Raw genomic sequence first — 72,089 nt, forward strand, 5'->3', positions numbered from 1 at the left:
GACCTTTTCGTGCTGACTTGTAGATATTCTTTAAATATTCTGAGTAATAATCATTTGTGGTTATATGTTCCAAACATCCTCTTTTAGCCAGTGGTTTGTCTCTTTTGTTTTTATGACATCTTTTGTCATGAAGTTTTTAATCAGAAACTAGTCAAATGTATCATTCCTTGTATTCTTTTTTTCCTTGTTTAATAAAGTCTTCTCTCACTGCAGTCATAAAAATATTCTCAAATGTTTTCTTTCCTAAAAGTGTTTAAAGTTTGCTCTTCACATTCAGGATTTTAGGGTTTAATCCACCTGGAATTTAATTTTGTGACTAGTGTGAGGAGAGGATTTTTTTCTTTAACTACTTTTCCATGTGGGAAACCAATGTTGCAATATTATTAATTGAATTTGCAATGCCACATTTCAACATATATCATTTCTATATATGTGTAAGTCTGGTTTTAGCCTCTCTGCTCTCTTCCATTACTCTGGGTTTTTTCCTGCACCAAATACTTTATTCTCTTAATTACAAAGCTTTAACATCAATCTTGATGTGCTGGACTGTTCCATTGCCACCTTGGCTAAGTTAACAATTCCCTTTCCTATACAGTTCCAGGTTCAAGTTGGCCAAAGAAGAATTTGTGGGTGAGACTTTGGGATGTGGAAGGGAAGGGAGGCCATTACACCATGAAGGTCTTCACAGTTAGATGGAGTGGCCAACACAGAAGTACAGGAAGGATTCCAACTTGCCCTTGCTCTTCTCTCCTTTGCATTCGGCTCTTCTTTCCAGGTGCTGGTCCCACAGCCCAAGGTCTACTACTAGACACTTGGCTAAGATCCACAGGTAAGGTGGCTACTTGGAGGCAGTGGCTTTGTACAGACCTCTCCATGGGCTCCCCTCTGCAGTACAACCTCAGTAGCTGGATGTGTGCTTGGCTTCTTAGATTTCCCTGTAAACCCTTACTCGTCCACCCAGACAGTGCTTCAAGAAGACTGGATAAAAATTCTTCTCTGATCCTCCCACTTCTCTTTCCAGACCTTCATTTCCCCAGCTCTTCCCACAGTTGTATAAGGTCCACTTCCTAGGATAAATCCCTTATGTCATAACACTCATTGTGGCTCTGCTCTCCTGATTGAACCCTGCCCAACGCAATGGATAAGGTAGAGTGAGCCTTCCCGTCTTGGTCTTCTTCACACCTCTTGCTCCTTTACTCTTCCATATGACTTTTTGAATCATCTTGTCAAGTATCAAAAAAATAACCAATTGGGATTTTGATTGGGATTGTTTTGAATTTATTGATTTATTTGGGGAGAACGGATATTTTCTATTGTATTCAGTAACTTGCTGATTTGTTATATTAGTTCCAATGGTTTGCTTGTATTTTCTCTTAGATTCTATAAAGGCAATCATATTTCTGTGAGTAGTGATAGTTTTGAGTTTTTTCCTTTCCAATCCTCATGCCTTTTCTTTTCCTGTCTTACTGCTCTGACTGGGGAACCTTCAAATAATGATTGGTTGGAAATGATGATAATTGACATCTTGCCTGTTCCTGATATTACAGGAAATAATTCTAAAGTTTCACCAGTAAATATAATGTTTGCTACAAGTTTCTCATATATATTTTTATTCAATTAGAAAATTTCTCCTACAACTCAGTAGCAAAAAAAATAACCTGATTGAAAAATGGGTGAAGGACTTGAATAGACATTTCTCCAAAGAAGACACACCAACAGGTGCATGAAAAGGTACTCAACATCACTAATTGTCAGGGAAATGCAAATCAAAATCACAATGAGATAGCACCTCACCCCTGCTAAGATGGCTACTATCAAAAAAAAAAGGTAAAAAGTGTAGGCAAGGATGTGGGGAAATTGGAACCCTCGTGCACTATTGATGTGACTATAAAATGGAGCCACCACTCCATGGAAAGCACTGTGGCGATTCTTCAAAAAATTAAAAATAGAACTACCATATGATCTAGCAATCTCACTCGTGGGTATGTATCCAAAAGGATTCAAATCAGCATCTCAAAGAGATATCTGTACTTCCATGTTCATTGCAGCATCATTCACAATAGCCAAAATATGGAAATAACCCAAATGTCCATTGACAGACGAATGGATAAATAAAATGTAGTATATGCATATAATGAAATATTATTCAGCCTTTAAAAAAGAAGGAACTCTTGAGCCATCCCTGACAGCCTAGTGCTTAAAGTTCGGTGCACTCCACTTCAGTGGCCCAGGTTCAGTTCCCAAGCATGAAACCACACCATTCATCTGTCAGTTGCCATACTGTGGCAGTGGCTCACATAGAAGAACTTACAACTAGAATATACAACGATGCTCTGGGGCTTTGGGGAGGGAAAAAAGAGGAAGATGGGCAACAGACGTTAGTTTAGGGTGAATCTTCCCCAGCAAAAAAAAAAAGGGAAGAAAATTCTACCATTTGCAGTAACGTGGATGGACCTGGAAGTGTATAAGTCAGTCACAGCAGGACAAATACCCCACGATTCCACTTACATGAGGTATCTTACATAGTCAAACTTACAGAAGCAGAAAATAGAATGGTGGTTGCTAGGGCATGGGGGAAAGGGGAAATGAGGAGATTTTTTTTAATGGATACAAAATGAATAGGTTCTAGAGATGTACTGTAAAACATAGTGCCTATAGTTAACAACATGGCATGGTGCACTTGATTTGCTGAGAGGGAAGATCTCATGTTACTTGTTCTTACCACCAAAAACAAAAAAAAGCAAAGGGACCCAAGGAAACTTTTGGAATATGACAAGTGTGACAAATATGTCTATTGCCTTAATTGTGGTGACAGTACCACAAATGAAGGTCTATGTCCAAACTCATCAATGTATGCATTAAATATGTGTGGCATTTTGGTATATCAATTATACCTCAATAAAGTTGTAAAGATAAATAAATAAAAATAAATGCCAGGCTCATGAACAGAGGGACAGCATGCTCTTGCCTTTACCAAGGAGAATTTGGGGAGAAATTCCCATTCTCAAATTGTTCCCTGAAATGACAACCTACATTGGCTAAATCAAATAGTGTCCAATATTCAGCATAATCTCAAGTTTTGTGAAATAAATATATACAAAATAAAGAAAATTCCATCCTATTTGTATTTCTTATTTTTTTAAATATGAAACAGTATTACATTTTAACACATGATCTTTCTGACTCTTTTCGGATTGTGAGATGCTTTTTCTCTTGCAATTTGTTAATGTGATAAATTATATCAACAGATTTTCCTAACATTAACCCATCCTTGTATTCCTGGGATAAAGCCAACTTGGTCACAGTGCATTGCAGTTTTTGTTTTAACTTATTGATTTTACTAAATTTTATTAGAATTTATACCTTTATATTTAGAATTGAGATTGGCTTACAATTTTCCCTAATATCCTTGTCTTATTTTGGATTCAAGTTTGTGCCAGTCTAATAAAATGAGCTTTAGGATGGTCTTTCTTTTCATACTCTATTTATATTCTCTGGAATAGTTCATATAAGATTGGGACTTTATTTTCCTTGGAAATTTGGAAAGACTTACCTGTAGAAAAAACTATCTGTATCTTAATTCCTAATTTGGGTAGATTCAATCACTGATTTAATTTCTTTCAAGGACACAGGATTTAGGACGTTTATTTCTTCTCAAGTCAGTTTTAATTGATTATAGTTTTCTAGAAAATTGATCACTTTGGCTAAGTCTTTCAAATTAATTGCCATAAAATTACACGTGATTGCCCCTTGTTACCTGTTTAAATTTCTATCTATCTGTTGGTATGCTGTTTTTCAGTCCCTAATTTCAATATTATCTCAGATCTCTGTTGTGTGTGATGCTGTGCTGAGACCGGCCATAAAGAAGTCCAGTTTAAGTGGGTCGTCATAGCCAACGCTTACAATAGCCCAGAGTCTGAAGTAGAAATAGAAACAGAAATAACACGAGAACTACTTTCCTATAACTTCTGTCTACTGTCCCTAATGCCTCACTGTGGAATCATATAACCCCAAAAGCAGGCTTGTACATACTCTTTAGAAATTTGTACTCATATAAATGCAAAGTAGTGATGCTCTATTTTCTCTAATTGCTCAGTCCATTAAAAAAAAAAAACCAGAACAGGGTAACATATCTCTCCTGAAATATATCTTCTGCAATTTAAGTTTCCTCAGTTTTTCTAACAGTTACTCAAACACCCTGGATCTCAAGCTCTTTGCCAGCCGTCCCCTTCTAGTCATCTGTCCCAGAACCAGCATCTTAAAGTGAGCCCTTTATTCCGGGTCTGGTCTGACAAACACAAGTGGGATGAGTCCAGCAGGACCGGACCCTTCCACTAGGGCTTCCTAAAATACAGTGACCTTCTTCTTGCTCTGTCACTCTAGTGACTCATGTTAATTTTGCAGGCCACCAAACATTTGAGTCTTTTTCACACATTCTGTTGAAGAATCTGTATTCCCAAGTACTAGGCTAGGAGGACCCTATTATGTAATTCCCTAGTCTACTGACTTTCAAAGAGAATTTCAAGCATGTCTAGGCCTTAAGCAAGAAACCTCACAAGTGAGGATGGAGGAGCCAGCAGACTGTACCGTCCTCAGCAATCCAGAGGAAGAGCTCTTTCATCACAAAGGAAGGCACGCCGGCTGGGTCACACCATAGTCCAGTTGTCAAGAACAGGGCAGGAAAAAGAATTACTGTTTATTGAGAACCTACTGGGTCCAAATCAATGGTAGGTGCTTTACAAATGTATTCTCAGTTTTAGTCTTCATAACAACACTGGATCAAGGTGTGGTATGAATAAACAAAGATGTAAATAAATGAATGCCAGATAAAATTATTCCATTTTATTTATGAGGAAACCAAGACTCAGAGCATGACTCACCCCAAATGATACAGCTAAAAACCAATGAGGCCTTATTTGACTCCAAAATCTGTGTAGTTTCTTCTACACCATCTGCCGGGAGTGAATGTGTGTGAGCGGAGGAATCAAGCAGCAAGAGCACTTGTGTAAGGTTTTATAGTTTAATGAAGGACTTTCACCCATATTAATTCTTTTGATTTGAGACTCATAACATCTTTACGTGGAAGGTGAAGCAAATGATACAATCTTCATTCTACAGGTAAAGATATCAGCACTCAGAGAGTCAAGCGGCCTCTCTGAGGTTGCCCAGCCAGCCAGGGAGGTGGCGGGGCAGACCATGACTCCAGGCTTTGTGACAGCAAGCACTCCTCCAGGCTGCTGGCGTGGAGCAAGGAGGACATCAGGGAGCTGGGGCGAGCGCTGATGACCAACATGGCAGTAGAGAAAGAGAGCTCAAAACCCTAACCTTACCAAGAAAATGTAATGCCCTGCTGTTCTTTCTGTAATTGTCTAGATCCTTCAAGAGGCACAGGAGAAAGCAAGCCCAGGCTGATGAGCAAGAAGCAGAGCAGCCTAGGACAGACATGATCGCTGTGTCCTCCACAGTGAGAGCAGAGCTGCCTTTACTAACGACATTGGTGTAACAGATTCTTGTAGAGAAGGAGACTGTAAACCTATCGACCTTCGTTTGGTTTCTTCAGCAGAGCCAGAATCTAAAAAGAAAAAAAAGTACTTGAAATGAATCAAATGTGTTCATTTCACAACCCATTGAAGACGCGTAGATTTAACATCAGCCAAGTGTCTGTAGAACATTTAGTTTTACCAGTTATTTAAACTCTACTTAAGTCAAGCACCGGCTTATTCAAGCCCACAACACACAAGCTTTGCGTGTTAATTCGCCATTTGCCTCCTGGTTGCTGGTTCCCACACAGTCCCAAGAGAGACCAGCCCCCGGCCCCACACCCCCCGCCCGCTGGGAGGTCCTCTTTTTTCCTACACCACCAAGGCAGGTCTGCTGCCCCTTCTCAAGCCTAGCTGAGAAATTGTTCTTCTGGGGTCCCCTAAATTGCCCTGGGGATCTTACACGCCCTCAACATGCACGCCAGCCTTCTTTACGTGTCAACAGGTGGTGGACATAAGCTCTCACAATGGTGCTCAAGCAAGTTCCTCAGAGTTTTGTTTCTTCGACCAGGAGTTAAGAAATCAGGGACCATACATTGAGCTTTTCCAGTGCTTTCCACACCCGGCTGTGGCTCAAATTCACCTAAGCACCTTAAAAGAATATACAGATGCCTGGACTCCTTCCAGAAAGGATTCTGTTCCAGAGAAATGTGTTATAATAGCATTATGGGGATGCCATTAGCAAAATCTGGACTGTGGAAAAAAGAGATGAAGGGGGAGCATGTAGATTCGAACAGACTTAGGAGACATCACAACCCATGTGAGGTTTGAACTTTGATTCTTATTTCAAACAAACACAAGGCGAAAACAAACAAAAAACAAAAGAAAGTTGGGGACATTTGGGAGACCAGTGAGATTTTGAACACTGGTTGGATAGGTGAAGGTATTAAGAACTTATTTCTCCTTGGATGTAATAATGGTACTGTGGTTCTTTTTTGATAACAGTTAACATCTTGTAGAGAAATACACTGACATGCTTTTGGGTGAAATGATAGGATGTCTAGGATTTGCTTCAAAATATGGGAGGAGTGAGTACAGACTGTGGTGAAGTGAGACCAGCCATTAGTTGGTAAGTGTTGCAGTTGGGGGTCAGGATCATGGCGGTAAGTGGGGTTCATTATGCTTCTTGGTCTACTTTAGTATATTTTTTTAATTTTCCATAATAAAATTTTAATCTCCCCGGATTTGTGAACTGTTCTATTTCTTTTTCCCACACGTCTTGATACACTCATATACCCACTCATACACATGGACCACCCTGTTCCAGTGTGAATGCAATGTTTATTCCCTGGAGGAGAAGAAAGGGGAAGAGGGGCTAGGGCATTTTTGTGCTTTGTACGAATTTGACAAGTTTCAGATTCTCTTATATGATTTGTACTAGTTCTAGACTGAGGCACATAGAAGACTTGTTAATAACCTCAGACCAACCTGGTCACCCCTAAAAGGCTAGTCCCCTCTCCTTCTAAACTAAAGCAATCTGCTTTTTTCTTCATAAACTTCCAGGCCTGCAGGAGTACACAAGTGTGTGCTCATGTGTGTGTGTGTGTACCCAAGTCTGCCATGTACCTTTGTGCAGGTTGTGCACTGCACAGTGGTATCACCTCTAAGGGGGCACCCTTCTCATTGTCAGCATTGTAGATTTGCCTATTTATTATGACAACTCTCTTGCAAGTGGTAGCAAAACGTCTTGTTCTAACAAAATCAGTATATTTGGTAACTTTACAACAGATGGAAGCAAAAGTGTCTTAAGATAGGAGCCCCTATCTTACTGGGTGGGCTAGCAGTGGATCCAAGCTGCCTGACTGCCTGAGCTTGAATTCCTTCCAGAAAAACCATTCACTGACTATTATCTTCACAAGTTACTTAATAGCCCTGAGCCCAAGTTCCTTCATCTGTAAAATGGGATGATAATATTGAGAGCATTGTTCAAAGTATTAAATGCATGTGCAACAGTGCCTGGCACATAGTAAGCCAGCCCCCAAGAAGTGTTAGAGATTAGCTATCATCATATCTATTCATATGGGTCTAATTTTAAGGGGGTGTGTGTGTGTATGTGTGTGTGTTGTACTGTTCAAAAACTCAATGAATAAACTATTGCAATGGATTTCAAGAAAACTATACCTACTATTTCACCAATCCAAACTACTTTAAAAAGAGGATGTTTTTCTTAACCATCAAATTTTGAAAAATGAAGTAAATCTCAAGGTCCACATAAGCCTCTTTGCCCTCAGGAGCCGCGTGGATATGCTGATGAGGAACTCTCTGAAGACAAACTCTGGGGTTTTTCCATCCTTCTAACTCCTTGGCCAGTACGCCTGGAATGGGAAAGGATCCAGTGGGAGTTGCCAGTCACAGAAGGGGTATTACCCCACAGGCAGAATAGAGTCAAAACGCTTCAAGAGGTTAAAAGTCTATTTTTAAAAGGAAAGAACACAGAGCATGCCTTTAACTGGGTGTTAAAAATAAACTCAGCGGCCTGCTCCGCACCCCCCGCCCCAGGGTCCTCCCATCCCCTACTCTGCCCCACAGGAAAGAAAGGGCGCTTCTGTTTCACTTTGTTTCTTCTCTTGAATTTTTCTTTTCTTTTTTTTTTTTTTCACTCTTAGCCAAACATGGGCTCCTCGGTTTTCAGTTCACAAAACAGGAGGCATTCTCTCTCAGACTTTCCTCAGGGACCCCCAGAAAGCGGGCTGGATTATAATTTAGAATGAACCCATGTCCGGGGCTGAGGAAAAGCTCCCCACGGAGATAAGCAAAAGGGAGGCCTGCCAGCTTTCCTTCCTGGCCGGGAAGAGGCGGCAGGGGAGGCCACGCGGCAGGAGGGCCTTCCATGGAATGCTACTTGACATGGGGGCCTAAGCACAGAGCTCTCCTGAGTCATGGTTCCCCACAGAAACACGGCTTTGTGTTGCTTTCAATAAATTCCATTGAACGACCACAAAAATCCTATAAAGTAGATGCACCAGGTTTTGTTCATAACAGAGCTAATCTGTGTAGCAGAAAGCTGCTGTCTGCGGTGAGTAATCACTATTTCTTATCGTATGTAGATGGGAGGGGGTTGAAGACCCCAACAGGAGGCAGAGATGTTGAAGACCAGAGAGACGCAGGGCTGTGCAGAGTACTAATATTTTCACTGGAGGAGAAAGGATGACAGGTGAAAGGGTCACTGGGACCTTGTTTACTTAAAAAGATTAAAGAAAAAAAAAGACAGCCATTAGGCAACATAAGACAAAGGGAAAAGTAACAGAATTCATTTTAAGAAATTGAGTTCTATGGGGCCAGCCCCAAGGCCTAGTGGTTAAGTTTGGCATGCTCTGCTTCAGTGGCTCAGGTTTGGTTCCTGGGTGTGGACCTACACCACTTGTCGGTGGCCATGCTGTGGCAGTGACCCACATACAAAACAGAGGAAGATTGGCAACAGATGTTAGCTCAGGGTGAATCTTCCTCAGCAAAAAAAAAGGGAAGAAAGAGAGAAAGTTCTGATTTTGGGTCAGCCTCTAGCCTGAAGTGTGACTTCAGTCAAGCTGTTCACTTCTCTATAGTTTCCTTTGCACAAAATGAGATCCCCACCTGCTTAGATCCATTCTTTAATAGGAATATGTAATTGTTAACTTATATATAATTGATAAAAACAAAATATTATATCAGAGCACTTAAGTTTAAAATCTCAACACAAACGTGTACTTATTTAAACATTGTCCAAATTTAATGAAATGATTTTGATGCATGGCTAGAAAGTTAGAAGGGAAATTTTATCAATGAGGTTGATGCTGAGCCAATTGTTTTCCATTTTTCATTGCAGGGAAGCAGTCTAGAAAAGAATGCCTGGGGGCACCAGCACCTAACCAAATGTACCTTCAAAACAGAGTCCAGGCAGAACGCCAGGTTTCCCGCCCGCGAAGCACAGCCTCTGGGTGCTGTGGAGTTCTCGAGAGAGCTCTCCTGTTCTATAGGCTCACCCACGGTGACCAAGACCCAGCGAAGACCCTGTTCTCACCATATGTGTATGCAACTGTTTTTCAAATGTACGTAGATGGGTTGTGATTAATAAGATACAATTAATCAATTACAAATTTATTAATTTTATTTTTTACACATGTATTAATAAAACACAAACTCATTTTTAAACATTACCAAAATCAAGCAGATTTGCAACATGTATTTCTTTCCTTTTTTCAGCACTGACTGTGAAGGATTTATTTGTATTACTCTATTGGTTCAATTATTTCCTTTCCTTGACCTCTACTGTACACTGTGTCCATATTTTACAAAAGCCAGAGCCAAAATACAATAAATGTAATAGATAGGAATGTGTTTAACCAGCTAATGTGAAAACATCGGGGCTGCCTCACTCTGGTGATTTCCATTTCAGCAAATGCTACTTTATCCCTCACTATCATTTCTGATGACTTGGTTATTCTTGAAATGTGTTTCTGATTTTTTTGATCATTTGTATATTTTTTTATTGAGACATAATTGACATGTAACATTGTATTAGTTTTAGAGGTACAACATAATCATTTGATATATGTGTATATTGTGAAATGATCACCACAAGTTAACATTCATCACCATACGTAGTTACAAATTTTTTCTCTTGGGATGAAAACTTTTAAGATCTAGTTTGTTAGCAACTTTCAAATGTACAATACAGTATTGCTAATTATAGTCACCGTGCTGTACCTTACATCCCAGGATTTATTTATCTTATAACTGGAAGTCTGGACCTTTTGACCCCCTTCAGCCATTTTGCCCACCTCCCCCTGCCCCATGTCTGTCAACCACTCAACATATATTTGTTGATCAACCAATTCTAAAATTACAACTTCTCTCAGCTAGGAACCCTAAAATTTAATATTTAGCTTTTTGCCTTAAAAAGACCTCTGCTAAGCTAATTCATTCTAGAAAGTAATGGGACACTGATACATGTCAGTAACTCAAAGTGCTCCACTAAAACAAAGCAAGGAGTCAAATCTGCAATGAAAACGTCTGAGTCAGTATCTCTCTATTTATTTGTGTTGTTCCAGGAAGGAGGGAGGGTGGCTTACAAAGATGCATACAGTTCAGCCAGATACAACCCATTAAATGTAAGTGAGAAAAAAAAGACAAAGAAAATAGCATAGAAAATGAGTTGCAGGGGAGAGGTTAGGACGTGAAGGGCATGCTGTGAAATCCTACATGCTTCCAAGCATGGAACAGTCACACTGGCTCTGCTCTTTGTAAGCAGCCAAAGGGAAAAGGGAACCACTATCAGGGACATAATCTATATCATTTGTTAAATAAATACACATTGGCTTCTTACAAGAATCCCAACTCAGCTGGCAAGATATGAAAAACTTCAAGAAAGGGCAGCATCCCCAAAGCATACTTATGGCGAATGGATCAAAAAATTAGTTTTAATGTATATAAGTGTCGAATCACATGTTGTACACCTGAAATTAATACAATATTGTATGTCAACTACACTTCAATAAAGAACATTAGTCTTAGCCAAAGTTGTCATGGAAAACTTGAGTCAGTAATTAATTCGGTACAGCCTTTCCAAAGCTTGGTGAAAATGATCTTTGCCCTCTTCTTTACGTGAGGAGGCAGGCAGACAGCAGTGATTTGCTTACACTTCATACACCAAGTCAATTACTGAGACAAAAATAGAAATAAGTGCTGCCCGGTGGCATAGTGGTTAAGTATGCATGCTCCAATTCCGAGGCCTGGGGTTCGCTGGTTCAGATCCTGTAGGTCACCGCAGGGACCTACACAAGGCTCATCAAGCCATGCTTAGGCACTCTCCTGCCTAGAAGAACTAGAAGGATATACACCTAGGATATACAACTATGTACTGGGGCTTTGGGGAGAGAAAAATAAAAAAAGAGGAAGATTGGCAACAGATGTTAGCTCAGGGTCAATCTTCCTCATTAAAAAAGCATTAAAAAAAAAAACAAAAGAAGAAATAACTTGTCCTGGTGAGAAGTAATTCTCAGTCCCATCTTACCTCCAGATGTGCATTTTTCAAACCACAATCTTTAGGTGCCCTCGAGAAATCCCTCCTGGGGACCTTTGACCCTGTTTCGCTTTCTCTTAGATCCTCTGCTGCAAATTTCCCCACTCTGACTCCTAGCCTTGGTCACCCTGAGTGCTCAGGGAGGTAGAAGATGGATGGCCCCCAGGTGGGGAGGGTCAGGAGAAGATGGCAGCACTGGATGAAATGGCAGAGCTGGGACACCCAGAGATGCATGGTGGGGATGGTCTGGAATCAGTCCCTAAAGAGAAGCTGCGCCCGCAGCTCGTGAATGGAGACCTCGTTGCTGACCGAGGAGTCCAGAAGCAAGTCTGGGACCACTCCCTCTCCGTGGGCGCCAGCAAATCACCAGGCCATTTAAAACTCACGAAGCCAGCTTGCAGTGAGCACGTCCCAGACACCAGGCGCTGAGCAAGTGCTAAGGAAACAAAGGCGAACAGGCACAGAAACTACAATTTACCTGGGAGAGTCTATTATATAGGCATTTCAATATGGCGGTCAGACGGTGGCTTGGATCCAATTCTTGAGTCCTACTCCCGTTTTCGCTATGTCACCTCGGACAAGTCAAACTGTTGGGGCTTCAGTTTTATCAGCTGTAAAATGGAGACAGAAACTACATTATAGAGAAAGAGCTTAGAACAGGGCTGGGCATGGCTCCCACCCCGAGACCACTGCCTCTTCCCGACATCCTCGTCTCTGTAACAGTGACCAAGATCGACTGTGCTTATGATATTCCAGGCACTGTTCAAAGTATCTGCTATGCTTAACTCACCTAATCTTTTTCACAGCCCTATGCCGAAGATACTACGGTTACCCGCATTTTATACATGTGAGGCGGAGTGATTCAGGGCCTTGCCTGAGGTTCTCGGAGAGGCCATATGTAACAGAGGTTAAGGGAAGGCACTCTGGGGACAAGTTACCCAGGCCCTGCCACTAAAATTCTATGCCCTGGGCTAATAACTTAACTTCTCTGGGTCTGTCCTCTGCCTGTTGGTTCTCAAACCACTATACCCCTCTTCGTTATGACTTCTGTGGACTACGTTTTTACCAATGAGCATCTGGTTAGCTCAGGCAATGGGAAGCACTGGTGGAGCTTAATGGGTAAAGAAGCGGAAATGTCAAGGTGTTTCCTTCCCTCCGTGTTTGGGGTGACAGCTCCAGCAGTGGCTGCCTCTCCTCCAGGTTCCTGTTGGGCAGCCCCACTACCTCAGCGCCGGTGACATCACCTCCCGCTCTGTCCCAGTAACCTGCAGCAGCAGCTTCCTTCTGTTACTCATTTCTGGGTTGTCTTGCCGTCTATACCTGCCTTCTGTGTTTTTGCAATACCCTTGTAGTCAGAGCCCCGTATCAAATTTCCTCGGGTGAACCACCAGAGTGTCATCAGTTTCCCTGACTGGACTGTGACTGATACACTTTGTGCTTCAACTTCCTCATCCGCTAAATGGAAATCCTAATTGTAGCCCCCTCACAGGGTTGTCGTGAGATTAAATCAGCAAATATACTTAAAGTGCTCAGAACAGAACCTGGCACACAGTAAGCGGCAGCTGTTCTGGAACACACAGCCAAGGCACCAAATTCCCTTTCTAGGATTTCAGGGAGGGGATCCTGAAGCCTTAAAGGATGAGTCGGAGTAAACCAGGTAACGAGAAGGAGAAGGGTGTTTCAGGCAAAGGGATGGGACAGCTTGGTGGTCAAGACATCAGAGAGAGCAGGGGCCTTCCAGGAGCAAGAAAAAGGAAGAGGTTCAGAAACACTAGAGTATGTGGACCCCACAAGGCGAGGGGAGAGAGTCTGGGGAGAGAGATGAGACTGGAGGGGAGAACAGAGCCCAGAACAGGCCTTTTAAGGTGTGTTAAGTGTTAAAGGACTTGAACAAGGAAGCCATTAGACGGAAGTGGCTGTAAAGCTTTGGTGGCCTACGTAAGCAACCCAAAACCTAAACCTGTAAATGCCTTAGGGTTAAGAAATCGAAACCCAAGGATGACCAGTCACTCGTAGCCAACTAGGTTTTAAGCTGTAGCCAATCAAATAATTTCCTTTCTTTGCTTCTGCACCTTCTCTGTAAGTCTTTCCCCGGCTCCTGTCCGAGGAGTGCTCTTGACCACTTCCGGTTTGGCACTGCCCGGTTGGAATCAACTTTTGCTCACATAACCTCTTAAAACCTTTAATATGCCTCAGTTTACGTTTTGACAGGAGCTCAGACTTTGACCTGAGGACAACGGCAAACCATTGGAGCATTTTAATTAGTGGAGTGACACAACTGAATTTATAGTTTAGAGAGATTTCTTTGGTTGTAGTGTGGGAAGTACACATATGGGTGAGAAGGATTAAAACGAGAAAGGCAGGGAGAGCTGTCAGGAGGCCACTGTTTGTCTCCAGGCAGGAGGTGATAGCCTGGACTAGGGTTGTGACAGTGACGTCAAAGAAAGAAAAAGTTATTCAGGAGGTAAAAGTGATGGGATTGGCATTGGACTGGATATGGGAGGCAAGTGAGAGGGAGGCGTCAAAAATGATGCCCTGGTCTCTGACTTGGGTAAATGGACAACAGCAAGCAGCTCAGCAGAGTGGATAAAATATGGGCTCTGGTCCACACAGCCTAAATTCAAACCCCAGGTCTACCCACGACTGGCTGTTGACCTTGGGGCAAGGCACTGATTCACTGTGCACCTCTGATGTGCAAAATGGGGTCAATAACTGAGCCATTCATATCAGGCCCTCGGAAAGGTGAAATGAGGTAAAGCAGATTAAGTGCTTGGAACCGAGCCTGGATATCATGAGCGCAGTCAATCTTGGTCACTATTACAGAGACAGGGATCTCAGGAAAAGGCACAGTCTCAGGTCTGGGAACGTCATGAATTCAGACCAAACGTGTTGAGTTTGAGACATCTATGGAACCTGAGAATGAGATCCAGGCTAGAGATATAGATTTAATCCTAGAGCCATTGGCAATAGAGACAGCAACTGATGCTGTGGGAATGGATGAGATTGTCCAGGGAGTGTAGGTAAGGTGAGAACAGATAAGAGTCATAGGGCAAACCCAGGGGGGTGTCAACATTTAAGTGATAATTTCAATAAGTGGGGCCCAAGAGGAAAGCAGAGAAAAGCCATCAGAGAAGTAGGAGGGGGGCCAGCAGTGGCCACAGGCCAGTTGTGAGGGGAAAACAAAGATGCCACAAAAATAGCAGGAGCTGGGACTGAGAGCTATTGGTGTGATTTGGGATCTCCATCATCATCCTCTCCAGCCACGGGTCATGGGACATGCTAACAAGAAGCTTTACACATCTCTGTTAACATGCAAAAAAGCAACACCAGGGTCCAGCCCGCATACTGGTTAAAGTTCCAAGTGCTCTGCTTCGATGGCCCAGGTTCGAGGTTCAGATCCTGGATGCAGACTTACACCACTCATCAGCCATGTTGAGGCAGCAACCCACATACAAAAAGAGGAAGATTGGTACAGCTGTTAGCTCAGGGCTAATCTTCCTCAAAAAAATTTAAAAAATAGGAAGATTGGCAACAGATGTTAGTGCAGGGCAAATCTTCCTCACCAAAAAAAAAAAACAAAAAACCCAGCAATCACCAGATATCCGCCTGATCTTCTGTCCCGATCCAGAAGCACATGGTAGTTCACCTTAGTGACTGGAAATGACAGCCCAATTTCTCCGGCCACTCCTTTGAACCCATGATCTTTTCCTTCATGTCACAAACTACCTGGAAATATTCCTGCTCTGTCCAGACAACTACTACAATTGTGCACAAGCATGAGTCTGATTAGCTACCTTCTCCTGCACAGCAGGCCATTTGTAGCTTCCTCATCTTCTTTCCAAGGCCCAAAAATCTCTTTAAGTAATTGTCAACTCAAAGTTTTCTTTTTTGCTAAAGATTCTGATTCCAGAAGGTTGTTCCATAGGCTATGTTTATTAGAATCCCAAGACTTGACCCACAGCCTCCCTCCCAGGAATCTGGTGGCAATGCCAGCACACTGCTGGCTCAGGGGAGGTGTTTGCTAAAGGACACTGGGAGGATTACTCTGATTCGGTGCAGAAATATTGTGAAACTGCTTTATATTCTGTCTAGCACAAGCAAGTGGGAGTTGTTATTTTTGTAATCATCATCAGAACCTTCTACTACATAGTTTTGGGAAGGGGTGATAAAAAAACAGAGTACTTCTTTCTGAGTTCCACTAGTCCCAAACTTTCATTAACATTCAATTATTCTTAGAAAAGTTCAGCGTCAAGCTCTCTGCTGCTCCTTGGCACAGGAGGACCTGTGCATTTGGAATGATGTAGTCATTTCTTACTCTAGCAAAAAAATATTACTCTGGCAAAATGAACATTTTAGCCCAAGATGAACTTGTTCCATTTCTCATTCCTCCGTTCTCAAGGTTAATTGGGTTGCTGAACTCCCACAAAGTGAAAAGAAAGTACCTAAATGGTGTCCAAACCAGCCTGGAAGGACACGGAGAAAAACCAGAACCAAGGCTGACCAGTCTGAAAGCTGGTAAATGTTTTCAAGTGAACAACTTTCCCTTTAACAATATGTGACCAATAAAAAGGGAGAGTGCATGATTCTTTTTAAATCTCCATGGAAAACAAGATGTATTACCATAGTGATTTGATTCTGCAGCAATAACGTAAATGGCAATCCACTCTCAGAGAATACGTGTGTTGAAATGGGGAAATGGTCGCGCATTCAAACACAAGAGTTAATGGGAGCCCTAAATATAGATTATATCCCATCTGGCTGCCAAGAGCCTGCCTCAACACATCAGCCAAAGGACTAAACCAGAGCAGGGAACTGGCTTTTAAAAATGTAAAAGAGAAAAGAGATTCGCTTAGAATTTTATCTGGTAAAACAACCTCAAGTCATAAGATGAAGAGTCATGGGTTTCATGGGCTGTTTATGACTCAGATGTTAATTCTGATGCTGTCTTCAAATGCATGGAGAGAAAAGAGATTTTCTTCTGCAAAACTTGATAGAGTTTCGTTGAAGCAGGTAGCTCGCAGCTGTAAGTGGCATTCAGTCGTTTAAAGTAATTTTGACGACCTGGCTTTGACATTCCCTACATTTGCACAGTAAACAGAGCTACTGTTTCTGTTCCTCCATTTTAAACGCTAGCCCCGTGGGGACCATGTTCCCAGAGCATTTTGCAAGAGTTATGCTTTGCACTAACTGAACAGCAAGGCTGTGTTTACAAAACAAAATTATTTTCTCCAGTTTCAGCTTTGCTTCTTAACAAAGTAGATATTTCTCAAGCCAAAATTTCCCTTTTGTTTATGATTGAGGATCTTGACCCAGAGGAAAAAATGAAATCCACTGATGAGTACGGAAAATCACCACGACACAGAAGCCTCTCTTGACAACAATCCTGTGGCACATAAGCCATTGTGAGAACCAATGTTCTCATAGAAAGTCAACAATGGCTATTTGTAGTTGATCCAGTTCCTCAATTTAGGAAATTTTTGTCACATAAATAGATTGGAGAGTCTTACAAGATATATATTTATGGTTGACCCTTTCTGCTTCTCAGAATTTGTTTGGAGTATTGAGAAACGCTCTCCTGAGTGTGTTGGTTTCTTTTTGTGCAAATTCTGCTGAAACACAGGGACAGTGAACAGGCTGAAGAAAATTTACTCCAGGCCTTGTGTTGATAGGGAAGTTTCCCTCCAAGCCTGGGGCCAGGGGTGCTTCTGTTCTCCTTGTTGGAGTCCCCAGAGAAACCCCAGCTCCCAAATATTAATCAGATCTGTAGACCCTCTGCTTAAAACCCTCCAGCAGTTCTAACTCACTCTTGAGTAAAACTGTTTACCCTGGCCAAGAAAACCCTACACAATCTGGCCCCTGCTCAGAACTTACCAGTCCTGTCATGGGCTGAATTGTGTCCCCTCCCCACCCCAAAATTTATGTGTTGAAGTCCTAGCCCTCAGTACCTCAGAATGTAACTGTGCTTGCAGATAGAGTGTTTAAAGAAGTCAGTAAGGTAAAATGAGGTGATGTGAGTGGGCCCTAATCCAACATGACGGTGTCCTTATGAGAAGAAGTTAGAACACAGATATGTACAAAGGAAACACCATGTGAAGACAGAAGGAGAAGGTGGTCCTCTATAAGGCAATGAGAGAGGCCTGAGAAGAAACCAAACCTGCTGACACCTTGATCTAGGACTTCTAGCCTCCAGAAGAATGAGAAAATAAGTTTTTGTTGTTTAAGACACCAGGCTGTGGTTCTTTATTACAACAGCCCTAACAAGCTAATCAACCCACTCACTCTCCATTCCCACTCTGAGCTCCAGCCATCCTTGCCTTCTTTCTGTTTCTTTCAATATGCCTAACTGGTTCCCACTGCAGGTCTTTTGCACTATCTGTGCCCTCCACCTGGTCTTGCATGACTGCTCCTTCTTGTTTTTCAGGTGTCAATTCAAATACCACTTCTCAAAGACCAGATCATCTAGAGGAGCCCTTGATCCCCATTCTCTCTCTCTTCACCCTTTTAAAAGTTGCCATCACAGGACTTATTACTGCTTTTCTTGTTAACTTACGTGCTTTTTTATCCTTTGTATCCCCCAATCAGCTCCCTGAGGACAGTCACAAGATGTTTATCTTTTTCACCAGGTATCTCTGACTCTTAGAACAGAGTCTGACACTTGGTAGGGGATTCAGGAAATATTTATTGAATGAATGAATGTCTGAATCAATGAATAACAACTGAAAATTTTTTAAAGTCAGTAAAATCAATTAATTAGCATGAAATATATACCACAAGGTAAAGATAATAGAGTTGGTTGAAGTAAACTGAATGAAAGTGAATTTTGTTGAATTAGGCAAATGAAAAATAACCAATTTATAAAATTACATTTTATTTTAACTCTCTGTGATCTAGTCTTGATAATGTAGACTCTATTTCTCAAAAATAAAGCAAAGGAGGATACATGACGTCTATTAAAAGAAAAGACTATCTGGAGATAGTTCAACCTGGAGAGGACAATTAGGAGAAAGGGTCTCAAGGAGATTACTATTCACTATGTTCCCTTTGGTACTGTTCAAAACTTGCCAGTGCATATATTACCTTTACAAAGAAGTTTTACAAGAGGTAAAGCAAAGAGTTGAGCAATTACTTGCCTTAAGGATGTCAATGAAACTCTAGTCGTTTCCCCATCTGCCCCACACATGCCATCATTCCTACTTCGGTACCTTTTGCTCCTGTTGGTAATGCTAAGAGGACATCTTCTCTCCCTATCGCTTTCACAAGTTCTTCTGTCGTGACTAGACTCTCTTGTGCATTCTTCTGGTAGATGGATTTCTTTGAATTATAATTGTTTGCTTAATGCATCTGTCTTAACTTGAGCTTTGTGAAGGCAGAGAATTAGTCCTACTTGTGTGAGTAATGACACAACAGTTAGCCCATGAAAGGGCTCCATAAATACTTGTTGACTGGGTAAAGATGCCGAGCACAGCTCTTCCCTAAAGCCCCAGCTGACCCATCCAATGCTTCAGTCCTTTCCTGGGCTTCTCTTAGTTCCTATTATCTGCTCTGTCCGTCCCAGGACTTGATATCCTACAGCACAACAAGAAGGGCAAAAGAGGGCATCCCGCTCAATAAACACCACCCCAGGAGCCCAAGTCAAGAAGCTTCCTGCTTACCTGACTTCACCTAAAAGAAAAAAATGAAGAAGCAGCCAAGTCCTGTTAAAGCCTTTTCTTTTTTAATTGAGATTCCATAAATTGAGAGACCATAAAATCCACTATTTTAAAGAATACAGTTCAGTGGTTTTTAATATCATCACCACTGGTTGTACAATCATCACCACTATCCAATTCCAGAAGATTTTCATCACCCCAAAAAGAAAGCTTATATCCATTAGCACTGTGTGCTAATCTAACAGTCTTCAGCCCTTTGTTTCTGATTTCTTTCACTTAGTAGAATGTTCTCAAGGTTTATCCGTGTTGTGGCATGTATCAGTACTTTACTCCTTTTTCTTGTTGAGTAATATTCCACTGTGTAGATATAACATTTTGTTTGTTTATCTTTTCCTCAGTTAATGGACATTTGGGTTGTTTCCACTTTTGTGCAATTATGAATAATGTCGCTATGAACAGTATAAGTGTATATGTTTTTGCATGAACATATTTTCTCAATTATCTTGGATTATATGTCTAGGAGTAGAACATTCTGGGTTATAAACACACATAATAACTTTGTGTCTAATTCATTGAGGAATTGCCAAACTGTTTCCATGGCAGCTGCACCATTTTACATTCCTACCAGCAATCTTTGAGGCAAGGCATTTTTTTCAGAGATTAGATAATCACGAATGAAGGACATTGCCCTTTATAGACAGTCCAAGGTCAAAAGAGAGAGGAAAGAGATGTTTTATTTAAGAGGAAGATGTTTTATTAGGGGAATGAATGGCTCACCAAGTCCTGCTGACTCATTTTCAGTCACCTTTGCCATGGCCTTGATTAATTCACGTGTTGACCAATGTTCAGTCTTAACACAAATGACCAGGGGGCTAGGGCATTTTTCCCAAGCAGTATAAGCACTTTGAGACATCATTTAATGCATGTGTTTTTGTTTCCTGTTCAAGAGGAGGAATAGGTCTTCTTTTCCCACTTAGCTTTATTTTGGGAAATAAGCTTTGCAAAAAGCAGGAAGCTCAGCCTGGCTTCAAAACACCAAGCTGCCTGAATGTATTTCATTCATTATTTCAGAGTTTTTATTTTAAACTTTAGGCTAAGGCAAATTTTATGTGTCTGAAACGCTTTAGGAAGTTAAAAAGACATAAAGGTTAGTATGTGTGTGTATGTATGTATGTGTGTGTGTGTATGTGTGTTTGTATATGTGCATGCATTTGTGTATGTGTGTGCATGTGTGTGTGTGTGCACCACAGAATGAGGGTGCATGCTGCCCATCAATAATTAACAAGTAACAGAAGGCCACCAAATATATTGTCATGGCAACCAGAACCTAACCCCACACTGGCAGATAAGTTTCTGTGCCTCCTCGAGAGAAAGCAGCACAGCTTGTTAATAAAAAGGATTCCAAATCCATGTGTATATGTATGCGACTTATGGATGGAGTAACAACAAATGGAAGAAGTATATTTACAAATGAAAGTGAACCTACGTTGACTTCACTAAAATCGTTTTTTTCTCATCATAGATTTCTCTATGCTATGCATTCTTTCCCAAAAGAATCAGCACAAGACCATGAACTCAACTAAACCCCTTCTCTGTTGATAAAACTCCTGTCCTGACTCCAAGTCCACGCCCTAAATAAACAGGCGAGCCCTTGCCCCATGCCCTAAGGGGCAATCTCCCGAGACCTTGAACATGGAGAGAGCCCATCGCCAAGGAGGCTGTTCCATCCACCCAAGTGTTCTCAAGCCACACAGTTCCTCTCCAAAGAGGGGCAGTGGGAGCCGCTCACCTGATCTTGGCAGGTGCAACCGCAGAGAGAGGGGAGGAGAGATGGAGAGGGGAGATGAGCTCCTTCGAGCCAGGACAAGAGGTAACAGACGAGGTAGGCTGTCAATCAGCTGTCAACAAACAGCCTGACCAGTGATGCTCTCCTTCCTGAGGCTGTGTGGAAATGGTCTGAGTGCTGTTCTGGGAAAGCTCCCTTCTGGCGTGCAAGCAGAGGCAGAGGCGCCTGTGATGAGCAGAGAGAAAAGAAAAACTGCAGGGCTCTGAGAGTCACCTGGTTCTGGGCCCTCCCCATCACATCCCGAAGCCTCCATTTCTCCAGCTCTAAAGTGGAGGTGGGTCCACGTGACATCTGAGAGAAAGCACATAAGAGCGTGCTATTAAATGAGTGAAAAACTCACTCACTCAAAGTTCACGACTCTCAAACTGAAGCATGTATCAGCATCAGCTGGAGAGCCTGTTAAAACACAGATTAGCGGCCTCACCCCCAGAGTTTCCTTTCATTAGCCCAGGGGTAGAGCTAGAGAATCTGCATTTCTAAAATTTCCCAGGCGGGACATGCTGATGCAGCTGGTCAGGGACCACACTTTGAGAACCACTACGAAAGCACAGGATAAAAGTCAGCTAGAGTTATAACAAGGCATGTCCAGACTAAGCAACAAAATGGAAACATTTCTACTGTCCAGAATAAGCAAGAAGATAATAAAACATATGAAAACAATGGGACATGTAATGCTTGAGCTGCCAGTAGCAAAGAGTTGTGATGTGGTCTTTAAAGTCAGAAAGAGCAGGGATTAATCAAACAGAGATTTCCAACAACTCCTGTCCTCCGACTTAAGAGAAACGAAGAGACCAAGTCTACTGTCCCCTTGGTAAGCCCTTGGCCTTGTAGTTTTGGCTTTCCTTCTTTACAGATGAAGAATCACTTACCCTAACTCTCACTCAGCGGGGAGAGGATAAGAGCTGGGGGAAAGGCACACCACCCCCTGGCTAGTCACTGCCTTTAGGAATAGTACGACCGACGGGTAGAAGACTTTATGGTTTTAAAAAGCTTTCCAGGGGCCGACCTCGTGGCTGAGTGACTAAGTTCGCGCGCTCCACTGCGGCAGCCCAGGGTTTCATGGGTTCGGATCCTGGGTGCAGACATGGCATCGCTCGTCAGATCATGTTCAGGCAGCGTCCCACATAGCACAACCAGAGGCACTCACAACTAGAATATACAACTATGTACCAGGGGGCTTTGGGGAGAAGAAGGAAAAAAAGATTGGCAACAGATGTTAGCACAGGTGCCAAAAAAAAAAAAAGAAGACAATATAGTATTGGTGAAAGGATAGACAGATCAATGGAATAGAATAGAGAGCCCAGAAATAGACTCACGTAAATACAGTCAACTGATCTTCAATAGAGGAGCAAAGGCAATAGAATGGAGCAAGGATAGTTTTTTCAACTAATGGTGCTGGAACAAATGGACAACCACAAGCAAAAAGAGAGAGAGAGAGAGAGAAAGACAGAAAGAGGAAAAAAAGGAATTTAAACAAAAACTTGCACCTTTCACAAAAATTAACTCAAAGTGGATCATAGACCTAAATCTAAAACACAAAACCATAAAACCTTTAGAAGATAACATAGGAGAAAATCTAGATGACCTTGGATTTGGCAATGACTTTTAGATACAACACCAAAAATATGATCCATGAAAGAAAAAAATTAATAAGTTGGACTTTACGAAAATTAAAAACTTCTGCCCTATGAAAGACACTGTTAAGAGAATGAAAAGACAAGCCACAGACTGGGAGAAAATATTTGCAAAACATATGTCTAATAAAGGGCTGATATCCAAAATATAGAAAGAACTCATGAAACTCAACAATAAGAAAACAAAGAACCCAATTTAAAAATGGGCAAAAGATCTGAACAGACACCTCATGAAAGAAAATATACAGATGGCAACAAGCATATGAAAATATGATTAATATCCTATGTCATTAGGGAATCGCAAATTAAAACAAGATACTACCACACACCTGTTAGAATGGCTAAAATCCAAACACTGACAACACCAAATGCTGTCGAGGATGTGCAGCGAGAGGAGCTCTCCTTCCTTGTTGGTGGAGATGAAAATGGCACAGCCACTGTGGAGGGCAGTTTCGCAGTCTCTTACAAAGCTAAACATAGGATCATGCACGACCCAGCAAATGCAATCCCAGGTATTTACCCAAATGAGCTGGAAACTTACATCCACACAAAAACTTGCACGTGAATGCTCATAGCAGCTTTATTCATAATTGCCAGAGCCTGGCAGCAACCAAGATGCCCTTCAACAGGTGAATGCATAAACAATTGGTGGTCCATGCGGACAATAGAATATTATTCAGTGATCAAAAGAAACGAGGTATCAAGCCAAGATAAAACATGGAGGAACCTTAAATGCATATTGTTAAGTCAAAGAAACCAGTCTGAAAAGGCTACATACTATAGGACTCCAACTACATGACATTCTGGAAAAGGCAAAACTATGGAGACAGTAAAAAGATCTGGGTTTCCAGGAATCCAAGAGGAGGGGGAAGGATGAATAGATGGAGCACAGGGCATTTTAAGGGCAGTGAAACCATTCTGTGTGATGCTGCAATGATGGCTGCACAACGTTATGCATTTGTCAAAATCCGTAGGACTGTACAGCAGAAAATACAAATCCTATTGTAAACTATGGACTAGTTAATAATAATATCTCAATATAGGCTCATCAATTGTAACAAGAGTGCCACACTAATGCAAGTTGTTAATAATAGAGGAAACTGTGTATGGTGGGGTGGGGAGAGGGTTTGGGAACTCTCTGTACTTTCTAAGCAGTGTCTCTGTGAACATAAAAATGCTCTAAAAAAAAGTAAAGACAACTTTTTTAAAAAAGCTTTCCCAAATATTATTTCATATAATCTTCAGATACCTCTATGTGGTGAAGTAGATATGATTATCTCCATTTTTGAGATGAGAAAACTGATTTACCGATGTTCACACAGAGTCAGTTGCAAGCTAAGATTTGAACATTTCTCTTCCAATTCCAACCTCTGGACTCTCTCCACTGCACCGCACTGTCTCTCCTGTGTGTGCTGTGCCAGGACAACCCACTTGTCCTCACATCCTCCTGTTTACCTCTTACGGATGCTGCCAAGGCCAAAGAGAGCCCAAGAGACACAGGAAAGAGGAATGAGTATGTGGACAGAATGGAAGACACAAACGCCTTCATTGGGGGTGACCCCATGATTCCCCTGGCTGGTCTGAGCACCCCCACACCTAGTCCTTAATTTTACACAAGCTTAGTCAGTGTTTGTGCGGGGGCAAAGAAATACAGCAGCCAAAAATGTGAGACTTTGGGGATTAGTCAAGGAAAGGCATTACATCTCTAATTTGGTGTGGGCTTTTTGTCCCTAAATTATCCAGATTTTCCTAAGAGAGTATCTCTCAAACTTCAGTCCATGTCCTATCTTCCCCATTTTTGCCAGGCCTGCCTATCACTTATACTATTTTTACTTGATATTTTTCCTTTAAAGAGACTCACATTTTATTTTATGTCATCCTAAACAGTGCTGAACAGCCTTTGGGGCCAGCCCAGTGGCACAACGGTTAAGTTCACATGTCCTGCTTCAGTGGCCCAGGGTTCACCGGTTCAGATCCCAGGTGCAGACATGGCACCACTTGGCACGCCATGCTGCGGTAGGTGTCTCACATATAAAGTAGAGGAAGATGGGCATGGATGTTAGCTCAGGGCCAGTCTTCCTCAGCAAAAAGAGGAGGATTGGTAGCAGACGTTAGCTCAGGGCTGATCTTCCTCAAGAAAAAAAAAAAAAGCATCCATCCTTGCACCGTTTCCAACCACCGTGAGAGCCCAGTGGCACCCACCACACACTTTGAGAACTGCTGCCCTAGGAAATTCCCCCCAAACTTGGAGCCCACTACACAGAAACCATGGACCTTGCTCTCCTCTGTATTCCTAGCACCCAGCATGGTCTGCGACACATAGTAGGTGCTCAGAAAAAATTTGTTGAATAAATTAAGGAACAGTAAAAACTAATTTGTTCCCCAATTTTCCAGCAACCATTTTAAATCTAATTTTCTAGTTGCAGCCCTAAGCAGCAACAACTTCCCAACGTCCCCCAGAGCGATTGCCTCCCCAGACCTGCCCCAGACCAACCACATGTTCAGTCTGGATCACTTCCTGCTAGGGCAACACACAGAGTCACTCCGGGCGCCCACATGCTCCAGGTCCTTCAGGTTCTCCCTCCGCCTTGAGGGTTCTGTCCCACTGGACCAGGGCAAGTTCACATCTCCTGGGAAGCATTCTCTAGTGCCCCCTGGCTGAACTCCCTCCTTTTCGCACTCATAACAAGAACTCTACTGCTCTTATCATTCTATCTTGTAACCGTCCATTTTCAAGAAGGCAGGCTCTGTGAGGGCAGGAACCACAGCTGCCTTGTTGGCCCAGCGCCTGGTTCCAGTCGTGCCCAGTATGTGCTTCTGAAGTTACTGCTACTTATGGCTGCCTTCTCCATGCACAGGGAGCTCCTGGGTTTGATTCATCCTCAGGCCCCGGCACTTACTACAGCCTGGAACATAGTAGACACTTAATTAATATCATGGAAGGAAGGCAAGCAGGGAGGGAGGAGTGAGGGAATTTAAGTTGGAAGATCCAATGTATGATTCCATTGGGCTGATGGCTGGAATATTGGTACACAAAGTCAGCCATGAACTGTGTGCTATCTTTGGCTACACTTGGTGACAGCCAGAAAGAAAGAAACAATAATTGAGTGACTACTAGATGCCAGATATCATGTTAGGTACTTGTCGTAGTTTATCTCATTACTCTTTAACTCTGTAAGGTATCATTATTTCCAATTTATAGACAATGGAAAGTTGGGTTTTTTCCAGTAGTGAAGCACGATTTTTCTGCGTGAGCCTACGCAGTCAGACTGGGGGCTCGCTCTCCTACCCAGGGGAGAGGAAGCTGAGGAGAGCTGCTCTCTCCCTTCTCTCTGTCTGAGGGCAGCGACCTTGGACTCGACCATCCTCTTCCCTTCCAAGGGTCAGCGGGAAAACCTCACACAGCAGAGCGTGCCCCTGGGACCCGTCTCCTTCTCTTCCATGTTCCTCACCTCCTTGCATGGGGAACGAAAACGTTGGGCTGAGCACAAAGCAAATTTCATCGCAGTTTACACAGACCCTGCTGACAAGTTCATGACCACCTGCACCAACTGCTCAGTGATTGTGGGACATGTCACGAATGCGTACAGACCCCCTGTGATGGAAGTGAGCCTTCTCCATCGGTGGTGACCCCTCCTTTGACCTTGGAGCCCCCCGAACGGCTAAAATTGGGTGGTATTTGTGTGCGGACCATGGGACGTACTATGCCCTTTGGTTAGTGACCCACACAGCAACCAAGTAGGAGCCAGACTAGAAGTCAATGTCGAATTGTTCAACTAAATTTCACTTAAAGAAAGGTGACTTGGGGAAGTGCTGAGCCAGAAAGTTCTCTCTAGATTGGTTTACTGTGAAGCAGAAGGGAAGAGTGTTTTAACTCTGGTTTGAGATGACATCTGATGAAATTACATGGAAGGCGAGGGAACAACATCCTCTGAGCAGTGGTCCTGATTCGGTTCACTCCCTCCCCCTCTCTCTTGCCACCTTCCCATTTCACCCACCTGGAGCGCCTCATGAGAGGCTAAGAAAACCAAACAATATAAGGTCTAGTTTAAACTGAGTGCTAGAAACTAATAGGGAGAAATCCACAATTAAGGCAGGTAAATGCCTCTTGAAAATTAACTGAGATGAACCCTAAGCATGGCTATAAAGTTATAAAATCTCCAGCATCCCATTTATTTGCCCTTTCACCCATTTCCCTCTCAAACTTTAGCCAATTTCTCTCTCTCTCTCTCCCACCCCTCCCCATACTCTACCACATTGTTTTAATACATGTGTTTGCAAGAAAGGAAAGAATCTTAAGTTAGTCATTCACACTTTAGTATGAATTAAAGCCAGTGAGTCAACTCTCACAGGAATGAAGATTTCAAGCCATAGTTCTAATTTTGGAATGGCTGTCTTTGAACCCTTTTAAGGCTATTTCATAGAACAGCTAAATGCAAGGAAGAGGAGAGGAACTGCCCAAGCCTGTCTATGCATAAAGGCAGTCTTGAGTCCAGTTTTGAGAAATGAGAGCTTTCAGCTGTCACTCCCAATTGAAAGTGAGTTCAGGTTAATTCACAGACGCTGAGTGAGGGTTGTAATGTGTTCTTCAGGATTTACTGATTTCAATACCCTCCTCTTCTCCTCTAAGCCTAGGAAACAGATCTATTTCTGATGGCCTCTAAGTGTCAGCCAGTGGGATCCACTCTCATTTGACACCTGGTCTCTTCACTCCAGATGCCCTTCCTCCACTGGGTTTTATTTGAAAAGGCACAACATGAGCTTCCTGGGCCAAATGTGGCCGTGAGTCTTTCAACAAATGTTCTGCTCTAGTGAGCGCGACCCTCGGAGCAGAAAGTCGATAGTGCTCTGACATATGGCTGGTCCCCCGGAGGCTGTCACTCCCCTCTCTGCAGGAAGAACTTCAAAACTCTCAGCCAGTGGAAAATTCAGGCTGTTCCAAGCCAGAGAGACAAGTGTGCTCCCAAAATGAATACTGGCATTTGGAAATGCCCTAGGGTATTATAAATATAATCTTTCTGAGATGTGAGTGTGTGTCAGGGAGAGAAAGAAATGGAATGTGTGTGTGTGTGCACGTGTGTGTGCATGATGACAGAAAGGGACACAAGCACAGGCCCAGGGCCAAGAAGTATCCGTGACAAGAATACGAGGTCAAGCACAGAGAAGAATGTCTCCTATGTGTCCAATCACTAAATTCAGAATTTTCTTCTGCTTCCTCCCTCAATAAATGGGGGAAAGAGAATTAGAAAGAAAAAAAAGGGAAGAAAAGGAGAGAAAGAACAAGAGAGAGAAAGAGAGGGAGAGGAGTGGGGATGGGGAGGGAAAGGAAGAGGAAGGGGGGAGCCTTACTGCATGCAGACAGAAAGGCCTAGATGGAGAGAGACAGTCAGAGTGAGGCACTGCTGACAAAGCACGGCCCCACCACCAGTTACATGGCATTCATGTCGGCCTTTATTGTGTTTGCCGACTATCAAATTTCATGTGCAAATGAGCCCCCCTTCCCAGAATGCACCGCCAAGGTTGGTCTGCCATCCACAGGGCATTCCTGCCACAGGTTTCCTGCCCAACAGAGGGGCTTGTTGGGGTGGGTCTGACTCAGCCTCTTCTGGATCTCTGGACATGCTGGCCAGTCTCTGGGGCTGAGGAATAGAATGAAGCGAAGTGAGCTGACCCTGCAAGGGGGTCCCGAGACCTTCACTGCTCTTTAGCCAACTGAGCTGACCGGCCAGAAGAGGCAACAGGGCCTCAGGGCGGGGCACTTAACCCTTTATGTGCCGCAGCTCCCTGTGGCAGGCTGGTAAAGTCTGCAGACCCCTTCTTGGAATAATGCTTTAAATACATAAAACTATAAAGGAAAACAGTTACACTGTTATGGTCCTCAAATATTTAAAGAACACGCTACGGTAATATTTGTACTCCCTTATCGATGCTTTCAGTAATAAGATCTGACGAAGGGTCAAATAGCTACTGTCATTTCAAAGAGCGATGGGAGATGTTTCCAGATGTCTGCAACAACTCTCAGGTGATGTGAAAAGAGCTGTGATGTCCATGATGACAACGTCACAATGCTAATACCACTGTGGTTTGTTGGCTGCATTCTTACCAGAAGGAAAAGCTAAATTTCAGGGAAAGCTTAGGTAGAATAGAGATGCAGTCTCTTCCCACTCAAATTCACGCACCAGAATGAAGGACACAAAGGGAAGAGGTCACTGATGATGATTACAACAGGGACCACAGTAACAAAGCCACGTCTGCTACAACAACAACGGCCAATGTGGCTGCCATCGATGGAGACTCTTCTGTACCAGGCCCTGGGCTAGCTGCTTCCCATGTGTCATTTCCCTTCATCCTTGCACTGAGGAAGATGTGGGATTTCTTCCCATTCTACTGATGAGCAAACTGAGGCTTAGGGATTTTAGAGAACCTGTCGCGGTTACAGCTGATGAGCAGCTGAGCCAAGAGTGGAAGTCAGGGCTGTGGCTGTCTGACTCCAGAGCCTATGTTCACTGTGTCTCCTTGAGAGAGGGATGTATGTGCATGTGTGCGTGAAAGAGACAAAGACAGAAAGAGAGAGCGATGAATGTCCAGAAGCGCTGTTTCCTTTCCCTCATCCATGTACACATCCCATTGGTGTGAAATGGGGATACAGGTGCCAGAGAGGATAGGAGCCTATAGATCATCAACGCCCTCAAAAACACTGAAACGGAAGAGCACCGTGGGGAGACTAGCTCTATCAGATGGTAACAGACCACAAAGCCTCTATAAATAACACAGCAGGGTAATGGCACGTGAATGGACAGACAGGTCATCTGAAGCATGGCGGACTCTCCGTGCAGCCACAAACGTGATTCACAAGCAGGTACCGCGCCTGCCGAGTCACACACGCTGGTTACTCAACAAGACTCTGCCAGGCTTGAGGAAGGAGGGAGAATTAATTTTTCGAAATAGTGTTCAAACAGGATCTGTTTCTGTTTGGGTCATCAGATGAGACTTGCACATCAATCAGAGTGGCAAGACCAAACTCAGCTTACTTTAACACAGTCCAGGATGGCAGTAGCTTTCTTTGTGGTCACATCACATGGGTGACTCACATTGAATTTATTATCAAATAAAATCTCTCAGCCTTTGTCACACACCTTGCTGCTAAGCCATGTCACATCCTGAAAGTGTGCCATGGGCGTTTGGGACCCATTTACTCTGTCTTTCATTTATCCTCATTATTTAATTCTATGGCCATGTCCTATCACGTAAGCCCATGACTGTCTATTTTTACCTTTGTTTTTTTATTAACGAGCACGTCCTGGTGAACATTGCTTCCTCTCTTTCACTAACCAACATTTCAGCAATCTCTTCTGGAACCTGACACGAGATCATAAGGCAACTACATAGCTTGCAGAATTCACTCCTTCTTAAAAAATCAGATGGGCATTCACTGATCTTATGCTTCATCTTCTCTCCCATATCCACAACTTCTCACAGTTCCCTCAACTCTGCAATGAAGTTTGTTTAGGCCAGAAGAATGGACCGGTTTAATACCTGTACTTTTACTCGTCTTAAATATCCATTTCTCTTTCATCAATGCTCGCTCAATCCTTTTCAGTTCAAAGATCATTCTGCTTCACTTATTCAATATATAGTGGGTACTGACTATGTACTGGGCACTGAAAATTCAAAGATAAATGTGTTTCCTGAATTTTAAAAAGTTTCCAGCTTATCAGAGAAAACAGATGTACAAACAGATAAATTACAATATTTGGCAATTAGGAGTCAAAATAGCTTATATAATAAAGAAATTATATTGACTTATGTAACTGAAAGGTCCAGAGGTAGGACAGGCTTCAGGCACGGTTTGATTAGGGCTCCATCTCAGGTGTGTCATAAAGTGTCTAACAACTAGCTGACTCTCCAGAGAACAAAGCCTTGATTTGAAGTATTTGCCAATTTCCGTATTGTAAATACTCCCACAGTGGCCTATTTCAAGCTACAACATCAAGTCACTGAACGTAGAATTGGGAAGAGATATGCACAGCCGCCTCTGGCCTGGTGCAGGCTAGCTCCAGCACACCATTGCCACCACGACTTCTCCACAAGTCTCTCAGTTCTTCCATCTCCCATATGGTGGTTTTGTGCTGATGATGCAACCAGCAACTGGGACTAAATACTTTCTCGATAGCGTCTAGTGGAAGGGAACAGGATTCTCTTCCCTTAACCACCAAAAAATTCCTGAGCTGCCCCCAAATAACCACAGTATCCAAGACATGTCACTCCCAACTGGCTTAGCCTTGGGCAACATGTTTAAATACGCCATAGTAACTGCTTCCCAAGGGTCTTCATTTCACCCGCCAAGTGCTCCTTGTTGGAAAGAATTAGTATCAAAAACGCATCATCTAGAAGGCGAGATTATCAGCAAGACAAGAAAATAGCTTGTTCACATTTCTCCATCGTAATGGCTGCCCTAAGCAGATCTTCCCTTCAGGAGTGAGACTGTCATCCCCCGACTGCTGGCAGGGGGCGTGGCTGACGCTTCACAGCTGAGTCCCTCCCCAGGCATTGCCCTGGCTAGAAGGAGCTGCCTGTCGCTCTTGGGAAGAAACTGCCTCTAACGGCTTGTCAATGGGTGGGTACAAAAGCCTGGCATTGCCTCAGTTCAGACATCTGTGAAGGGACATCCCAGCTCCAGAGCTCCCGTGGGGGGTCCAGTGAGCTTTTGCTGGGACGGCAGTTTTTCACTCTGCCGAGTCGGGCTTCCCTCTCTCGTTGCATCATTCCTGTGAGCCTTCCCCACTAAATCTCCTGCGTGCGAATCTCAGTGTCAATTTCCAGGAAACTCCATCTGTAATGCCCGTCCCTGAGCCAGTCACTGGGGTGTTCTAGACAAATCAGAGCTCATCACAGAAGCTGGAGGTGGGGTCAGTCCCACTGACACGCCATGGTTGCCACACCATTGGGGGGAGGGTCAGAATGGAGAGACAACAGCACTGTCTGCTACACAATACAGTATGCTGAGTGATGTCAAAGATGTGTGAACAATGTCACAGTCCAACGACTGGTGCATCGTAGGGGCTGAGAAAGAAAAAAGCAGCCCCTGACACCCGGAAGTAATCACCACTAGACCTCAATAGTGTTACAAGTTGGTCTGATGTTCATCACCAGGCCATCTTTTTCCCTTGTTGGGCATAAACCATTTCACGGGACACCAACCTCAGACAAGGTTACTCTGAACCATGATGAAATGAAACCAAACAAGGTCACTGCACAATTTCGTCTGTGCAAAGACAAAAACAAGGTCCCTGTGCCACCCACAACACCCAGTCGTAGAACTGCCCTGGCTTTCTGGTGGTTTCCAATCTAGAGTAGATCCTTGATTTCTCAGCTCCTCCCCAAACCATCCAACCAAAGCCCAAATCTTATCATAATTTCCTTCTAACACCCTGTTACTGAGATACCTCCTGGTTCCCCATGGAATACATCCTCCTTCCATCAATGAGTAATAGATAGACCTTCTCTCATTGTTGGTGTGTTCCCAGTGGTCTTTGGCTAAAGGGCATGGACAGCACTGGATAAGCACATGTGGGGTGAATAACTGAGTGTACAGATGAGCCGCCGCCCCTCTTTCAGGGGAGCCTCAACAGAGGAGGCGACCTTTGAGGGGGTTCTTAAAGGAGGATTGGGCTTTTCCAGGCCGAGCAAGGGCAGAGAAAAATCATTTCAGGCAAAGGAAGCCACATGTGCAAAGGTCAGCCATACAAAAATGAAAGGTGAGGAGTCTATGTGGGTGGGGTGTGGGGTCAACTGGGAGGGTGCTGGGGCCAAATGTGGAGATCCTTGTAGGTCCACTCAATCCTGGAGGCAGAGAGAATGGAGAAGTGGGAGGCAAAGACCTGTAAATTTGAAATCTGGTTGAAAGGACGATTCCCTGAGTAGCCATAACTAAATTGTTTTCCTAACCCTTCTTATTCTTTTTTTTTTTTTTTTTTTGGAGGAGGTGGGGCAAGGGCAGAGGGGAGAGACACTCAGTTTTGTCAAATTACATATTTTGAGTTTTCCCAGTTTTCTCAACCTTAACTTTGAGGCACTCGTCTGACAACACTGAGCGCTTTGCTCCCCGAATATCAAGAACTCTGAGAATGGGGCGGGGAGGGGGTGTGCGATGGTGGAAGTCTCAGTCTGAGTCTAAAAGCCCAAGAACGAGGGGCATCAGTGTCTGATGGCAGGAAAGACGGATGTGCCAGCTCAAACAGAGCAAATTTGCCTTTCCTCCGCCATTTTGTTCTATTCCGGCCCTCAGTGGATTGGAAGATGCCCACCCACATTGGGAAAGGTGATCTTCTTTACTCAGTCTCCTGATTCAAATGCTAATCTCTTCCAGAGACACTTTTACAGACACACCCAGAAAAAATGTTTTACCAGCGATCTGGGCATCCCTTAGCCCAGTCAAACTGACACATAAGATTAACCATCACACCTTGTTAATTGGTTTTATGAGTACTTCATGTTTGTTAATTGCAGGTCTTTTGAAAATAACGTATATCTGATAAAGTTCAAGTAGACTAAAATGCCCCCCGAGTGCTCCCTAGTGTCACTCTAGACTACTATTATAGAGAATTGTGTGTATATTTATGAAAACCATTTTTTCATATTTTTACTACATATTATCAATAAACCATATAAGTATTATTTTGCACTTTTAAATATAAGTAGTATCACAATGTATATCATTTTATGATGTGCTTTTTTCACTCAATATTATGTTTTGAGATCCAGCCTTTTTGTTACTATATGCAAAGCTCTAAGAACAGTGCCAGCAAACACCATGTAAGTATTAACTATTATTATTTTCATTATTATTAATATATGCCTTTAGACCATTCCTTGTAATTACTTTCTAGTAATTGAGCATTGATTATACTACATTTTATTTATCCATTCCCCTATTGGTGGATATTTAGGTTATTTTCAATTTTTTGCAATTATAAACAAGACACCATAGAATTTCCTTGGACGAGTCATGCTCACATGTTCAAGAGTTTGTATTCACTTAAACGTGGATTTGCTGGCTTGTAAGGAGAATGTATTTTAAGTTTTGCTAACTATTGTCAAATTGCTCCCCAAAATGTCTATAACCATTGGTTCTCATAACCAATGTATGAGAATCCCTACTTTGGTATATCTCCACCAACCACTGATTTTTTTAAAATGTGTGGGAACAAAGCAACAATCTTGTTTTAACTTGTATTTTCCTATTCACTAATAAATAAGCTTGGACTTTTATTTTCTACATTTATTGGCCATTTAGATCCTTAAGCTTTTCCAGGGTCCCAAACTACTTTGAGGACCTCCCTCAGAAAAATGTACATATGCACGCACACCACACTTTGTATACACATTGAGGGGCTGCATAGAGCCCCTGAAGACCACCCATGGACCCCTCAGAACAGAGACTCTCAAACTGCTAGGGGCTTCAGAACCCCCTGGGAAGTTTGCTAAAAGGCAGATTCCTAGGACCCATCTTTGGGGATTCTGACTCAGGGTGTCTGGGTAGGGTCTGAAGGGTTGATGCAGATGATAATTTTAAGACAGACAGCTTTAAAGTTTCCTGGATTCCCAATAAGAAATGCTATTTCTGCTTTCCAAGATGTTCCCTTCTCCCATAGCTGTGAAACAAAGGATAAATTCACCCAGTTTGATATGCAAAAGCTGTGACTTGCCTTCACACTGATGCTGTAGCTACTTTTAAATCCAGAGTTGCTGCCGCAGACACACCTTGTGCTTCTCATCAACTTAGCTGGGAGGGTGGGTGAAGGGATGAAGACATAGGATGCCATGTGATGCAAAGAAAGCCACGAGGAAAGGGAAAAATTTAGGAAATTCCAAGTTATGCAGAAAATGCTGCATAAAAAGCATATCCCTACTAAATATGAACAGCTTTTGTTTGGAATGGCTTGAGTTACTAATTTTATTACATGAGCAAGCTCATTTTTTCTCTGCCAGATACTTTAAAGATTCTCTTGTTAAAAGAAGGAAATAAATCTAGTTTTCTCTCAGATCTAAATTCACATAAGTGATTCTGTTGTAAGATGAAGAAAATTGATTGCCTCAACTGGAAATAAGATATTTTCTATTTAAAAACCTATTACTAAGAAAGCCATGCACAAGAGAATGTGCAGAACATTTTGAGAGCAGTTAAGTATCCTTTTGGTATGATGATGATGTTACACAGATACATTTCTCCACTTTCTTTTTCAGGCCTGCAGTTTTCAAGAGAGAGTTAATCCTTGTTTTTAACTAAAGTCACACGCAAACGCGTTCCTCTCTGAGCTTTTCAAAGCCAGCATCCTCTTGAACATTCGGTGTAATTCGGCTCTGTGAATGATGCCAGGAACAAGAATTAGGATCCGGTTCTAGAACTTAGAATGACTCACTGGTTAACTTTGGTCCTGTAACAATAGAAAAATGACTCAGTTGCTCTGTTTGTGAAACTGGGGCAGTGATGCCAGCTGCTTGCCTTGCACAAAGGGATGAAGGAGGGCCAGCCTTATGAGACAATAGAGGCCTCTGGAGTCGGGGCATTACATAGGTGGGGAGGAGGAAGGTGCCAAGAAAGAGCTGGAAGACTGTGGAGGGGGCAACCTGACACAGAACTGAAGGAAGCCTGTGAGTAGGGTGTTGTGTAAGCAAGGGGGAAAACTGAATGAAGTCAACTCCCATCCTTTGTCCTTCTAGAGACTATCTTTCTCCTTTCATGGGTAACTCGTTGGGTTCAGAGTGAAAACTGTCGCCCAGGCTTATTGAAACTTTGTGATGTCTGTTATCTTGCTCATTTGGCCATATAGTACTCCTCATACTACATAGATTTTCCAATCTAGACTGTATGTTTATTAAACACAGGAATTAGGATTGATATAGAGATAAACAATGAGTATATCTGGTAAAATGCCTGGCACTCTCCATATAAATACTGTATGTGTTGAATAAATGAATTCCTACACATAGAGTAAAACAAAACACACACACGCAAATCAGCATTCTTTTTCTAGGATTCAAGTCACAAAAAAGAGGGTTGGAAGGAGGCCTGGGAAGACACTTCTGCTATCAACTTCATTCCTGCCTGTGTTAATTATGATGTAGATATGAATGCAGTAATAGAGACTGAGTAACCATGACTTACACAAAATAGAAGTTTATTTCTCTCTCATATAATATGGCTGCTCTATAGTGTCACAAAACCCAAGTTTCTTCCACCTCACTTAGGGTATTATTCTCGTCTGCATGGTCCAGGAGGCTCACCACAACATCCGCATCTTGGCTGGTAGAATGGGGAAAGAAAGAAGACTACATCTTTCCTTTCAAGAACACGTCTTTTCTCTTCACAGCCCTTTGCTAGAACTTAGTCATATGACCACACCTAGCTGCAAGGGAGTCTGGGAAATGTAGTCCACATTCTGAGTAGCCATAGGTCCAACTAAAAATCAGGTTTCACTAACAAAAAAGAAGGGTGAAAGAATATTGGGACAACTAGCCATCTCTGTCACACAGCCCAGTATAAAAAAATAAAAGCAAAAAGAGGTGGATTTCCCAGAGTAACTAGAAAAATCCCCAGTGGACTCAAGTAGCTGGCACTAGCTGGTCTCACGAGCGTGCTAATCTACATGCCGTCATCCCAGATGTTCATTCAGGGAAAAGACCATTCTCAGCTTTGTATATTTGCTTTTTAAACAGCCTGCACTTTCATGTAATCTCTGATACCCTTAAATTTCTCTCCTATACCAAATTTGGGTTTTCATACTTCAGCTAAAATTTTGTTTTGGACCTCTAAAAGCCCACTTTGATTCCTGTACATACAAGACTAGAAGATGAAGGCATTTAGTGTGAAATCAGAGATCTGCCTGCATTCAGCTTGGGAAATAAGAATGAAAAGCCAGTGAGTATACCCAGAGCGAGAGTAGGAGAGGTTATGAGGGATCAGACAACCTAATAGTCATAATAATTAAAGTAACCATAAAATAGCTAAACTCTATTGAGGACTTACTGTCTGCCAAGCACTTTACCTGCATCATCTCATTTAGAATACTAAAAGAAAAATAATCAAGGAGGGAGGTACTATTACTATCCCCATTTTCAGCTAAGGAAACTGGGCTTAAGAAAGTTAAGTAACTTGCCCAAGACCACCCACCTACCATTTGCCAGAGCCTGGACTTCAACTCAAGAATCTGACGCTAGTATAGATCCCTTTAACCGCTGAGCACGCTGTCCTGCTGATGGAATAAGGGACTGTGAGCAATGCCCCAGGCATGTGTAGATATCGATCCTGTCAATCACCCATGTGAGAGTATTGGGGTGGGGGACCTAAGCCAGAAAATAATAGTTCCAACCTTCAGTATTTAAGAAGTCATCTTAGAAAATTAATTTAAAGCCTTTGTCCAATGAAGAAATTCAGAAAAAATTAAATATATTAAAAGCTAGTTCTACGTTCAATAATTTTCTTCTGTGATTATTAGCATTCACAAAATGTAAGCTACTCCAGATGTCAGGGTCACACCTCCTTTACATCATTTACTTCTATTGTAACTCATCACGTAATAATTGAAGCCTACCTCATCGGTACAAAGCGAAGTCCAGGAAGGTATATCCTTGGCTTTATTCCCAAATTTGGAACAGAATGAGTGGCCGATAATTATTTATTGAATGAATCAGTGTTTTCCTTCAACATATTCCTTTAGCGTTGTTTGTAATCTATTAGAAATGGTTAATACAAATAATATTATTAGATGTTGCTGTGTTTCAAAATTTGATACCAAGAACTTGCACTATAAAAAGTTTTGCTTAATCCATGTTAACTTGTCACAGGAATTGAATATCCCACTGACTTGTGTGTGTCTGTGTTCCCTGTGGAATTTCATTTCTATTAATAAGTTTGTTTACTGGACTACTTTTTGCCCCCAACACTTTGTGCGGTAGGTTTTAAATTTGACACCAGTGGATACGAAGGAGTCAAGTCATTAAGATAAACTGCTTCAGAACATGGTAATTAAGCACCAAGTAGAATGACCCCAGGACTCATCTGTCCTTAATAAATCCATTCTTGGAGAGAAATTCCACCACCCTAAGACAAATTCCTTCCTCCCCAGGAATTCCAGGTGAAAATTTCAGGATTCTTTTTACCTTGGAATTCTGATTCTTCAACATGTAGGCAGACCAGATTCCTAAAAAATTTACACAGATGCTTAACAGGACAAAAGCCTGTTGAGCACCGAAGGGACTTCTGTTTCCTTGGGATTTTTTAGCAGTTGCTCTCTGAAATGCATTATTTGTTTTCTTGTTTCCTTTTCAGAGCAAGCCCTCTCTCCACATCTCCCTTCTACTCCAGATTTTCAGCTGCAGGATTATAAAGAACTCAGGATTTCCCAGGTGAGAATTGGCCAAGGTCTTAAATAATTCACTACCTTTTATATCTGGTGGGAGCCCTTTGTCTCTCAAAACGCAACCACAACCCCAGCATCTGTGAAGCTGCCTCAAGGGCGCCTCACTGACCCTTCGCTGGAAGAAGACACACAGATGAGCCAGCTGGTTTTCTTCCAAGAACTTTTTTCCCCCAACTTTTTATTTTGAAAATTGTTAAACCTACAGAAAAGTTGAAAGAACAGTTTAATAAAAACCCATAAACCTTTCCTATAAGTTAACCAATTGTTAGCATTTTTCATGTTCCGAAGAATATTTTCTTTCTCTTTATATATCTATATTCTCATGGATACAGATGTACACATTTATATACTTTTTTTACTGAACCATTTGAAAGAAAGCTGCAGAAATCATGCTTCAGTCCTAAATACTTATGCTTCTATCTCCTAAAAAATGAAGATATCCTCCTGCATAGCCACAATACTACTGCCACATCTGAGAAATTTATCATAAATTTAATATTATCTAATATACAGTCCATAATCAAAGTTCTCCAATTGTCCCATAATGTGGTTTATAGTTGAGTTGCTTTTTTTTTTTTTCACTGAAGAAAGCCATCCATATTCTTCCAAGGTTCAAGCAGTGCATTTGGTTATCATGTATATTTAGTCTCTTTTTATCTAATTTTACCTACTTCCAGCCCTGTCTTTTCTGTTTTGCTTTGTTTTTCAAGTGTTTTGAAGAGTCCAGGGTAGTTGTCTTGTTGAGTGTGCCATATTCTGAGTTAATCTGATTGTTTCCTTGTGATTCAATTCCACTTAAGCAATTTTGGCAAGAACAGTACACTGTGATGCTGTTCCCATGAACTCTGAACAAACTCCAGAGCAAGGATTTTACCAAGGCCTGAGTGATCAGATTCAAAGGAATAAAAAGAAAAAAATGCCATGTTTTAAAAATGAGATTTTACATCCTGCTTTTAACAGAAGGGTGAGATGTTCAAAGCAAAATGAAAGATGGAGTGTCCAAGATTCATGTTCCAGATTATTAATAACTTAGGTATGTTTGAAAGGGGCCCTTGTCATGTCGAATCTAACAACCTTTGTTGAATCATCAGAACAGAGATCTGGGCAGGGTCAGCCTCTGCCCTTGCAAATTGGATAATTGCTAACTTGGTGCAATTTCAGGAATGTGGGAGGCCGCTCTTTCCCTCTCAGCTGCACCGCCTCCATTATGTGAGCCGTGATTCACGTCTACTGTTATTAACCATCAAAGCTCTTTAAGGCATAGCTACTATATGTCAGGCCTCATGCATCGTGCTTCGTTGATCTCTATATTACAACCACCTCATGAGGTAAACATTATAATGCCCATGTTATAGATGGGAAGCGGAGGCTTAGTGATGTAAACTTCCGAAGGGCCCAAGCAGCTTACTTGGGATTTGAATCAAAATCTGCCTCACTAACTAAAATTCTATAATTCCACCTTCCATCTGCTGCTCCTGTATTCCCCAATCTCATCTCATTTACCAGATAGCTTTCTCTTCTTTCTCTAGACCACACACTGCGCTGAGCATCTAAGAGCACCATTCCATGCCAATAAGTCCTTCTAGAAATTATAACTATTTTTGTTTGTGCCATCTCTACTTTGTGGGAGGCACCTTGCTCAGTGTTCTACACATCACATCTCATTTACTCTTTCCAAGAACTACATAAAGAAGGTGTGTATTAATAATGTCCTGTGGTCACTCAGCTAGTAAATGGCAGAGTAGGGATCTGAACGAGATCTGACTACAGGCCTGAGCTTCTAAACAAGATACTTTTCAGCCTGGCTGTAAGAATAACATGGCAACCTTAGACAGTACAGTGGCCCAGAGATTTGCCAGTAGCAATAAAGGCCAAAACGTTGATTCCTTGAGCTCTGAACTTCTCTGCCCCCATGCTGCCGGGAGCACAACCCCAAATGAGACTCCCCAGATCATTCCCCTAATGGGCCATTGACTCATCGGTTCCTGTGAGCAAACCACTGCACAAGACTCCTCCCGCACAGAAAAGATGATAGTCCTCTTGCATTTGGAAAGAACCGGGAGCCAAGATGCCACTCCCAGGAAGAACATGCGCATCCTCTATCTCTATTTGCTATTCCTCCTACACACACTCTTGAAACGATTGAGTCTAATAAAAGAAGATGTTTCCTTGCAGCTAGAGAAAGCAAATCTTCCAAACGAAAGCTCAGAACACAGCCTGACTACGATTGCTATGTTGATAGCAAGGATTTCCCCAACAAACAAATAAACACACCAGCTTAGCCAAATGCATCCAACATGCTCTCCAGCCTCTTTAATGAGCAGGAAGCCCAGAAGGTGAGGAAGGTTGGGTAACTCTAGCAAACACCTCCTGGGGTGCCTGCCCTTCCCATGCGGCCTTCTTTGACAGCAGTGCCTCTCCCGCAGCCCCACCTCCCTGCTACAGCTGATGGGACCAGGAGTAGGTGCCTGTTAGAGCGCCTCTCCTAGAGACTGGAATTCAGGAACTCCCGTTCCTTGTCTTAAGGTTCTTGAACTGAGAAGCAATGAAATGTCAGTCTTGGGTGGCGGCGTGGAAATGGAAGAAAGCAGGCTTACTGAGAGAGACAGACACCAACCCAAGGGGAGTCGTCCTAGCCACAAATCTCAATTTGCCATCAGTGCTACCCCGTGATCCATCTATGCATCCCTGGTATATTTGCTTCCCCATTTCCAAAATGCACATCCCCCCTCTTCAAACACCAGCCCTCCCATGCTCGCCTGCCCTTCACCCCATGTGAGTCCTGGATTGCATTCCCTATTACCTTCTCACAGACTTCACGCTCAAAATTATGGCCCGCTCTGGATTATTCCCATGAACATGCAGTAATTATTGCTCATCTTTTAAAAATTGGAAATCCTCCCTTTTCCATGCATTGTTTCCCAGTCACCACTTCATTTTCTGCTCCTCTTCAAAGCAAAAGGTTATCAGTACTTACAGCCTCCACTTTTTAAAATTTTTACTCTTATATTCTCTCTTCAGTCCACATTAGTCACGCTTCCTTCTCTCTCGCCTCATGAAGAGTGGTCTCGTCAAGGTCACTAATGACCTCTGAGTTTGCCAAACCTAAGGATCCCTCCCCTGGTCTTTTCTCACTTTGGCTGTCTGCAGCATTCAACATAGATGAGCATTACCTCCTTTGCAAGGTTTCCATGGCGTTGCTTTCTCCTGGCTTTCCTTCTACTTCTCTGCCTCCTTCTCCATCAGCTTTCCTGGATCTACCTTCTTCTTTTGTTCTCCAAATGTCAAAGGAAAAGAAAGCAAGGCAGGGAAGGAAAGAAAGCAAATACAGTGGTGCATTACAAAGCTGGCTTCCCCTTGGGGTCAGGCGTGATTGATTGCTCCATCTTCCAAGAGGCCACATGAATGACTGCATCTCAGGACTGGCTGTCCAAGGAGAGGAAGAGGGAAGATTTTATCCACTGGTTCCCACTTCCCATTGGACAAAGGTTTCCTCCATGGGACAATAACTCCTCACTTCCTGGTTGCTTCTACACAGGCACTGAGTAGGTCAGCATCAACAGGGAATCCCCAGGATGGAAGATGACAGCCATCTTGGAAACAGGGCCTTGTCAGATTGCATCTACAAAAGTCAGTGGGAACGCACACAGAGCCAGCAACTGACGCAGAGCAAATATGCAGAGGCTCCTGGGTCCAGTGAGTCTGACAGCACCCAAGGTAGCTCCTAAGAGGTGTCTTATACAACATCCCTTTCCTCTCTGCACAACTCCAGACTTGCCCACTGGACATTTCCACATGAATGTCTAATAAGCACATTAAGCTTTAAAAGGTCAAAAGAGAATTTTACCTCCCTTCCCACCGCAACATGCTCCTCCTACAGCTTCCCTTTCTTGGTCAATAGCATCTTAATCCAACTGGTTGCTAAGCTAAAAATCAAAGAGTTATCATTGGACTTTCTCACTTCCTCATCTCATTCCCATCTCATGGACCAGTATGTCCTCTTGGCTCTAGCCACAAAATGCATTCCAAATCCACTCACTTCTCTGTGTCTACACTACAACCAACCTAACCCACCCATCAGCATATCCCAGGTTAACTCTTCTTGATTTAACTGGACCCCCTTTTCTTTACTCCTCCACGATACAATTTCCACACAGCTGCAACCAGAATGAGCCTCTTTTTTTTTCACATTTCATTATAAAAAAATTTCGAACATACGCCAAAGTAGAAACAATAGTAAACCAAACCCCAATTCTATCCAATTACGGCCAATCCTGTTTCACCTCTCTCTCTAATTTTGAGGTAAAGCCCAGACATTATATCATTTGATCTATAAGTGACATAATTTTGCATAAGTTTGCATCTCTTAAAGATACGAACTTTAAAAAAATAACTACGTCAGAGGAAAGAGCCATAAAAATTGCCAACAATTCTTTAAAAACCATAACTACATAACATCACAGAGTGCTCTTTTTTTTCTTTTCTTTTCTTTTTTTTTTTTTCTTGAGGAACGTTAGCCCTGAGCTAACTACTGCCAATCCTCCTGTTTTCGCTGAGGAAGACTGGCCCTGAGCTAGCATCCGTGCCCGTCTTCCTCTACTTTATATGTGGGATGCCTACTACAGCATGGCTTTTGCCAAGCGGTGCCATGTCCGCACCCGGGATCCAAACCGGCGAACCCTGGGCCACCGAGAAGCCGAACGTGCTCACTTTGCTGCGCCACCGGGCCAGCCCCTGAGTGCTCTTTTTAAACGGTAAAGCAGGTCACATCACTTCCTTGCTAAAATCTCCCAATGGCTTTCCATCATGCTTTGTATAAACGAGGCCAAACTCCTTATCGATGCCCAGAAGGTCCGATCTCACATGGCCCATGCCTGTGTCTCTGGTCCCACTCCCAACCAGTCTCTCCCTGTCCACTGCACACCAGCCACACTGGCCTTCTTTCTGTTCTGCAAATGCTCCATGCTCATTCCTGCCTGAGAGCCCTCGCACTAGTTCATCTCTCTGCCTAGGAAGTTCGTCCCTGTCATCCTCCTATGCTTGGCTCCTTCTTGTCATTCAGGACTCAGCTTACATGAAAACACCTCTTATCACCAGGCTCGAATAGCCACCAGTCATTCCCACATTACCCTCTTCTAATTCTCTCCGCAGTCCTTTGCCCATGACATTTCCGGTATGCCCTGGACAGGTTTACACTTATTGTCAAGCATGACTATTAATAGCACCTCATTCTCTCTCAAATGGGGGCAACAAATTTTATGGTCAGTCTGTTCACAAAAATCATATTTTTGTTTGACTTTGCTTTGTTTATTGTGTGTCTCCTTCTGCAAGAATGTAAGCTGCCTGACAGGAGCGCTCTCATCTGACCCGTTCTTCACTGCGTCCGCAGTGTTTGGGATATGGGAGGTCTGTTGAAGGAAGGGAAGAAGGGGATGAGGAAAAGGAAGGGAAAAAGGTCTGTCTCAGGCTGACTTTCCAGTTCCTGGTTCTAATCATCCTTTGTACTCTCTGGACTAGTCTTCCATAATCTTCCAGAAGCATTCCTATTTTGCTTAACATAGATCGAATGGGTTTCTGTGACTTATAACCAAGCAATTCCTGAGAGCAGCTAATTTCTTTTAAGAAATTGTTAACTTTCCCCTTCATATTATATTTTTCTTCCAGTCAATTGCTTTCTTTAATTTAAAAAAAAAAAACTATTGTAAGAGCAGTAGTCATAGATTGTTTGTATCCACCCCAAATTCGCATACTGAAATCCTAACCCCCAGGTCAATGGTATTAGGAGTTGGGGCTTTTAGGAGGTGATTAGTTCATGAGGGTGGAGTCTCCGTGAGTGACATTATTGCCCATTTATAAAAGGGACGCCAGAGAGCTCTCTTGTCCCTCCCGCCATGTGAGGACGCAGTGAGAAGACTACCATCTATGAACCAGGAAGTGGGTCTTCACCAGACACCAAATCTGCCAGTACTCCAATCTTGGACTTCCAGCTTCGAGAACTCTGAGAAATAAATTTCTGTTATTATAAGCCACCAGTCTTTGGTATTCTCTGGTGGCAACCTGAACAGACTAAGATAGCCAGACTTCTAAAACAAGAAAAATCCGCAAAAAATGTTTTCCTTAACCATAAACCGTTGAGAAGACTAGAATTGCAAACAGGGAGTTCAAATAAAAGGTGATTATTCCTACTCCACAAACTACAATAAATATTAGTGACACAGGCAATATAGCTTCAGATCCTGATTATGCATGAACTCATTTTTACAAACATATTTCAGTGGAAGACTTAAGTACATTGTCAAAACAGTAATAAATCCTTGAAAAACCTAGGTTTTTTTCTTTCATGCATGTGAAGGGTGTGTATGGCCATTGCCTTCAGGTCGCTCCATTTCAGGAAATTCATGCTTATAAATCATCATTGTAAAATAAAAGCCATTCTATAAAAAAAGAAGAATCGGAGCATTCACTCCAACAGAACAATATGAAAAGCAACCCTTGGTGGGTTTTTTCAATGGGAATGGTGGGGGCTAGGGTTTGCCCCAAACTTGAGGTGATAGCTGATGATAGGAATATTGGTTCACAGCACACAATATTGAAAAACATTGAATAAGCTCACTTCCCAAGTAATAGTAACAGTCTTTGAATAAAAATGAGATAATCGATTACAGGTGGAGATGAAGTTTTACTGAAGAAATGCACCCCAGACCTCTTCTCCAACCTCCGATCTACTCTCTTTCCCCAACCAAAAAGGAAAATGAGTTTTAGGAACCAAAAGACGAAGAGAGGGCCTCAGTCTGAACACGTGGCACACCTTCCCACTCCCGGGAGAGACAAGAGCCATTTCTGCTCAGGAAAAATTATTGCCCTGATCTGTGCCAGGATCTGGGTGTACGGTGATGAGTAAAATAGACAAAATCCTTGCTCTCGTGGAGTTTACAACTTGAGGCCACCCCAGAAATAGCACTGCCCAAATGCAGTGTACATCATTGTGCTACCAGGAAGGCAGCACCTCACAAGGCCTGTAGTTAGTCAAAGGGCCTGCGTTCAAATTCTGGCTTTACAGTTTAGTGGCTGTGTGATCTCAGGCAAGTTACTTAATTTCCCTGTGCCTCAGTTCCCCCTTCTGTAAGCTCATAGGCTTATTGAGAGGATTAAATGAGTTAAATAGTGTAAAGCAATTATATTAATGCTTAACATAGAGTAAGCTGTAGATGAGAGTTTGCCATTTCTGTTATTATTACAGTAAAGGGTGGGGTTGATTGAAAGGTCCTGTATTTGGAACTCTTAATCAAGGAACGTTATGCACCCAAACATGCCTGAACACAGTTTCCTGGTAGCCAGGTCATTTTTCCTCCAGACAAGAATTATGAGGTTTCTTATCTGGAAAAACTGAACGGCTCCAGAGAAAAGACCTCCACAAAATGGCATTTGGAAGTTCTCTAGCATTTGAGCCAACTCCTTGCCAATCACCCTAAAACAGCTACCTTTAGGCCGCAAGCCCCACCCAGCCAGAAGCATTGCCACCCTACTTTCCAGCAGCTCATGCTTAATTGTGAAAGAACTGCTCAAGTGACCAGACCTTTGATGGCGGAGAGACATCAAGAAAAGCAAACAGGTAGTGGCATCTCAGAATAAATGAAATATAGGAAACTGAAGGGAACTCGAATCTTCTAAAAGGTTGAGGGAAGATGTTGTCTATAAAACAGCACCAAAATGCTATGAAGAAAAAAGAACAGAGAAAAAAGAGCACAGAAGAGAGGGCAACCCACAAAAAGCACCATGTTATTTCAACAAGTAGATACAACCACAACTCCCTCTCTTGTTCCTCAGTGTGTATGTCTATGAAATGGAGATAATAATTATCATGATTACCCTCCCAGGAATTGCTGTGATGATTAAAGGGGTTAATAAATATGAAGAGAGTAGAACAGTGTCTGGTATATAGTAAGCACAATAAATTGTTAGTTTTTAAAATATTATTATCTTCAAAATGTTAACACTTGCAGCTTTCAATCAGGAAAGGAAAAGGGGAATGAATTTGGGAAAGAGCCAGTCGGAAACATATTAGGTGCCAGGCACTCTTCAAAAGCCATCTGATTCGAATCCTCCTTTCATAACTCTGAGGTAGGTAAGACTGTGCCCATTTCATAGAGGAGGACATAGAGGCTCCAGACCATATGGCTACTGAGTGCATGTGGGGCACATTTTCATTCTACAGGACACTACAAGTGCTCTTCCTTTCAGAAAAGACCTCCTTGTTTGCAGAAACCATTAATTCCATGGGCACAATCCCATTATAATGCGCCAAACATCATTAAAGCTGTTCACTCCTGCTAAATGGCGCCATAATCAAACTGTCAAGGAGGATTGCAAACTTAAAGACCGCTATTAAATCACGCTCTGGCCCCGTGTTGCCAGGGAAACCAACCTCAGTTCTTTCAACCTTTCCTCATACGTGTTATTTTCTCAGCCCTTGGTCACTGTCCCTTTTCTCTGCAGTCTTGAACCCCAGAAGTATCAGAGACAGACTGCCTTGGGTGGGCCTGTCACTCCACTTGTCCCACCTTCTCTCCCTGGTCCTTTTTGGCAACTCTGGTTAATATCATCAGAAGTTTCTCTTATTTTGTTTGTTTTCTTAAAGAAGCAAGCTGCTGTTGTTGATAACATTTATTTTATCTTTGTTTTCTACTTTATTCATGGTCACTTCTTTTTTTAAATTATTGAGGTATAATTTACAAATAATAAATTTCACCCTTTTTAGTGTACAGCCCTATGAGTTTTAACAGATGCATGCAATCGTGTAACTACCACCATGAAGATATGGAGCATTTCAATTATCTCAGAAAGTTCCCTTATGGCCTTTTGTTGTCACCTCCAGCCCCTGGTAGCCACTATCTGTTTTTGTTTCTACAGTTTACCTTTTCCAGAATGTCATATAAATGACATGGACTCATACGGTATGTAGCTTTTTTTTTTTTTTTCCCGAGTAAGACTGGCCCTGAGCTAATATCCGTGCCCATCTTCCTCTACTTTATATGTGGGACACCTACCACAGCACGGCTTGCCAAGCGGTGCTACGTCTGCACCTGGGATCCAAACCGGTGAACCCCGGGCTGCCGAAGCGGAACATGTGAACTTAACCACTGTGCCACTGGGCCGGCCCCCATTTTAGTCGTGGGTCCTTCTAGTTATGGCATGTGGGATGCCACCTAAGCATGACCTGACAAGCAGTGCCATGTCCGTGCCCAGGATCCAAACCCACAAAACCCTGGGCCACCGAAGCAGAGCGCGGGAACTTAACCAATCGGCCACGGGGCTGGTCCGGGTACGTAGCTTTCCGTCTGGATTCTTTCATTTAGCATAATGCATTTGAGAGTCATCCCTATTGTGTGTCAGAAGTTAGTTACTATTTATTGCTCAGCAGGCTTCCATTGTTTGGATGGACTACAGTTTCTTCATCCATTCATCAGCTGAAGGACATTGAGGTTGTTTCCAGTTTTGGGTGCTTATGAATAAAGCTGCTTTAAACATTTGCATATTGGTTTTTGTATGAACATAAGTTTTCAATTTGCTTGAGTAAATGCATAAAAGTGGGATTACTGAGTCATATGGTAAGTGTATTTTAACTTCATAAGAAACTGCCAAACTGTTTTCCGAAGCGGCTGGGCCATTTTGCATTCCCATTAGCAGTGGATGAGAGTTGCTCTGCATCCTCCTCAGCACTTGGTATTATTGGTTTTTATTTTATTTTATGCCACTCTTTTATGAGTGTAACATCTCATAGGGGTTTTAATTTGCATTTCTCTAACAATGTTGAGCATCTTTTCATGTGCTTATTGGAGATTTTTCAAGTCATTTGTCCATTTTTTTTAACTGGGTTTTTCTTATTTTTGAGTTTTGAGAGTTTGTTATATATTCTGGATACAAGTCGTTAATCACATACTGATTCCCTGCTTGCCTTTTTATCCAACCAAGGGACTACACTGACATTTCTGAGATAGAATAGAGATGGTTCTTAGCCCGTAAACGCTAGTCACAAGGGAGCTGCTGTTTGTGGAAGAAAACAGGCAAGGCCTTGCTTGTGTGATACCCTAGAGCGCTTCTCTCTCTTCATCCTCTTCCACACAAGTCAGAATACTCAGGGGCTATGGTAAGGGGGAACAGAGACACAAAATAACACAAAAGTTTTCTAAGAGTGGGCCAAAACCAGTAAGGGAAGTTAGTTTGATAGTTTAGTTTAGTTTAGTTTGTTTCACTTTGAGACTGGACCGGGAGGTGCCATTTTCATTCTGCACCTTCTCTCAAGAGTAAGGATCCTCCCTATTTCCCTCATCTCCAGCTCCAACAGGACCCATCTGAAAGGCTGAGCAAACCAGACTCAGAGAGGAAGAAGGGGTCAGTCCTGAGAGAAGGGGACCATGGAAAGGAGAGGGAGAGGGGTTCCCTGGTGCCCATCAGGGGGACTCAGCGTGTACTGAGCGATGACTTTCTATATTGCAACATCATCTGGACTCCTGGCGTATGTTTGATCAATAAAAAGATTTTTAGGTAGGAAAGGCTTCGAGGTGGTAATCTATTTGGGATTGCTGGAGGATCAGGAGGGGCCTGAAGCTATGTTTGCAAAACTCTTCACAAAGGAGTGCAAATACCAATTCTCCATATCAAAGAAGGGGGCAAAAGTGAAGCTTTCTGCTAATGGCCTGTAACATCCCACCTTCTAGCCTTTAGGGAAAGAGTTAGGAAGACAGCGAGTTCAACTCTCTATCTGTGTTTCCAATATCCATCTTTCGCAAAGGAATGATAGATAGATGATGATAGATGATAGATAGATAGATATAGAATCACTGGCTTTTGACTCTAATCAAATAATCCAAACAATTCTAGAATTTCTGATTCTGTATTACTTACTTGACCTGAGGGTTCCGAAGCGCTCACAGCATCTAAGAAATGAAAAAAGACAACTTCATATGGCCCAATCTTTCTTTGGTAAACATAAATAAAGTAGTCAGTCTATTTTAATTTCCTTTCTCTTCTGTTGAAGTAGACAATTAAACCTGTAATCCAGAAGCATGAATTCCTGTTAACACAGATGATACCAAATGTGCCCCAGCAAGTCACTAAATGCCTTGACCTCTTCAGCTCTTCTGTTGATCCCTGTACTTTGGATTGAGTATTTCCTTTACTATCAGTATTTACACAGGCCTGTTCCACATCATGGCACCCTATGTAAGACGAGTGGTTCTGAAAATACATCATCATGGATCATCAGCTATAATGAGAAGTAGATTAACCCAGGGGCATGCCATCAAATGATCTGCCAAAGGTACAGTTGACAAAGCCTTCATCAGTCATTACTGATATAAATACCATCCTCCTCAGAGGATCATTTGCAATGTGTCTCTCAGAGCTAAATCAGTACTCTAATTGCAACATCAGTTATGGGCCCTGCTCAGTGATGAGAGGGGCAAAGATATGAGGATGTTCTCAGCCGAAGCTATTTATACATGCCACGTGGTCCTTAATTATCTGGAAGGGCGGGGATAGGGAGAGTTGGAAAGTTGACATGACTAAAAACTGAATCCACCCAACCCCTTTTGCACCATTCTGGAGAGAGAGAAAACTCTAGGTACTTCCTTTGTAAGAGAAAAAGGTAAAAAACCTCAAATCCTGTGAGAATGCAGTCTACCCAGTTGCCAACTGGTATTTCACTGCTAATACTACTTTCTATTATTTGAGTTCAAGACTTCAGGGGACTATGGGAAAGAAAATTCAGGTTTTGTAAGCCCAAAATCAAACAGGCACTCTTGGTAGAATCTCCTTTTATCCTCAAAGGTAGATGAAAGTTGTTGATTAGAAAATTGACTCAGTTATTCCAGAAAGTTGGTCAATAAAAAATCCAGACCTCAATTCAAAAACTTGCTGGAACATAACATATAATCATTCGTTACATATTCATAAATTTATATATTAAATGCCAGAGATTCAAAATAAAGTACAGGAAGAATATCGGATATAAGGTACGTTTGTGAAGAAACAGCTGTAAATAATGACTACACTTATTTAGTGCTTCCATGTGTCAGAGACTATCCTAAGAACCTTACCTATAATATCTAAATAAATTCTTCCTACAATTCAATAATGGAAATACTATCCACATGTTACTGTTAAAGGAACTATGCTCCATGTCACATGCCATTTAAGTAGAAGTGTCAAAATTCAAATACTCATCTGACTCCAAAGTCTTTGCCCTAAAACACTATTCTTTATTCTACCTATTAGTATGGACCTCATAGCTTATCATACTCACACATCTTGCTTCCCTCTAATGTCAACTGACCTATTTACGACCTTTCAAGGCAGCTACTCTTCCTCTTGGCTCTCCTTAGCACATCTTTAAGTTGTGAATCTGCTGTGAACAGGTCAACTTTCTCAACTCAAGTCTAATAATGAGATTGTGATTGGTCCAGCTCTTCTGTGTCTGAGCAAGGATTTTGCACACTCATAACCTGATGATCACCCGTGGTCAGGTACCTGGGCTTGTTTCAATCAGCTGATGGCTGGAAGGGAGGGAGCAGGGAAGGAGCAGAGCCCCGGCTCTGTTAGCAGAGGCTGTGGGTGGGCTGGTTTCCCTTGGCAGAAGCTGTAGAAACTGAGACTGACTTGGGTAATACAAATATGGTGAACAGATTCAGAATATACCATTGTGAAGAGTTTTCTTTTCTGAATTCTCCTTCTGCCTAAAAGCAGAGTCTCCCAAAAGAACTCAGCTGTCATAAATGCCCTCCCTGGAAAACCAGGAAATATTGACTCCTGTCACTGGAGATCAGCATCAGAATAAGAAATCCTAAATAGACATTGTCGCAAAACTATCCTATCTCCTATCTATATTCTCCTAAGGGCCCATTTATCTTTCCTAAAAGTCATGTGTTTTCCCATAACTGCCCTTCTCCCTGTTCTCTTCTCTTCCCCTACTTATGATGGCATACAAGCCCCAAATTCTAACTGCCTCGAGTCACATTTTTCTGTGAATTCCCACAGACACACATGGATTAAAAAATCTTTCTTTTCTCTTACTAATCTGTCTTTTGTCGGTTTAACTTGCAGGCCTCCAAATATCAAATGTAAGAGGGTAAAGGAAAAGTTTCTCCATCCTCACAATGGAATAGTTTGAAACCATCAAAAATGATACTGTAAAAGAATATTTAATGACATGGAAAAAATCCACTATCTGTTAAGTTAAAAAAGAAGGTTGCCAAACTCAGCTCTAGAGTCAGACTTCATTTTTGTAAATACATACGTTTGTATACATGCATTGAAAGTCTAAAAGAGTGTTCACTAAAGTGTTAAAATTACCCTGAGGACTAGGAGCAATTTGAACTTTTCTTTTTATTCCATTGTGTATAATTTGAATTTATAATAATAAACTATATTAATTTTTCTATTGAAAAAATGTGCAAATATTTCCTTTTTGAAAAAATAAGAATCTATGTATACCTTTTGTAGAAACCATATTATTTTTAAAATTAGCTGTAAAAGTAAAGATATACTTAAAAATTTAGCTATGGAAATATTCATTGCCATGCTAGCAAAAGAAAATTTCAAAGAAAAAAGTCCAACAACGAAACATTGAACAAGTAAGTTAAATGATATCCAGAAAATGGATATTTTGCAATTATAAAATCAGTGGCTCTAATTAGGATTTAGAACTTTTCTTCATTCTTGGCCATCTCACTTGAGACAGCTTAGAACCCATGGAAAAAAGCATCTGCTATTAAGGTTTTATAGTCACAGAACAAAGCAGACTAGACTAATAAATGTGCATTTTAACACAGAAGGCAAAGGTAATTTCTCAATCATCATATTAGGTTTCCTTAATGAGTGTTCATTTGTTCATCATTGAGTGGCAGATTGTCGCCAGAGACTGATCGTACTCTGACGATGCCTCTCCAGAATCCTACGCTCCTTACATCCACGGTAACAACATTTCTGTAAGAATTCTTATTTGCAAAGTTGGCAGGCCGCAGGAAAGTAATGGAAATACTGGTGAACATTCAAATGCAGTACAGTATTTCACAGTAGATGTAACCTGAAAATCATTTTTATAAAAATCATTGTCTTCCTCAGAAAGTGAAAAATAGAATTACCATATGATCCAGCAACTCCACATCTGGGTATATTCCCGAAAGAACTGAAAGCGGAGACTTGAAAAGATGTTTGTATATCCATGTTCATAGCAGCATTATTCACTATAACCAAAATGCAGAAACAACCCAAGTGTCCACGCATGGGTGAATGTATACGCGTGTGTGTGATGAAAATGTATTTCATTCTGTGGGTCATGGTCACATGAAAGTCTCTGTTTAAAGCATATGCCCAGATATGAGGAGGCAAAAAAAATGAGTAAATTATAAATTAGGTAATTAATTTTTATTAATGTATCTCTAATAGTAATTGGCAAAGCCCGCCAAACATCTTGGCATGCAAGCGCTTAGAGTTCCTGCTCTACCACTGCCCTTTTCAGAAGCATATTCTTTTCTGAATTGGCTCCAACACCTCTACAATCATCACAGGTTTTCCATCTCTATTTCCTCAGTGATGATCACGTATAGACATACGCTGGACTAAAGTAGACCTGAAAGCTAAGTAGTAAAGGGTGTGTTTAGTGAATAAATAGTAGATTTCTTGACTATTTTAATCTACTTAAGTAAACAAAGATTTTCCTAACCCCTCCAGCGCTTTAAATTTTCATGCTTAGTTGTCGATACGCCTATGAAAATCTTATCTTCTCAATTTCTTGACCCTTGACTAGAGTCAAGAAGAGGCCCAGTGGGGACAATTTTGGAGGTCAGCCCAGGCTGAAGTGGATGGCCAATTGACACCAAGCGGAACGATGGACAACCATGTTAATAGATCTCCTGATTTTCCAAGAGAAGTTAGAAATTTCTATTTTTATATGAAATCTCCTGTTTTTAAACGTTGGCAACTGATTCAAAATAATTTTAAACACTTTGAAAGATAAATAAAATGTGTCTGCAGGCAGCCCAGTTTGTGACCTCTTCTTCTAGAAGTCCCCTAGAGAAGACTTAGCAATAATTACTCTTCGGAGCCTCCCCAACTTTACCCCATTCTCACCTCCACCCCTCCCTCATTAACTCCCTCCCTAATTAACTGTTCTTTGACCTCAGTTACTAAAGCAATTTATATGTATGTCTGTTAGAGTGCTCAATACATTCTGTGAAAGTTTTGTTGTCGTTGTTTGGTTTTTTCATATCTATCTGCCTTGCTAAAGATAAAGTTGACCTCTGAGCTTGGTGCTCAGTTAGACTTGGAGGAAATCTGTTTGAGTTCCAGCTCTGACATGAGACAACTTTGGTTGAATCATTTGACCTCTTTAGGTTCAGTTTTCACATCTAAAATGTGAATTAATAATAATAATGGAAAAAACAGTGGCTCCATTATTAGCTATAACAATGGAGATACAGTGTATTATCTGCAGTCAAACCTTCCAGAAGCTCTCAGGAAGAAACTCTGAGTGTAGATGGATTTTTTAATTAATAATTATGATAATAGGTGGAATATCGAGTGCTCGCATGTGCCAGGCACTTCCCAGATGCTTTATCCGGTCCCTTAATCTTCACAACAACTCTATAAGGTAAACGCTATCATTGTTTGTATTTTACTGGTGAACAAAATAAGGCTTAGGGTGGTTGAATAGAACTTCTACTAAGTGGCTGAACTGGAACCAGAACCGAGATGTCGCACTTCAAGGCCCCGGATCTTGAACACACCCCTGATTCACTACAGCATAAAGTCTCAGAACAGAGTCTTTCCTCAATCTGTTTGGTCCCTAAGGCAATAAGATGGGCGGACACATAAACTCTTGTGTCTTTCATATTTTGTGTGTGTGGCTAGGCTAGATGGATGGTTGTCTGTGGGGACAGGGAAAAGGACAGCCCAGTCAGTGATTTTAAGCTGATTTCTCTATGGGGACAGGGTTTGAGAAAAGCTTTCAACAAAGGGAAACAAGGGGGCTTAGCAGATATGAAACAGGAGTTTGCTCGTGCCTCCTGGCCCCCATTCTACCCACCTGTGGACAGCGAGACTACAGATGCTGTGCTGCCAGCCAGGCGGGAACTGGGGCCAGAGGTGACGCTGCCCTGGGAAAGGTGGAGGCTGTTCAAACTTCAGGAAAGTCCTTTATCTTGGTGATGGCAAGTATTGCCATTCATCATGGAAAGGTAAATACAGGAACCCAATAGAAAACCATCAGCTAAGGAGGGCTTACTTTACTAAGACAGCTCTTGCTCTGTTACCATTTAAAGATTAATCCCTGGTGAGCAGTTGGTGCTTCCCTTGCACATTTTAAAGGGCCTTAACAGTGTCATTTCCAAAGGAGAGTCAGAGGCAGGAGGTGGGAGGCATCACTCTGAACACAGTTTCCCTCGTTGCCATTATAAGTCCTTACCATTTATTTTTAAATAACTATGCTCAAGAAAAGGAAATAAAACACTCCCAGAGACCTTCACAAATTCAGATACACTTGTCCGGGGCTTTTGGTTGTTTAGTTTGTGAAAAGCTGTTTTCGCAGTCCAGAGCAGTGAAACGTGAATGTGACAGCGTGCCCACAGGAACCTGGGAGGGCTTTGGGCGGCTGACCGAGCTGAGGAGCAGCCAGCACTGGTATCCAAGGCTTCTATCTTCTAAAAAGAGAAATAGCTGGGGAGGGGGTCCTGCAGGGACATGTTGACCAAGACTAAAGAGATAAAAATGACAAGAGCCAGATTAAAGCAGATGAGAATAGTAGGTGGGGCTCCAAGGGGTACCAGGGCCAAAAGGAGAGAATGTCCTCAGTCATACGGCATGAGGTCAGAGGGACACCCTGGGGTGGCCTATTGGCCAGCCTTCAGTGTCCCTTGGAAGATGTGTGGGTTGCTCCAAGCCACTGAGCAGATCTGCCTCCCCTAGGGAGCAGACACTTACCCAATAGTCCATGGGTAACCCACAGTTGTTGTGTTTTCATTTTTCCCAGAGGAGTAAGCATAGCAGTGGACTGACAACTTGAAACTCAGCCTAGCTGACTGGCATCGTGGGAGTCAACCAGCCTGTTCTGTGGAGGACATCCAACTCTGAACTGAGATTTCCTTGCTTCCCACTGGGTCAATCCAGTGTGTGCCTGTGCCCTGCAGTCTCCCATGGGAAAAAAAGAAAGAAAAAAAGAAAGCAAAAGCTGGGTTTCTGAACCTAAGTGTTCCAGGAATTAGGAGCAAGCCAGGTGGCTGGGCTTACTTTATCCTGAAGACAATCCTATGACTGACATAGTATTCCTTTGGCCTACAGATAAGAAAACTAAGGCACAGGGTGGTTGCATAATCTGCCCCAACATGTCAATATTTTTTTAAAAAAAGACAAAAAGCCTATGTATCTCTAGAATCCAGATGTCTAAACACTATGCTGTCCTAGCCATTGATGAGATGATAATGGAAAGTGTTTGACAGTACCTGCTGTATAGAGAGCTCCACTAACATTGATTACTATCATTATTATCCTTTTATATACAGATATTTGTATTCCAGTTAAAATTGTCCATTAAGATTATCAGTTAACTAATAAATATTTAAAATAACAGTTTATCAAAGTATCTTCGCTAAGCACTTCCACTAGGGTTGGGGAGTATCTGTGGTAACCAGTCTCCAAGATGGCGCCCAATGGTCCCTGCCTCATGCTATTCACACCCTTGTACTGTCTCCACCCACATTGTATCAGGGTTGATCTGTACAATCAATAGAATATGGAGGAAAAGATAGAATGTCACTCCTGAGGCTAGGTTATAAAAGACATCGTGGCTTTTGCCTTTCTCTCTGTTAGCTCCCTCATTCTGGGATAAGTTAGCTGCCAAGTTAGGAGTAGCCCTGTGGAGAGACTCCCAAGGCAGGGAACTGAGGCCTCCTGCCAACAGCCGTGTGAGTGAGCCATCTTGAAAGTGGATACTCCCTCAGTCCAGCCTCAGATGACAGCAGCCCTGACCAATTTCAAGACTGCAACCTCACAAGAGGCCCTGAGCCAGAACAACCCAGCTGAGCCACACCAAGTTTCTTGACCGTCAGAAACTCTGTGAGATGATAAAAGCCACCGTGCGTGGGGAAATTGTTATGCAGCAATACATAACTAATACATTATCTCTTCTAGAAACTTCCTATGGATTGTCAGCATTTTGTACCCCCTCTATCATAGCACCCACTATATTCTGACTTTATTCTGTTTTCATCTCAGTCTCCCCTTCTGGACAATGAGCTCAAGGAGAGGGACTGAGACGGTCCCTGATTTTTGGGCTCCCAGGACCTTGCATACACTGCAACTGGTATGGACTTCAGTAAGTGTATGTATTTGAACTGAACTATCTCCATTTACTATATGTCTTTTTTTCTTTAAAATATAGTTTGTATTTCAGATTTTTCACGAATTCAGGTAGTTCTTGCCATCTGAAAAATTAGACCTGCTTTCATTCGACTGGTTTGTATTTGGTTACTAAAGTTATTACTAAATTTGTACTATGCAAGATCTTAAACACAGAATCATAACAACTTTTAACAGAAGAGGTTAACTAGTGTGTCAGGTAGCAACATTCCTGTGCCTTGAGAGCCATTAGGCCAATAGCCGAGAATTTTTTTCCCCAAATAACATCAAATACCTGAAGATAAAAGTAGTTCACCAATGGAAAAGTAAAATAATTTCCTAGAATACACTGCCTGAGTTGGTTGCATAATGTCAGGGAGTTGGGATTAAATTACAGGCTCTATTTTTTAACTCATATCTAGTTGATAAAATATATTCCTATTGTTATTAAAGATATCAGTTTAATCTATGGTTCATTTTGCACTCTGATCCTATGGAGACCAAATTCATCATTATGCCTTAAAATGTAATGTAAAATTCAAGTGATCAGTGACATTCCTTATTTTGTATTTATACGATAAGAAACTCACTAAGGACATGAATTTCTCGTGTAAATAGAAAGCAGTCCACATCAATGCATCTTCCATCACGGTCTTTACTAAGGGGTTCACCACTTCTAGGAGGCCCCATCCTCAGGAAACAAACAAAGCCTACCTCATCTTCTCAAAGCTGTCATCTATCCTTGCTCCAAAATATGCTAAAATCCAGCGAAGGAAGGGAAGCCATTCCTCTCAATGTCTCCAAATGAGACCATTCTGAAGAGAAGTTTCTTAGCTCTGGGTGGTCTGAGATTCATCTGCGTGTGCTGATACAATGCAGCATCAGAAGTGCTGGGGGCAGGGCAGAAGGCAGGAATCTTGGCATTGACACACAATGGTAACTCAACAATGTTGAAGTTGTAGGCTCCCACATCCTCAGGTTATATCCTGGTGCAGTCTGGCCTGGAGGAAATACCTAAAATAAAATAGATGAGCATTCAACATCCATGCAAAATAAGTTCCAGAATTAAGAGTGAGAATGGAAACTATCTACTCCATATACACAGCTTGGAAGCTGAGGACTGGGACTATCTAACCTTCCCCCTTCCCCAAACACAAACACACACACACACACATACACACACATCTTACTTTCTACAATACCTTAACAGAACTCTACTAGTCCACTGTCCTCATTAGCATACTTTACTAACCTGGGAGACTCTTGCCCAGGCAAATAACTTGATTGTATATTACAGGAACTTCCCCCAAAAGACCCTTCACCTCTTCCACAGGAAGCATCAACAAACAGTTAACACCCTAAGGATCTTCAAATCCCTCACCTCAAAACCCTTGTCTTGCTGTTTCCAATCCTAAACCATCATGTCATTACCCTTACCCAATCACGCCCCCTCATTGAAAGACCACCTTAAACCAAACTTCCTATTCTCCATAAAATCTGACCTTGCCTTTCCCCTCGGAGACATTACCCAAACTCTGTCTAGGTGGTTCTCTGCCTTACCACAGTAAACAGTAAACACAGCTTTGTGGTGTCAACAAGTTGTGTTGGTGATATTTACAGAGCCAGCACTTGACGAGTGCTTAGTGTGAGTCTAGCAAGAAATGAAAACCGTTGAAGACTAACAGACGGCCTTTAACCTATTTTGCCCCTAGGGATCAGTGGCCTTCAATGTTTAAATAGTTCCACATCTGAACATTGATTTCTGCCTGGTCCAGCATTTGCCACAGTATACACTGTCAGATGTTAACAGGTGTTACTTCTTTAAAAGAAAAAAGTTTCCATGGTCAAACAATTTGAGAACTGATGAGCTGAGGATAAAACCCATCATTTCTTTACTGCAGGACTTCTCAGGGCCTTTAACATACTACTAGGTATCAACAACATCCAAGAGGGAGTTCTTAATATGCAGCGTTTGCAAAATGTGTTTGAATGCTTTGTCCTAAAGCAGCTTACTAGTTTCCCACCGGATCCAACAGGGATGAGGGACAGTTTTACTTAACCTTCCTCTCTGTCATTTATCCACAGGCCACTACAAGAGAATGTGGCCAGAAATGAAGATAAATGCCACAGTTGTCTGAGTGCTCAGCAATCAGCTCCGCGGTAATTTCAGGGCTGCCTTGAGCTGCGGGCAGGGAGGAGGAAGGAAATGGATCAGCCTGAGTCCTCTAGTCTTAAATGATGAGGTCTGTGTGTCCTGAGCCACGCCTAGTTGTTTCCGGCCCTCCTTCCGCAACGGAATGGTAGCCATCCAGCACCCTGCTGGGAACTCATCAAGCCTTTCCCACACTTCGGAGCACCAGACACAAATTGGCTGAATATACCAAGTTGCTGATCTTTGTTCAAAGGAAGGTCCTACTGGCATAGACCCATCAGGTTATTACAATGAGGTGGCATCTGGCACGCTCTGCCTCACTAACAGCTAAAATCCTCACACTATTATCTCTTTTCCCCATGCCCTTCTCCTAAGATCTCCACCTAAAGGACCTCCTTTCAGTCTGCTCTTAACACTCTGACTTCCCTGTTCTGGGCTGAGGAGAGGAAATTGACACTTGCAGTGCATTTTCTACATGCCTGGCATGACATAAGGCACTTTACGTGTTTTATCTCATGTAATTCACACAACTACAAAAAAATCATAATAGTGAACATTCACATCATTGTTACCAGGCGCCAGGCACTGTTGGGAAAGTTTTACGTATTTTCAGTCACTCAATGCTCACAGCAACTGTATGTGGTAGACGCTGTTATTACTCTCACTTTACAGATAAAGAAACTGAGGGATTCAGAGGTGGAATAGCTTGTTTGAGGTCACACAGATGGGCCAGATTTCGAAGGGGTCCGTAGTCTAACCACTCTACCATGATCCACCATTATTTGGCCTGTTAGATGAGAGAACCAGAGCTCAAAGACGTTCAGTGGCTTACTCAAAGGCACACGGGAAGTGGAAGAACGGAGACCAGAATCCACGTACTCTCAAGTTCTTTTCTCCCTCTAGACCAATTGCGCTGAAAGCCTGGTCCCTAGACGAGCAATGTCAGCATCAACTGGAAACTTATTAGAAATGCAAATTCTTGGGCCCCACCCCGGACCTACTGAATCTCAAACTCTAAGGTGGAGCCCAGCAATCTCCATTTTAAGAAGCCCTTCAGGTGATTCTGATGCAAGGTAAAGTTTTGGAAGCCCTGCTCCACATCGTGCTACCTTCTGTAGAGGACTGAAGCTTGAGGTCGCCTTCAAGGGCTGCAGAGACTGTGTTGTCTGGTGTTTAGAGCAGTTAAAAGAACCAGTGCCGGCCACTAACTGCCTTGCTAAGAGACAACTCGGTTAGACCCAGCATATCTCATTGGCTTGTCAATAGCCAGGCCAGTGGCTGCTCTTTTCCCCTTAACCATTCACAGAGCAGGAAAAGAACAGTTTTGCTCTAGTCTGTCGTCAAGAGGAAGACTGGGTTCTCTCCTTGGCCATCCTCGACCTTGCCACTCTCTTCTCGGATACAGAGATCATCAATGCATTTGGTTCATGTGGCCACTTTTGCCTTCCAGCTCTGTCTGTTCCTACCTGTAACGCTTCCCATCTCTCAGTTCCTTCCTCTTCAGGAGGAAACACTGCCGTAGCAATATGGTCAGCCAATGGCCTCCCCTCCTGGTTGGAACATTGCGCAATGAAACTTCTTATGGTTCTAGAACTACACTTTTGTTTTTTCCTTTTTTGCTCTGAGGCTCAGTTCAGTCACTACACTAATGCTTTCATTATCCACTTCTCTGAAATGTTTAAGATCCCAGATTTCCCGTGAATCAAGCTGTTGTCAAGAGGTTCTATGCATGCACAAGAGACAGAACAGTAAATTGATTTTTATAGAGGCTAAAACAAAATGAAGGAATCTTTGATGGTTCAGAGTGGGAGCTTGAAAGGCCTTTGACTCAGGAGGAAGGACCACACAGTCCCGGATTTGTGGCCAGTAGCCATACCACAGAGGAAACAGAGCCGCAGATAGGAGAGGAAGAAGCTAAGCTGACCCCAAGGTGCTTATTTGCAGTCAGAGATCAAAATCATACTACTTTTTAAAACCCATTGTCCTTCTTTAACAAAAAACAATTTGATATCATTGAGTTTCTGAGGCCATACATTCCAACGGAGCATCAGCAATGCCGAGTGTTTTATTCTACTTTCAAGGCTGAGGGTGGGAGAGCACGCTGTATATTGACTAAAGTAGCAAAGAGGAGAGCAGGGAAGGAGGTACACAAATCTCATTAATCTCTGTTCTTGCCTCTGGATAGGTTTCCTGGTCTATTGGTTTGTTGGTTTGTTTTGAGCTTGATTTGGAATCTTGGTTTTTATCAGCCCACACTGAAACCAGTTAGTACCAGAAAGGGTACCACATTAAGAATCAGCAAGCCTGACGTGATTTATCAAATGGGAGTGTGTGCAGTGGTTGAGCATGGACGGTAGACTCAGGCAGAGCATTCCCCAGCCTGCGACGGCTCTAGACTCTGGTGGTCGTCTTGAGGATTCAATGAGAAAATGCACGTCATTATGCCCTGACTGTTAGCTCTTATCGTTCATTCCACACTCACTGGGAGTTTAGTGAGTGCTTGCCACTGTGCTGGCGAGGCCCTGTGGGGTCACAGAGGGGCTCTCTGTGGGGACAGGTCTGGTTTGCACCATCACCAAGCCCCTCCACCCTGGTCCAGTGAATTTGGACAAGCTCTGTAAGCTCCTACACCTCCATATCTTCTCATCTGAAGAAACACACATTCTCCAGGGGGTTTGCAGGGAATGAGTGAATGAGGTCAGCTGAAATTTTCCAACTGCTGTGCCAGGCTAACAAAAGATAGCATCAAAATTTGTGATATAAGTAGAACACATGCTTTTACATTTCTGATTCTGATATTGCTCAAACTGTTACTGCTGTGGTATGATCGAAAGAACCCTTGAATTAGGAATTAGAAGATCTGAATCTAGGTCCTGGATCTGCGATTCTGTCGTTTATGAGCTGTGCAACTTTGCACTAGTCACTTAACCTCCCTGGGCCTCAGTTTCCTTCTCTAAGAACTAGACTAACATTATCTACCCCACATGTTTTTGTAACAAAAACATAAGATGTTGAGAAGAGGGAGATAATAAAACATGACGTAAACCGTAAATGCTGCCCACATGTGATTGCCATGAATAGAGAGATTAAAGCTAGCTACTCCAGCATGGGCTCCCTTTGCTTCTTGAATCGCTGACCCTCCAGACCATCTAGAAAGTATGGTTTGGATTCCTTTGTCACCTTAAGGGAGTTGCCCAGAAGTGTCAGCTTTGGGCATATTGTAGAAATAGTAATTATAATAATTATAATAAAAGTCACCATTTATTGGGCAGTTAACGTGTGCTCAAAACTATGCAAAGTATTTTCCATATATTATTGCAAATAATCCTTACAATTCTGCAAAGTAGGAATTACTCTTCCCAGTGTGCTGACAGGCTCAGAGAGGTGATTGTCCAGAAGTCATACAGCTAATAACCCAAGATTTTGACTGACACTTGAGCCCATACACTTAATCACTGTTATTTTCACTTTTATTTCCTTCTGCGTGCCCTTTGAAAGAAGAATGAAGTCTATTGGGCTGAAAATCCCAAATCCTAACTCCTAAATTTCACATTGAACTGCATGGAAAATGTCAAGCACACAATTTAAATTATGATACGCTTTCCCACACTCACTCCAAAATAACCACAGTTATAAAAAAACTTGATGTAACTTAATCTCTGTTCGTCAACCTTAAGAGTTATAAAAAGTCTCTATCATAAATGACAGATAGTGTTTCTCGAATGAAATCCCACTTTGGTTAGTTCTAAGGTTCTTGAAAATATTTGACGTGTAACATGCCACACACACACACACACACACAGAGTCTTTAAAAGCTCCTTTTTTCCAAAAAAGCAGCAGAGAAAAATTTTCCCAGGACCTGAGCCCAAGATATCCCTGATATCAGATGCCTCCACAGGCTGGACTGCTGTCAGTGGGACAGAGAAGCTGACAAGAAGCCAGGCCATTTCCACTCCACATTGGGTCTGAAGCCAGAGTGTTGTCTTTCAGCTTTTAGAAAGACCTCCTGGGATGAGGTGGACCCAGCAATGACCATATGTGACCATCATGGCCTGCAGGGGGGAGAAAAAAGGTAAAAGCCTTTGTTGAAGGCCAAGATCTTATCTGCAAAAGCTAGAAAACTCTATTTCCAAGGCAAAAGCAGAAACAGTCCAGATTAATCTTTGCTTGGGGAGGTAGTTCAATGGTCTAAATCATGCTAATCAACTTCTGATGAAGACGATGTCCTGGGCTGTAGGCCTTGAACAGCAAGCCCGGTCCCACAAGTTTGGTCACAGTATGATTATGCTCATGTTATTCAAAGCGAGTCCCAAGGAATGTTATGATAAGCTTGGTAAGGGCTCCATGCCAGGGAGGCACGTGCGCGTGCATGCCTCATTGAGATAGTGTTGATACAGAACGTTGAAAAGGGAATATGTTGAAAAAAATAGGAAAGGAGAGACTAGTTAACGTCTTTTGCTTTGCTCTACCAGATTTTACGTTACCGGTTTCTGTAGAAGGATAATGATGTATGTCTTGGCCTCCAGTATGGCATGGGGATGGAGGGAGTGAAGAGGGAAATGCCTAAAGTCATTCATGGTCCCTAGTCCCTCATTCAACAACTATTTATTGGGGGCCCACCATGTACCAGATAAGGTGCCATGTGCTGTAGATACAAATGACCAAGAGGCATCAGCGCTGCCCTCATGGAACTTGGTATCTAGTGGATAATGTAACCACCTAAGGGGCTGCCCCATGGCCGAATGGTTGGGTTCACAGACTCCTCTTCAGCAGCCCAGGGTTTCGCTGGTTCAGATCCTGGGCGTGGACCTGGCGCCACCCATCAAGCCACACTGAGGCAGCGTCCCACATAGGAGAACTAGAGAGACCTACAACTAGAATATACAACTAGGTACTGGGGGGCTTTGGGGAGAAGAAGAAGGAAAAGAAGGTTGGCAACAGATGTTAGCTCAGGTGCCAATCTTTAAAAAAAGAAAAGAAAACCACATAAAGATATGGAATTGAAGCCTTGACAAGTGCTAAGAAGTGGTCACGGTGCTGTGAAAGCCTCAGTTAGGAGAATCTGACCTAGCCAGAGAGGTCAGTAAGGGCTTCTAGAGAAAGCAATGCTTCTGTTGAGATCTAAATGGTGAGTAGAGGTTAACTAGGCACAGGAATTGGGGTGAGAAACAAAGTCCTGGCCAAGGGAACAGCAGATGAAAGACCCTATGTTGAGAGGGAACCATCTTGTTAGGAAGGCAGAGGACGTCTGATGTAAGTGTCACCAGGAAGGCCCACCAACACTTAAACACCTCTGCCTCTGATGTCTAAAATCCCACCATCATGAAGGTGTGCTTTGGGTTAAGATTGCTTTTCCCTTGAAGTGATCTTTTATGCTCAGAAGAATAGCCTATCAAGTCAAGTGAATGGTTTTATCTGATCAGTTTTCTTCCTGATAGAACAGGTCATGGCCATAAGTCCTTGAGATTTGTACGGGGGTTTAAGAAGGGGGTGCTAAAGGAAAAAAATATTCAATGACGTTTTGCTAGACGGTGCCAGCAATCAGGCATTTAATGAAAGCAGTTTCTATGAAAATAAAAGAAAAACAAAGATTAATAGTTATAAACCCAGTTGCTGAGTCCAGAGGGCAGCCAGTCAAGATTTTTAGACTTGAGCTTGAAGCATCTGTAGAAGATGGAATGAGGATGGCAGCGGCCATCCAATGAATTTCCCCCATCTGCAGTTTGAATGCCTCTGGTGATGGCATCAGGTGCTCCAGTGAACTTTCTGAATGGTCCATGCAGCAGAAGGCATGAAGATTGCCCATACGTGATCTGTTGTCATCATTTTTTTTAAGTTTATATCAAGTCGTCCAGCTTCTGCTTGCAGAGATTCGGGGAAAGGGTAGTTTTAGTTCCAAATCGGAAGGGAAACAAATGAGAAACATTAATCTGGGGAGTTGTAACCAGATATTGGAGGAAACTAGAAGAATTCAGGATTTAGTAAGGATTGGCAAAATGTGCAAGACAGAACCCACAAGGGTGCACTATAGTTTTCCATTGAAACAAAAAAACAAATTCTTTCTATTAGTCACCCCATTTCTTGATTTCAAAGATAATCAAAATAAGACTAATTTGTTTGTGAAGAAAGTCTGGTCTCATTAAGCTTGGCCTGATTATTTACATAAGTGCAACAAGAGCTTGCAGAGGTCTTTTTTCGAGTTTGCTTTGCTGGAACTTTTCATAAGGAATCCCAGATTGGACTTGTTAAAACCTCTCAAGGCTGGGAAGCCAAGCCAAGAATTCACTACCATATTTTGCCTGCAATATGTACTCATTTGGGTGAATTCCTCTCTTTTCAACGTCCCCACAATATCCTGTGGTTCCTAGTCCTGCCAGGAAGTGACCTTCTTTACTCACCTGTAAGATGGGGAACACTGTAAATCAGATACAGGCTGCCTTTTCCAAGGGGGCCTTTCTAAGCACTGGCTCCTTAAAGTCAACTCTAGTTCCTTTAAGCTGTCTGGTCATACCTGACTTGATGCACACCATTCTCAAATATGACGTTCCACTCAAACCCTTGGTAATATAACCAGTGCTTCCAATTGTGTCTTGTTATAAGGAGAACAGATTCTTGTTGAGCTTGTTCAAATAACTATATTTCCATGAAAATAAGAAGACTAAGCGTTTCCAAATTCTGGAGGGATCAGGTAGGGAGAAAAGACAAATGCTTCAGTTCTGTTCACAAAGGTATAATTTACCAAATTGCTGTAAGTCATAGAAAGCTTAAAAGAAAAGAGAAAAAGGTTTCCTTAAATCTGGAAAATAAAATATTAAAAAGCCAGCAAAGTTTTAAACAAAAAGTGATTAAAAAAAGTTATAATCATCCTCATTAGTTGATTCAGTCCCATGAACTAATTCTTGCTCTGCTTGATCTCGGGTTAGCAGTTTTATGAATCAGCTTCTCCATTCACTCTGGAAATTCTTAGGCAAGCAGCATGGTCTCAAAATTAATCAAGCGATGCACCATGGAGCCTATAGAGGATTGTAAACACTTTCAGAGATGAATCAGAGCAAAACAGTAACTGTCTGTGAATGACAAAAGGCTTAACATGGCCATGGTTAAAGTTCTGATTAGAGTTCACTTGATAAGGAAAATTAGTTATTTCTGTGGCATACAACTTTTTAACAGAATAACTGGACAGCAAGGGTATTGCAAATTTCAACAAACTTCATACAATTTCTGAAATATCTATATTAGTAACATATATCCATATACATATGACCCAAGAAGATTTATCATCACTTCTTATTTGACGTTTCCCACATAGTTTCACAGACCAAGTAAACCTAATTAGTGAAACATCTCTTTCTTACAAGGAGAAACACAAACCCTTTGAGATTTTCCAGGAGTGTTCTAGGAAATCTCAAAGTTACTCTGAGGTCAAAAAGACTTCATTTAGAATTTGATTTTGGAAAGTTGTCGAAAATGTTAAAAGGTTTGACTAAATAGGATCACAGGTGTCTGTGAAACAATACTTGGCTATTTATTTAAACAAAGTGACAATTAGAAGATTTCAAAGGCGAATACAGAAAGTTACATAGTTGTAAAAAAATCTTAGTTCTTTTAATATTGATAGGACTTGTTTTTCTTAAGTAATCAAACATCTGATAAAGACAACATGAATCACAGGAAATTATTTTAAGACCCCAAATCCTGATTTCCCAGCAGATTACTTAAAAGATAAAGAAAAATCTTTTTTATAATTTCTTATTAGGAGCAGAAAATAATCTAAGAAAACTTTTGTTTTATCAGAGAGAGAAAACCAAGTTCTAGTTTTGCATCAGTGTAACATTGCTACTACGCCTAATTTTTTTTAAACTCATATAAATAGACCATGCAACCTCAGTCAGCATTGATCAAACAACACTTTTACAGAAACCTTCTAAAAAAATTTTTTTTAGCTCTTCAGTTTGTGTCCAACTCTTTTCTTTTTTTCTCAATCTGGAACAATCAGTTATTCTACTTTAGGACAAAATTACTCTCTTTTTCCCCAAACAAAAATAAATACTTCATACCTTTCCTTATCAAAAACACATCTTACTTTCCTTGCATACTGAGCCTTTTTTCTTTACCCTTATTATTTCTAGCAGATTCATTTTCATACATTGATTAGAATTTTTAACTATCAGTAACCCAAATTCTCAATGAAAACTAGAGAGCAGGCAATTCTGAACCGTCTGCCACATACTATCATTCTGTAGCAAATTTATGAATACATCATTTCATAATTCTCTAGAGGCACATGTCTTTCTCATAGAATAATTTCTCATGTTTACTAACAGACCCAAATACGTTTAGCTTCTCAATAACGGATAAGAACAAGATACCAAAAGTAGATACACTTACAGTCAGCAATTAATGTTTCATCATTCTATCTTATTTGGAAAGGATCTAGATATTCTATGAATATCCATCATTTAATTTACCTTAGTATAGCTTTAAGGTGTCAAGTTATCAAAAGGGTTTTTGCAACTATTTTGAAGTAGACATATCTTAAAGCATAATTATTGCTGAAAACTTCATTTATAAACTATTATCCCACTTACATCTATTTAATTCATTTGTCCTTATAATTATGCTTGAATTGGTCATGAAAATTTCATGAGACATTAAACAAAGCTAGCCGTCATCTTAAGTTACTTTTCTTGTTGACAAATCAGACAAGTATCAAAAAAATTACAGAAGCAAAGAACCTAAAAATTTAAACATATGGTTCTTCCTTCTTTTTATTTATTTATTTTTTTACTGCCACACTTGACATGTATTAAGCAATTCCTTTTTAGTGTATAATTTGTTCTTATGTTATTTATAGTCTTATAATCTTAACCATCTAGTGGAGATAATATAAGCTTGTTTGACTGGTAAACCTAGATAGGAAAAAATTGTATACCTGCATTACATTTAAAGCTGAAAACTCTGAAGATATGCCTGTCTTATTTCACCAGCAATTTTAAAACTAGCTTTATTTACCAAAGAATATCCCAGATCATGTGAATCTAAAAGAACACTTAGGTTAGTTTTTATATTTCTGAGAGTTTTAGAAAAACTTAATTTATATAAGCGCTCATTTATTCTAAGCCAATTCGAATAGAACTGCCTTGAGCGATTGTATAAATGAATTTGGTAATACCATCCAGATATAAAAATATCATGACTATAACATACATACAGACACACACATAGCACACACTCAGATGCAAACAGAAATCTTATAGCATTTATTCTAAAATTTAATTGTGTCAGTAAAACAGAGTAATACAAACCCAGTGGTTTATCTCTACTTTATATTTTTATCTGATTTGTATTTCCAGCAAGTGGGACAAGTTAAGGTTACCTGTATACCAATATTTGTGGAGGCCACTTTTAGTATTTTCTTTGCCCTGATGGGCAACCGTACGAAGGCTGTGGACTAAGTTTTAGGCCAGAGACTGAGGGGACATCTAGCAGCTGTCTGGACACCTCCAAAGCACATCTGAGTGGACCATGCATCCAGTTCTGTTTCTAAATAGCCTTTTTTCTCTTTTCAGCCTGATGTGGTTGCTTTCGGAGGTCCCTGAGTCCCTCGAGAGCCCCTGTTGGAGGGTAGGGGGCCTAAAATTCAAGTGACTGTAGGAGGCTGAGGGGCTGAAGTGGGAGGGGAGAAGTCCAGCAGGGTGGACAGAAAGATGCAGGAGGTCGGAGTTTGAAGACGGACATGTCAAAGGATTCAAGGCAACTGGAAGGAAAACTGAAGGTGGTAAGAAGGGGAAGGAGGAACAGACGCGATGGGAAGGGAGCCATCACAGGGGAGCCAGTTTGGGGAGACCTCAGATTTTCCAAAAAGGCCAATGAAGTTCCAAATCATCCTCAGCAAAATCATGCCAACAAGAAAAGAAGCAGACAGAGTTGGTGGAGCTTACAGTCAGCAGAGGTCCAAGAAGGGGGTTTCAGCGAACTGAGAAGTTCCCACAAGAGCAGCGGAATCCAATAGAGAAAACAGAGGCCTCACAGAGAGCCAAGAAGAAGAGACTTCAAGCCCAGGGAGTCATAAAATAATCCCCACTCAGGAGAGAGAGCCAGGAAGAAGACACTTCCAGCTCAGCAGGAATCTTTCAAACATAGAAGCCTGGGCTCTAACCCAGCTCCTGCCTGCCCGGGACTCCAACTCAGCTTATGACAAACAGACAACTCTAGGACTCTACCCCAGCCTGTCTGTCTGGAACTTTAACGCAGCTTCTGGAGCATACTCAGAATCTTAAGAATCAAAATCTATCCTCACCAGCTTCAACAGACATCTGCCTGAGGCACTGGTTCAGGAGTCAAGCTCTCCAGTGATCCCCGATCCATCAGCCAGGAGTGAACACAAAGGAGAGGTGCACTCTTAGGACCCTGGGTGAGAGGTCTGGGGCTCCAGTGTTGAATCTGATCCTATCTGGGTCATGGCATGTAACTGTTAAAAAACACATATCCAATGACACTTACTAAAGATGGTAAAGCCAGACTTCATTCAGCTCTATCACCATGGGGAAAGGGACCATGGCAGCAGATTTTTGCAATGAGGGAGAGAGATGGGGCTGAACTCTGAACACAGCTCAGGCAAGTGAGGGTGTATAGCCAAGGAGCAGAGCGGGGTCAGGGGATGGAAAATTTCTAAGAGGAAACATCAGAAGTCAGGGAGGTTCTGGCTAAACCAACTTGACAGGATTCTTGCTGATGACAAGCCAAGGTGGTCAGAAGTCACCGGGGCACGGTGGAGGGTGAGGAACCCGATCAGAAGTGAGGGTGATCAGATATCTGGGTGTGGGGTTCTGGTTAAACTGACTTATCAGGGTTCTTGCTAAAATAAGATTTTATAAGGAAGTGCACAGACGGCCCTCGGAAGAGATTCAGGAGCCTGACTAATTTGGTCAAGCAAAGAATCTTTGTCAGTGGGCTTATTTTAAAGAGGAAAAGACTAATAAAAATGGGAGATGGGGGACCTCAAAGAGAAAACTTCATATTTTTCTAAACTTAACCCAAGACCAACCCTGCCAAAATTCATTAAAAGTCTGATCCCCAGAAAATCACAGAAGCTTCTGCCTTCAGAGAGGATAAGGAGGTCCCAGGATAGTCTCAGCCTTTGAGAGAAGTCCACGAAAAGAAGCAGTCCCACAAAGAGAGAGGAACGCCACATTGCGAGAACGCTAATAGCTCATTGTAGCGTGCCTAACCCGCGTCCCCAGCCTAAACCGCTTTCAGCAGCTCAAGTATCTGTTAAAGTTTCATAGCTGACAAAACATATTGATTTCAGGATTCTTTCCCTGGAATTTCATAACAGAAGTTTCTTCCACATGGCAAGTGATCAAGCAAGTAAATTATACTGGCTTTTCAGTCAGTTAGGCCTAGGTTCAAATCCCGACTCGTCAACTTAGCCGTGTGACTATGGGCACGTCTCCTAACCACCCTAAACCTTGTTTGCTCAGCTGCAAACTAGGAATCATCACTGTACCGATCCCACAGAGCTGCTCTGAAGATAAGACAAAATAATGCATTAAAGTGCTTAGCAAATTGCCTGTCATGTAGCCGGCACTTAATAAATGGGAGAAATTTTAAAAGAAGGGATAAGGGAGGGGAATTGGCAAAGGCTAGAAAGAGCGTGTACTTCCTAAGATACAGACGCCCTGTGGGGCCCAGGGGAGGAATCAATGAGGCAAAATGGCACACACACCAAGTCTCAAAAGAAATGAAGAAGCTTGAGAGAAACTGGGCCCGGGAGTCAGAGACAGAATGAAAAGCGTCCTATCCGTCTTGTGTTTTCTCTTCAGGTATGTGGGATGAGTTCCCCGATAGATGGGAAAGAGAAACGACGAGGGCCCCCCAGGCCTTACAGCGGGGGTTCTGCCAAAGAGGCCTATGGTGTTGAAATAGAATTTAAGACAGAGACTTTGACCAGGAGAGAACACCTGCCCGGGGACCTTCCGGGCTGTGGGATGCTCAGGAAACTGGTAGCTGCTTGAATAAGGGGAGGTAAGTTAGAGAGCTGGCAAGAAGATGAAAAGAGCCTTATGGCTGTCCTGGTGACTCTGAGCTGCAGTCTGTGAGACTGGCCTGTTATAGATGGATTTATTTCCTTCTGGAAAGCTCCTTGGCCTTGTTGAACTTGGCCTTGGGTATTCAACATTCTCAGGCTTGGCTTGATTTTCTTTCAGTAAGATTTTTTTCTTTCTGGAAAAAAAGCAATACAATAAAAAGAGGGAAAGCGTATAGTGAGAATGCCAAAGAATGTCAGAGAATATGAATCATGGGGGAGAGAATTCGGAGTTTATCTTTTCCCAAGGTAATGTTCATCAAGGAGAAAGAAATTTTCTTCTTGAGCCCCTGTATCTACAATTCCTTAAAGCACTTTCTTTCTTTCTGTTTTTTGTTGTTGTTGTTGTTGAGGAAGATTCGCCCTGAGTTAACATTTGTGCTAATCTTCACGTTGTATGTGGGTCTCCGCAGCCTCAGCATGACCACCGACAATTGGTGTAGGTCCACGCCCAAGAAGCAAACCCAGGCTGAAGCAAAGTGTGCCAAATTTAACCACTAGGCTGTGGGACCAGCCCCAAAGCAGTTTTTTATGAAGTTCATGCTTGATACTTTGAACATCTGTTCCTGTCTCTGTCAGCGCTTTTCTCTGACGCCCATGCAGCCATGAGAATTTCAAGAAGCCCAGCAAACAGAGCTAATAACACCAGGAGGTTACGTCCTATGCATTTTGGAGGCCGAGGCATGAAGACGGGAGATTGTAAATATGGTGCAGGAAGTGGTCCTGGTGTCCCAGATGTTGTAGTTCATGTAATTGTAGTAGGGCATCCTTCGGGTGCCTCCCAGAGGTGACCAGGCAGGGAACGAACTGAGAACATCTGTAACTCTATGCGTCTCCACAGAGGGTACTGCTGGCCCCAAGCATCCAACAGCCCCTGAGGAAACATGGCCGAAACTCCCAGCATTGTTACAGGAAGCGGGACTGGCAGATGGAGGTGGCGGTGAGTTTGCCAAGAAAGTGAACCATATACATGAGATTTCAGGACCACTTAACGCTCAGTGGATTTTTTTTTTTTTTTTTTTTTTTTTGAGGAAGACTAGCCCTGAGCTCACTACTGCCAATCCTCCTCTTTTTTGCTGAGGAAGACTGGACCTGAGCTAACATCCATGCCCATCTTCCTCTACTTTATACGTAGGACGCCCACCACAGCATGGCTTTTGCCAAGTGGTGCCATGTCTGCACCCAGGATCCAAACCGGCAAACCCCAGGCCGCCAAGAAACAGAATGTGAGAATTTAACCGCTCCGCCACTGGGCTGGCCCTCAGTGGATTTTAATACCACTTAATCCATGGAATAAAATAAGTGGACTAATAATCGCATAGAAAAATATTTTATGTTTCAGTGGAAAACTATGCCTTGCCTATAACATA

General features: G+C 42.2%; 2 long non-coding RNA genes across 2 annotated transcripts; one reads left to right on the top strand and one right to left on the bottom strand.

Moving 5' to 3' along the window:
• Positions 1-5,006: 5,006 nt before the first annotated feature.
• On the bottom strand, positions 5,007-21,198 carry LOC138921221 (uncharacterized). Its single transcript, XR_011433630.1, has 3 exons — positions 20,977-21,198; positions 12,017-12,149; positions 5,007-5,572 (listed from the first exon to the last, which is right to left on the bottom strand). It is a non-coding gene; the product is annotated as an uncharacterized lncRNA (long non-coding RNA).
• Positions 21,199-35,077: 13,879 nt separating this feature from the next.
• On the top strand, positions 35,078-53,125 carry LOC111771060 (uncharacterized). Its single transcript, XR_002804669.2, has 3 exons — positions 35,078-35,321; positions 37,999-38,075; positions 52,896-53,125. It is a non-coding gene; the product is annotated as an uncharacterized lncRNA (long non-coding RNA).
• The last annotated feature ends 18,964 nt before the right edge of the window (positions 53,126-72,089 follow it).

The sequence above is a fragment of the Equus caballus genome, chromosome 28, assembly GCF_041296265.1.
Source record: "Equus caballus isolate H_3958 breed thoroughbred chromosome 28, TB-T2T, whole genome shotgun sequence".
NCBI classification, from domain to species: domain Eukaryota; kingdom Metazoa; phylum Chordata; class Mammalia; order Perissodactyla; family Equidae; genus Equus; species Equus caballus.